Here is a 69,805-nt window from a genome sequence, read left to right as displayed (position 1 = left end):
CTTTGAGCTTGGTTGTGAGCTCATTGATTTCCTCTTCCAGTGCCATTTTCTCATGCACTTTCCTGTCGATCACCTGTTCCCTCTGTTTAATGGAGTACTCCAGCTCATTGACGTGGTTGCACCTTTGCTTGAGGTCACGTCTGATCTTGTGGATCTCTGCCTGCTGGCTTTGACAACGAGTACTCAAGGACCTGTAGTCCTTCTCTTGGAGCCTCAACTCTTTCTTGGCATCCTTAAGGTCGAGCTGTAGTTCTTCCTTGAGTTTTTCATAATCTGCATTCTGCATGCTCTCCTTTTCCTTTTTCCATGAAGCTTCTTTGCAGGACATGGCGATCTTCAGACTGGCATTTTCATGAGCCAGATGCATATTCTTACAATCCAAATTCTGCTTTTCCTCAAGGAGGTCCTCAAACAATTTCTCGTGGTCTGGCACCTGAAAGACACGAACAAACATATAACAGTTAAAAACACAGTCCCACACTCACTTTGAATTAAATGTTGATGAACCAGACCAACAAATCATTGATTTAACCACCAGTACATTTAAATACAGTTTCTTCAATTCTGTTAAATACAGTCTCTACATACTATGGATGTCACGATATGAAATTTTGGTGCAGAGCCAGAGGAAATATCACGGTTTCAGGATTTACACGATTATTGATTAAATGAAAAACAAACAATATATAGCTAATGATATAACTAATTAACTACAATATTTATTATTATTGTCAACAATTACGTTTACGTTTAATTACGTGACTTGCGAGAGATTTCACCACGCAGTGCACACACAAATTAAAAAAAATCACTAGTATGCTACTGCTAGCATTCTAGCATTAGCACCAATGTGATGGGTTCATTTAAAGTCCATCCCCTCACAGAAAAAATATTTTTGAGTTTGAGACAAACATTGGAAAAATAAAATAAAATCGTCGATGTGTCCTGCTTAGAAACCTTACCCTTCCTGACTTGTTCTTTGGCATGTTGGCTAAATATAGGGGTATTATATATGTGTACTGAAGTATATACTGTCTTCTGACGGTCTCGTGTATCGAAGATTTGTGGATCTGTGGTCTAGTTTTGGAGCTGTTGTGCTCATAAGGTCTCCTCCATAACTCCTATAGGCACTGAACCTGGTAGTGATGGCTTTGAAGTAAAGATAAATTACATTAAACAATCAAAGTCAAATATGACATCATAGACACTGTCACATTTGACATCATAGACACTGTCACATGTGACATCACAGAAGCTGTCACATGGGACATCACAGACACTGTCAGTTAAATGTGATATTAAACAAACAGTTTTCCATGATATGAGCCCTAAAATCATTTCTTTTTAGATGTGAATCTAAAATGTGAAGAATGAAAGTCTGAAAATACATCTTGTTTTTTAAAATCAGAAGTGACCACATTAGTAGGAGCGAGGGGTGGAGCCTGACTGAGAGCTCGAGGACACTGCATGCCCTCCTCGACCTGCACCCATTGGACATTACTAGCTTTCAATCACATCATATACACATCATATATTTGACTCTATATGGAACCATGACTTACAAAATGAACACCAGGTTGTATTGAGGAAGAAACAAGAGATGATTGATTCAATTTCAAATGTCTTTATTTTTTTAAGAATGGTTTCTCTCTTGTGACAAATGTACTTATTGTAAGTTGCTTTGGACAAAAGCATCTGCTAAATGCCCTAAATGTAAATATTTTCTTCATTTCCTTTGCCGCTTCTCCTCCTTCTCTCTGTCTAGTTTGTCTCTCTGCTCCTGCCTCTTCTTCTCTTGCAGCTCCTTCTTTTGCCTCTTCTCTGCCTCTTTCTTTGCTTACTTTTGCTCCTTTTGAATCCTTGCCTTGTCCTTATCGGTCATCAAGGCCAGTTCCTGAAAAGACAGAGACGACAAGTGTTTAGTTATTTTCTCTTTCGAAAGTCTGAATAAGAAACAAACTTAAAGTGCAACAAGTTCTTATTCAGATCAAACAGAGCTGATGTGACTTACCTGAAGCTTGATCTGTTTCAGAATGAGCAGCTTTAGTATGGCTGCCTCATGCTTGGCCGCCCACATCTGCTCAGTATTGCTGACCAGTTTCTCCAGCTCCTTGATTTTTGTGAAGCCAGCCTCCTTCTCAGCCTGCTCACTACTGAGATGGCCCTCCAGAGTGTTAACTTTCGTCTCCCACTCAGTCTTGTTCTGGAGGATCCTTGCCTCCATGGCTTGCTGCATGGACAGGAGTTTCTTGTTGCTGGCTTCCAGTGCCTTATTTTGACTGGTGAGACTGTTGATCAGCTGATCCGTTTGGACAATTCTGGCCTCATGTTTGGTCACCCACTTCTCTTCTGTGACCTTGAGCTGTCTCTCCAGCTCCTTGATTCTACTGGAGCCAGCCTCCTTCTCTGCCTGCTCACGGCTGAGCTCGTGCTTCAGAGCCTTGATTTCTGACTGGCAGTCAGGCTCGTTCTGGAGAACTTTTGTCCCCATAGCTTTGAGCTTGGTTGTGAGCTCATTGATTTCCTCTTCCAGTGCCATTTTCTCATGCACTTTCCTGTCGATCACCTGTTCCCTCTGTTTAATGGAGTACTCCAGCTCATTGACGTGGTTGCACCTTTGCTTGAGGTCACGTCTGATCTTGTGGATCTCTGCCTGCTGGCTTTGACAACGAGTACTCAAGGACCTGTAGTCCTTCTCTTGGAGCCTCAACTCTTTCTTGGCATCCTTAAGGTCGAGCTGTAGTTCTTCCTTGAGTTTTTCATAATCTGCATTCTGCATGCTCTCCTTTTCCTTTTTCCATGAAGCTTCTTTGCAGGACATGGCGATCTTCAGACTGGCATTTTCATGAGCCAGATGCATATTCTTACAATCCAAATTCTGCTTTTCCTCAAGGAGGTCCTCAAACAATTTCTCGTGGTCTGGCACCTGAAAGACACGAACAAACATATAACAGTTAAAAACACAGTCCCACACTCACTTTGAATTAAATGTTGATGAACCAGACCAACAAATCATTGATTTAACCACCAGTACATTTAAATACAGTTTCTTCAATTCTGTTAAATACAGTCTCTACATACTATGGATGTCACGATATGAAATTTTGGTGCAGAGCCAGAGGAAATATCACGGTTTCAGGATTTACACGATTATTGATTAAATGAAAAACAAACAATATATAGCTAATGATATAACTAATTAACTACAATATTTATTATTATTGTCAACAATTACGTTTACGTTTAATTACGTGACTTGCGAGAGATTTCACCACGCAGTGCACACACAAATTAAAAAAAATCACTAGTATGCTACTGCTAGCATTCTAGCATTAGCACCAATGTGATGGGTTCATTTAAAGTCCATCCCCTCACAGAAAAAATATTTTTGAGTTTGAGACAAACATTGGAAAAATAAAATAAAATCGTCGATGTGTCCTGCTTAGAAACCTTACCCTTCCTGACTTGTTCTTTGGCATGTTGGCTAAATATAGGGGTATTATATATGTGTACTGAAGTATATACTGTCTTCTGACGGTCTCGTGTATCGAAGATTTGTGGATCTGTGGTCTAGTTTTGGAGCTGTTGTGCTCATAAGGTCTCCTCCATAACTCCTATAGGCACTGAACCTGGTAGTGATGGCTTTGAAGTAAAGATAAATTACATTAAACAATCAAAGTCAAATATGACATCATAGACACTGTCACATTTGACATCATAGACACTGTCACATGTGACATCACAGAAGCTGTCACATGGGACATCACAGACACTGTCAGTTAAATGTGATATTAAACAAACAGTTTTCCATGATATGAGCCCTAAAATCATTTCTTTTTAGATGTGAATCTAAAATGTGAAGAATGAAAGTCTGAAAATACATCTTGTTTTTTAAAATCAGAAGTGACCACATTAGTAGGAGCGAGGGGTGGAGCCTGACTGAGAGCTCGAGGACACTGCATGCCCTCCTCGACCTGCACCCATTGGACATTACTAGCTTTCAATCACATCATATACACATCATATATTTGACTCTATATGGAACCATGACTTACAAAATGAACACCAGGTTGTATTGAGGAAGAAACAAGAGATGATTGATTCAATTTCAAATGTCTTTATTTTTTTAAGAATGGTTTCTCTCTTGTGACAAATGTACTTATTGTAAGTTGCTTTGGACAAAAGCATCTGCTAAATGCCCTAAATGTAAATATTTTCTTCATTTCCTTTGCCGCTTCTCCTCCTTCTCTCTGTCTAGTTTGTCTCTCTGCTCCTGCCTCTTCTTCTCTTGCAGCTCCTTCTTTTGCCTCTTCTCTGCCTCTTTCTTTGCTTACTTTTGCTCCTTTTGAATCCTTGCCTTGTCCTTATCGGTCATCAAGGCCAGTTCCTGAAAAGACAGAGACGACAAGTGTTTAGATATTTTCTCTTTCGAAAGTCTGAATAAGAAACAAACTTAAAGTGCAACAAGTTCTTATTCAGATCAAACAGAGCTGATGTGACTTACCTGAAGCTTGATCTGTTTCAGAATGAGCAGCTTTAGTATGGCTGCCTCATGCTTGGCCGCCCACATCTGCTCAGTATTGCTGACCAGTTTCTCCAGCTCCTTGATTTTTGTGAAGCCAGCCTCCTTCTCAGCCTGCTCACTACTGAGATGGCCCTCCAGAGTGTTAACTTTCGTCTCCCACTCAGTCTTGTTCTGGAGGATCCTTGCCTCCATGGCTTGCTGCATGGACAGGAGTTTCTTGTTGCTGGCTTCCAGTGCCTTATTTTGACTGGTGAGACTGTTGATCAGCTGATCCGTTTGGACAATTCTGGCCTCATGTTTGGTCACCCACTTCTCTTCTGTGACCTTGAGCTGTCTCTCCAGCTCCTTGATTCTACTGGAGCCAGCCTCCTTCTCTGCCTGCTCACGGCTGAGCTCGTGCTTCAGAGCCTTGATTTCTGACTGGCAGTCAGGCTCGTTCTGGAGAACTTTTGTCCCCATAGCTTTGAGCTTGGTTGTGAGCTCATTGATTTCCTCTTCCAGTGCCATTTTCTCATGCACTTTCCTGTCGATCACCTGTTCCCTCTGTTTAATGGAGTACTCCAGCTCATTGACGTGGTTGCACCTTTGCTTGAGGTCACGTCTGATCTTGTGGATCTCTGCCTGCTGGCTTTGACAACGAGTACTCAAGGACCTGTAGTCCTTCTCTTGGAGCCTCAACTCTTTCTTGGCATCCTTAAGGTCGAGCTGTAGTTCTTCCTTGAGTTTTTCATAATCTGCATTCTGCATGCTCTCCTTTTCCTTTTTCCATGAAGCTTCTTTGCAGGACATGGCGATCTTCAGACTGGCATTTTCATGAGCCAGATGCATATTCTTACAATCCAAATTCTGCTTTTCCTCAAGGAGGTCCTCAAACAATTTCTCGTGGTCTGGCACCTGAAAGACACGAACAAACATATAACAGTTAAAAACACAGTCCCACACTCACTTTGAATTAAATGTTGATGAACCAGACCAACAAATCATTGATTTAACCACCAGTACATTTAAATACAGTTTCTTCAATTCTGTTAAATACAGTCTCTACATACTATGGATGTCACGATATGAAATTTTGGTGCAGAGCCAGAGGAAATATCACGGTTTCAGGATTTACACGATTATTGATTAAATGAAAAACAAACAATATATAGCTAATGATATAACTAATTAACTACAATATTTATTATTATTGTCAACAATTACGTTTACGTTTAATTACGTGACTTGCGAGAGATTTCACCACGCAGTGCACACACAAATTTAAAAAAATCACTAGTATGCTACTGCTAGCATTCTAGCATTAGCACCAATGTGATGGGTTCATTTAAAGTCCATCCCCTCACAGAAAAAATATTTTTGAGTTTGAGACAAACATTGGAAAAATAAAATAAAATCGTCGATGTGTCCTGCTTAGAAACCTTACCCTTCCTGACTTGTTCTTTGGCATGTTGGCTAAATATAGGGGTATTATATATGTGTACTGAAGTATATACTGTCTTCTGACGGTCTCGTGTATCGAAGATTTGTGGATCTGTGGTCTAGTTTTGGAGCTGTTGTGCTCATAAGGTCTCCTCCATAACTCCTATAGGCACTGAACCTGGTAGTGATGGCTTTGAAGTAAAGATAAATTACATTAAACAATCAAAGTCAAATATGACATCATAGACACTGTCACATTTGACATCATAGACACTGTCACATGTGACATCACAGAAGCTGTCACATGGGACATCACAGACACTGTCAGTTAAATGTGATATTAAACAAACAGTTTTCCATGATATGAGCCCTAAAATCATTTCTTTTTAGATGTGAATCTAAAATGTGAAGAATGAAAGTCTGAAAATACATCTTGTTTTTTAAAATCAGAAGTGACCACATTAGTAGGAGCGAGGGGTGGAGCCTGACTGAGAGCTCGAGGACACTGCATGCCCTCCTCGACCTGCACCCATTGGACATTACTAGCTTTCAATCACATCATATACACATCATATATTTGACTCTATATGGAACCATGACTTACAAAATGAACACCAGGTTGTATTGAGGAAGAAACAAGAGATGATTGATTCAATTTCAAATGTCTTTATTTTTTTAAGAATGGTTTCTCTCTTGTGACAAATGTACTTATTGTAAGTTGCTTTGGACAAAAGCATCTGCTAAATGCCCTAAATGTAAATATTTTCTTCATTTCCTTTGCCGCTTCTCCTCCTTCTCTCTGTCTAGTTTGTCTCTCTGCTCCTGCCTCTTCTTCTCTTGCAGCTCCTTCTTTTGCCTCTTCTCTGCCTCTTTCTTTGCTTACTTTTGCTCCTTTTGAATCCTTGCCTTGTCCTTATCGGTCATCAAGGCCAGTTCCTGAAAAGACAGAGACGACAAGTGTTTAGATATTTTCTCTTTCGAAAGTCTGAATAAGAAACAAACTTAAAGTGCAACAAGTTCTTATTCAGATCAAACAGAGCTGATGTGACTTACCTGAAGCTTGATCTGTTTCAGAATGAGCAGCTTTAGTATGGCTGCCTCATGCTTGGCCGCCCACATCTGCTCAGTATTGCTGACCAGTTTCTCCAGCTCCTTGATTTTTGTGAAGCCAGCCTCCTTCTCAGCCTGCTCACTACTGAGATGGCCCTCCAGAGTGTTAACTTTCGTCTCCCACTCAGTCTTGTTCTGGAGGATCCTTGCCTCCATGGCTTGCTGCATGGACAGGAGTTTCTTGTTGCTGGCTTCCAGTGCCTTATTTTGACTGGTGAGACTGTTGATCAGCTGATCCGTTTGGACAATTCTGGCCTCATGTTTGGTCACCCACTTCTCTTCTGTGACCTTGAGCTGTCTCTCCAGCTCCTTGATTCTACTGGAGCCAGCCTCCTTCTCTGCCTGCTCACGGCTGAGCTCGTGCTTCAGAGCCTTGATTTCTGACTGCCAGTCAGGCTCGTTCTGGAGAACTTTTGTCCCCATAGCTTTGAGCTTGGTTGTGAGCTCATTGATTTCCTCTTCCAGTGCCATTTTCTCATGCACTGTCCTGTCGATCACCTGTTCCCTCTGTTTAATGGAGTACTCCAGCTCATTGACGTGGTTGCACCTTTGCTTGAGGTCACGTCTGATCTTGTGGATCTCTGCCTGCTGGCTTTGACAACGAGTACTCAAGGACCTGTAGTCCTTCTCTTGGAGCCTCAACTCTTTCTTGGCATCCTTAAGGTCGAGCTGTAGTTCTTCCTTGAGTTTTTCATAATCTGCATTCTGCATGCTCTCCTTTTCCTTTTTCCATGAAGCTTCTTTGCAGGACATGGCGATCTTCAGACTGGCATTTTCATGAGCCAGATGCATATTCTTAGAATCCAAATTCTGCTTTTCCTCAAGGAGGTCCTCAAACAATTTCTCGTGGTCTGGCACCTGAAAGACACGAACAAACATATAACAGTTAAAAACACAGTCCCACACTCACTTTGAATTAAATGTTGATGAACCAGACCAACAAATCATTGATTTAACCACCAGTACATTTAAATACAGTTTCTTCAATTCTGTTAAATACAGTCTCTACATACTATGGATGTCACGATATGAAATTTTGGCGCAGAGCCAGAGGAAATATCACGGTTTCAGGATTTACACGATTATTGATTAAATGAAAAACAAACAATATATAGCTAATGATATAACTAATTAACTACAATATTTATTATTATTGTCAACAATTACGTTTACGTTTAATTACGTGACTTGCGAGAGATTTCACCACGCAGTGCACACACAAATTAAAAAAAATCACTAGTATGCTACTGCTAGCATTCTAGCATTAGCACCAATGTGATGGGTTCATTTAAAGTCCATCCCCTCACAGAAAAAATATTTTTGAGTTTGAGACAAACATTGGAAAAATAAAATAAAATCGTCGATGTGTCCTGCTTAGAAACCTTACCCTTCCTGACTTGTTCTTTGGCATGTTGGCTAAATATAGGGGTATTATATATGTGTACTGAAGTATATACTGTCTTCTGACGGTCTCGTGTATCGAAGATTTGTGGATCTGTGGTCTAGTTTTGGAGCTGTTGTGCTCATAAGGTCTCCTCCATAACTCCTATAGGCACTGAACCTGGTAGGGATGGCTTTGAAGTAAAGATAAATTACATTAAACAATCAAAGTCAAATATGACATCATAGACACTGTCACATTTGACATCATAGACACTGTCACATGTGACATCACAGAAGCTGTCACATGGGACATCACAGACACTGTCAGTTAAATGTGATATTAAACAAAGTTTTCCATGATATGAGCCCTACAATCATTTCTTTTTAGATGTGAATCTAAAATGTGAAGAATGAAAGTCTGAAAATACATCTTGTTTTTTAAAATCAGAAGTGACCACATTAGTAGGAGCGAGGGGTGGAGCCTGACTGAGAGCTCGAGGACACTGCATGCCCTCCTCGACCTGCACCCATTGGACATTACTAGCTTTCAATCACATCATATACACATCATATATTTGACTCTATATGGAACCATGACTTACAAAATGAACACCAGGTTGTATTGAGGAAGAAACAAGAGATGATTGATTCAATTTCAAATGTCTTTATTTTTTTAAGAATGGTTTCTCTCTTGTGACAAATGTACTTATTGTAAGTTGCTTTGGACAAAAGCATCTGCTAAATGCCCTAAATGTAAATATTTTCTTCATTTCCTTTGCCGCTTCTCCTCCTTCTCTCTGTCTAGTTTGTCTCTCTGCTCCTGCCTCTTCTTCTCTTGCAGCTCCTTCTTTTGCCTCTTCTCTGCCTCTTTCTTTGCTTTCTTTTGCTCCTTTTGAATCCTTGCCTTGTCCTTATCGGTCATCAAGGCCAGTTCCTGAAAAGACAGAGACGACAAGTGTTTAGATATTTTCTCTTTCGAAAGTCTGAATAAGAAACAAACTTAAAGTGCAACAAGTTCTTATTCAGATCAAACAGAGCTGATGTGACTTACCTGAAGCTTGATCTGTTTCAGAATGAGCAGCTTTAGTATGGCTGCCTCATGCTTGGCCGCCCACATCTGCTCAGTATTGCTGACCAGTTTCTCCAGCTCCTTGATTTTTGTGAAGCCAGCCTCCTTCTCAGCCTGCTCACTACTGAGATGGCCCTCCAGAGTGTTAACTTTCGTCTCCCACTCAGTCTTGTTCTGGAGGATCCTTGCCTCCATGGCTTGCTGCATGGACAGGAGTTTCTTGTTGCTGGCTTCCAGTGCCTTATTTTGACTGGTGAGACTGTTGATCAGCTGATCCGTTTGGACAATTCTGGCCTCATGTTTGGTCACCCACTTCTCTTCTGTGACCTTGAGCTGTCTCTCCAGCTCCTTGATTCTACTGGAGCCAGCCTCCTTCTCTGCCTGCTCACGGCTGAGCTCGTGCTTCAGAGCCTTGATTTCTGACTGCCAGTCAGGCTCGTTCTGGAGAACTTTTGTCCCCATAGCTTTGAGCTTGGTTGTGAGCTCATTGATTTCCTCTTCCAGTGCCATTTTCTCATGCACTGTCCTGTCGATCACCTGTTCCCTCTGTTTAATGGAGTACTCCAGCTCATTGACGTGGTTGCACCTTTGCTTGAGGTCACGTCTGATCTTGTGGATCTCTGCCTGCTGGCTTTGACAACGAGTACTCAAGGACCTGTAGTCCTTCTCTTGGAGCCTCAACTCTTTCTTGGCATCCTTAAGGTCGAGCTGTAGTTCTTCCTTGAGTTTTTCATAATCTGCATTCTGCATGCTCTCCTTTTCCTTTTTCCATGAAGCTTCTTTGCAGGACATGGCGATCTTCAGACTGGCATTTTCATGAGCCAGATGCATATTCTTAGAATCCAAATTCTGCTTTTCCTCAAGGAGGTCCTCAAACAATTTCTCGTGGTCTGGCACCTGAAAGACACGAACAAACATATAACAGTTAAAAACACAGTCCCACACTCACTTTGAATTAAATGTTGATGAACCAGACCAACAAATCATTGATTTAACCACCAGTACATTTAAATACAGTTTCTTCAATTCTGTTAAATACAGTCTCTACATACTATGGATGTCACGATATGAAATTTTGGCGCAGAGCCAGAGGAAATATCACGGTTTCAGGATTTACACGATTATTGATTAAATGAAAAACAAACAATATATAGCTAATGATATAACTAATTAACTACAATATTTATTATTATTGTCAACAATTACGTTTACGTTTAATTACGTGACTTGCGAGAGATTTCACCACGCAGTGCACACACAAATTAAAAAAAATCACTAGTATGCTACTGCTAGCATTCTAGCATTAGCACCAATGTGATGGGTTCATTTAAAGTCCATCCCCTCACAGAAAAAATATTTTTGAGTTTGAGACAAACATTGGAAAAATAAAATAAAATCGTCGATGTGTCCTGCTTAGAAACCTTACCCTTCCTGACTTGTTCTTTGGCATGTTGGCTAAATATAGGGGTATTATATATGTGTACTGAAGTATATACTGTCTTCTGACGGTCTCGTGTATCGAAGATTTGTGGATCTGTGGTCTAGTTTTGGAGCTGTTGTGCTCATAAGGTCTCCTCCATAACTCCTATAGGCACTGAACCTGGTAGGGATGGCTTTGAAGTAAAGATAAATTACATTAAACAATCAAAGTCAAATATGACATCATAGACACTGTCACATTTGACATCATAGACACTGTCACATGTGACATCACAGAAGCTGTCACATGGGACATCACAGACACTGTCAGTTAAATGTGATATTAAACAAAGTTTTCCATGATATGAGCCCTACAATCATTTCTTTTTAGATGTGAATCTAAAATGTGAAGAATGAAAGTCTGAAAATACATCTTGTTTTTTAAAATCAGAAGTGACCACATTAGTAGGAGCGAGGGGTGGAGCCTGACTGAGAGCTCGAGGACACTGCATGCCCTCCTCGACCTGCACCCATTGGACATTACTAGCTTTCAATCACATCATATACACATCATATATTTGACTCTATATGGAACCATGACTTACAAAATGAACACCAGGGTGTGTGACGGAGCGCACGGCGTCTCGTCACGGCAGCAGTACACTGCCTCGTATACACGGGGGTGCCGGTGCACACGCCGACCGTCACAGCACTAATACACTGCCCCGTTTACATGTCTCATTATTACAAGAGTTAACTGTGTGCGTTACATCTTACCGGTGTTCAGTGTCGTGTCTGTGTTTGTTTGTGCGGGGCGAGCGGTTCCGGATGCGGATATAAATAGACGCTCGACTTCCGGAGTAACCGAAAGTGAACCCGCATTCTGTTTAATATTGCTTCGGCTGTTGTATGTATAGTTGGCTACGCCTTCAAGTGTACGTGTGTTAAGTTTGTTACCATACATGGTTCAGTCATATGGAATTCAATTTATTAGCTGTTAAAGCTTCTTGGTGTCACGTACCGGGGACACCCCTGTTTATTGTTGTATTTTGGTTTGCTCCAATTGTAGGGGCGGGCTTAGCCCCGATTTAAGCGTGTGGATTCATTCTGTCAGGAGGGCTGCTACTGGAAGGACGTAAGTCATAGAGCTCTCCCAAAAACGGTTTTCTGCAAAAATATTTGGTTATTGAAGTTATTTGTTTGGGCCAATGTGCCTATTTATTTTCTCATTTCCCAGTGTTTGTTTTCCACTGGTTTGTTTTATTTTATATTTACTTTGAATAATTCTGCCTTGTCGGCCTTCAATTTGGGGTTAACAAATAAATGCCCTCTTACAACTGCAACTCCAAGTACTCCTGAGAGTTATTTCCATCGAGCTCAGTCGCTCATAGACATACCTACCTTCAACAGGGTGTATTGAGGAAGAAACAAGAGATGATTGATTCAATTTCAAATGTCTTTATTTTTTTAAGAATGGTTTCTCTCTTGTGACAAATGTACTTATTGTAAGTTGCTTTGGACAAAAGCATCTGCTAAATGCCCTAAATGTAAATATTTTCTTCATTTCCTTTGCCGCTTCTCCTCCTTCTCTCTGTCTAGTTTGTCTCTCTGCTCCTGCCTCTTCTTCTCTTGCAGCTCCTTCTTTTGCCTCTTCTCTGCCTCTTTCTTTGCTTTCTTTTGCTCCTTTTGAATCCTTGCCTTGTCCTTATCGGTCATCAAGGCCAGTTCCTGAAAAGACAGAGACGACAAGTGTTTAGATATTTTCTCTTTCGAAAGTCTGAATAAGAAACAAACTTAAAGTGCAACAAGTTCTTATTCAGATCAAACAGAGCTGATGTGACTTACCTGAAGCTTGATCTGTTTCAGAATGAGCAGCTTTAGTATGTCTGCCTCATGCTTGGCCGCCCACATCTGCTCAGTATTGCTGACCAGTTTCTCCAGCTCCTTGATTTTTGTGAAGCCAGCCTCCTTCTCAGACTGCTCACTACTGAGATGGTCCTCCAGAGTGTTAACTTTAGTCTCCCACTCAGTCTTGTTCTGGAGGATCCTTGCCTCCATGGCTTGCTGCATGGACAGGAGTTTCTTGTTGCTGGCTTCCAGTGCCTTATTTTGACTGGTGAGACTGTTGATCAGCTGATCCGTTTGGACAATTCTGGCCTCATGTTTGGTCACCCACTTCTCTTCTGTGACCTTGAGCTGTCTCTCCAGCTCCTTGATTCTACTGGAGCCAGCCTCCTTCTCTGCCTGCTCACGGCTGAGCTCGTGCTTCAGAGCCTTGATTTCTGACTGCCAGTCAGGCTCGTTCTGGAGAACTTTTGTCCCCATAGCTTTGAGCTTGGTTGTGAGCTCATTGATTTCCTCTTCCAGTGCCATTTTCTCATGCACTGTCCTGTCGATCACCTGTTCCCTCTGTTTAATGGAGTACTCCAGCTCATTGACGTGGTTGCACCTTTGCTTGAGGTCACGTCTGATCTTGTGGATCTCTGCCTGCTGGCTTTGACAACGAGTACTCAAGGACCTGTAGTCCTTCTCTTGGAGCCTCAACTCTTTCTTGGCATTCTTAAGGTCGAGCTGTAGTTCTTCCTTGAGTTTTTCATAATCTGCATTCTGCATGCTCTCCTTTTCCTTTTTCCATGAAGCTTCTTTGCAGGACATGGCGATCTTCAGACTGGCATTTTCATGAGCCAGATGCATATTCTTAGAATCCAAATTCTGCTTTTCCTCAAGGAGGTCCTCAAACAATTTCTCGTGGTCTGGCACCTGAAAGACACGAACAAACATATAACAGTTAAAAACACAGTCCCACACTCACTTTGAATTAAATGTTGATGAACCACACCAACAAATCATTGATTTAACCAAAAGTACATTTAAATACAGTTTCTTCAATTCTGTTAAATACAGTCTCTACATACTATGGATGTCACGATATGAAATTTTGGCGCAGAGCCAGAGGAAATATCACGGTTTCAGGATTTACACGATTATTGATTAAATGAAAAACAAACAATATATAGCTAATGATATAACTAATTAACTACAATATTTATTATTATTGTCAACAATTACGTTTAATTACGTGACTTGCGAGAGATTTCACCACGCAGGGCACACACAAATTAAAAAAAATCACTAGTATGCTACTGCTAGCATTCTAGCATTAGCACCAATGTGATGGGTTCATTTAAAGTCCATCCCCTCACAGAAAAAATATTTTTGAGTTTGAGACAAACATTGGAAAAATAAAATAAAATCGTCGATGTGTCCTGCTTAGAAACCTTACCCTTCCTGACTTGTTCTTTGGCATGTTGGCTAAATATAGGGGTATTATATATGTGTACTGAAGTATATACTGTCTTCTGACGGTCTCGTGTATCGAAGATTTGTGGATCTGTGGTCTAGTTTTGGAGCTGTTGTGCTCATAAGGTCTCCTCCATAACTCTTATAGGCACTGAACCTGGTATTGATGGCTTTGAAGTAAAGATAAATTACATTAAACAATCAAAGTCAAATATGACATCATAGACACTGTCACATTTGACATCATAGACACTGTCACATGTGACATCACAGAAGCTGTCACATGGGACATCACAGACACTGTTTAGTTAAATGTGATATTAAACAAACAGTTTTCCATGATATGAGCCCTACAATCATTTCTTTTTAGATGTGAATCTAAAATGTGAAGAATGAAAGTCTGAAAATACATCTTGTTTTTTAAAATCAGAAGTGACCACATTAGTAGGAGCGAGGGGTGGAGCCTGACTGAGAGCTCGAGGACACTGCATGCCCTCCTCGACCTGCACCCATTGGACATTACTAGCTTTCAATCACATCATATACACATCATATATTTGACTCTATATGGAACCATGACTTACAAAATGAACACCAGGGTGTATTGAGGAAGAAACAAGAGATGATTGATTCAATTTCAAATGTCTTTATTTTTTTAAGAATGGTTTCTCTCTTGTGACAAATGTACTTATTGTAAGTTGCTTTGGACAAAAGCATCTGCTAAATGCCCTAAATGTAAATATTTTCTTCATTTCCTTTGCCGCTTCTCCTCCTTCTCTCTGTCTAGTTTGTCTCTCTGCTCCTGCCTCTTCTTCTCTTGCAGCTCCTTCTTTTGCCTCTTCTCTGCCTCTTTCTTTGCTTTCTTTTGCTCCTCTTGAATCCTTGCCTTGTCCTTATCGGTCATCAAGGCCAGTTCCTGAAAAGACAGAGACGACAAGTGTTTAGATATTTTCTCTTTCAAAAGTCTGAATAAGAAACAAACTTAAAGTGCAACAAGTTCTTATTCAGATCAAACAGAGCTGATGTGACTTACCTGAAGCTTGATCTGTTTCAGAATGAGCAGCTTTATGTCTGCCTCATGCTTGGCCGCCCACATCTGCTCAGTATTGCTGACCAGTTTCTCCAGCTCCTTGATTTTTGTGAAGCCAGCCTCCTTCTCAGCCTGCTCACTACTGAGATGGTCCTCCAGAGTGTTAACTTTCGTCTCCCATTCAGTCTTGTTCTGGAGGATCCTTGCCTCGATGGTTTGTTGCACAGAGATGAGCCTCTGGTTGCTGGCTTCCAGTGCCATATTCTGACTGCTGAGACTGTTGATCACCTGATCCGTATAGACAATTCTGGCCTCATGTTTGGTCACCCACTTCTCTTCTGTGACCTGGAGCTGTCTCTCCAGCTCCTTGATTCGATTGGAGCCAGGCTCCTTCTCCACCCGCTCACTATTGAGATGATCCTCCAGAGTGTTAACTTTAGTCTCCCACTCAGTCTTGTTCTGGAGGATCCTTGCCTCCATGGCTTGCTGCATGGACAGGAGTTTCTTGTTGCTGGCTTCCAGTGCCTTATTTTGACTGGTGAGACTGTTGATCAGCTGATCCGTTTGGACAATTCTGGCCTCATGTTTGGTCACCCACTTCTCTTCTGTGACCTTGAGCTGTCTCTCCAGCTCCTTGATTCTACTAGAGCCAGCCTCCTTCTCTGCCTGCTCACGGCTGAGCTCGTGCTTCAGAGCCTTGATTTCTGACTGCCAGTCAGGCTCGTTCTGGAGAACTTTTGTCCCCATAGCTTTGAGCTTGGTTGTGAGCTCATTGATTTCCTCTTCCAGTGCCATTTTCTCATGCACTGTCCTGTCGATCACCTGTTCCCTCTGTTTAATGGAGTACTCCAGCTCATTGACGTGGTTGCACCTTTGCTTGAGGTCACGTCTGATCTTGTGGATCTCTGCCTGCTGGCTTTGACAACGAGTACTCAAGGACCTGTAGTCCTTCTCTTGGAGCCTCAACTCTTTCTTGGCATCCTTAAGGTCGAGCTGTAGTTCTTCCTTGAGTTTTTCATAATCTGCATTCTGCATGCTCTCCTTTTCCTTTTTCCATGAAGCTTCTTTGCAGGACATGGCGATCTTCAGACTGGCATTTTCATGAGCCAGATGCATATTCTTAGAATCCAAATTCTGCTTTTCCTCAAGGAGGTCCTCAAACAATTTCTCGTGGTCTGGCACCTGAAAGACTCGAACAAACATATAACAGTTAAAAACACAGTCCCACACTCACTTTGAATTAAATGTTGATGAACCAGACCAACAAATCATTGATTTAACCACCAGTACATTTAAATACAGTTTCTTCAATTCTGTTAAATACAGTCTCTACATACTATGGATGTCACGATATGAAATTTTGGCGCAGAGCCAGAGGAAATATCATGGTTTCAGGATTTACACGATTATTGATTAAATGAAAAACAAACAATATATAGCTAATGATATAACTAATTAACTACAATATTTATTATTATTGTCAACAATTACGTTTAATTACGTGACTTGCGAGAGATTTCACCACGCAGGGCACACACAAATTAAAAAAAATCACTAGTATGCTACTGCTAGCATTCTAGCATTAGCACCAATGTGATGGGTTCATTTAAAGTCCATCCCCTCACAGAAAAAATATTTTTGAGTTTGAGACAAACATTGGAAAAATAAAATAAAATCGTCGATGTGTCCTGCTTAGAAACCTTACCCTTCCTGACTTGTTCTTTGGCATGTTGGCTAAATATAGGGGTATTATATATGTGTACTGAAGTATATACTGTCTTCTGACGGTCTCGTGTATCGAAGATTTGTGGATCTGTGGTCTAGTTTTGGAGCTGTTGTGCTCATAAGGTCTCCTCCATAACTCCTATAGGCACTGAACCTGGTAGTGATGGCTTTGAAGTAAAGATAAATTACATTAAACAATCAAAGTCAAATATGACATCATAGACACTGTCACATTTGACATCATAGACACTGTCACATGTGACATCACAGAAGCTGTCACATGGGACATCACAGACACTGTTTAGTTAAATGTGATATTAAACAAACAGTTTTCCATGATATGAGCCCTACAATCATTTCTTTTTAGATGTGAATCTAAAATGTGAAGAATGAAAGTCTGAAAATACATCTTGTTTTTTAAAATCAGAAGTGACCACATTAGTAGGAGCGAGGGGTGGAGCCTGACTGAGAGCTCGAGGACACTGCATGCCCTCCTCGACCTGCACCCATTGGACATTACTAGCTTTCAATCACATCATATACACATCATATATTTGACTCTATATGGAACCATGACTTACAAAATGAACACCAGGGTGTATTGAGGAAGAAACAAGAGATGATTGATTCAATTTCAAATGTCTTTATTTTTTTAAGAATGGTTTCTCTCTTGTGACAAATGTACTTATTGTAAGTTGCTTTGGACAAAAGCATCTGCTAAATGCCCTAAATGTAAATATTTTCTTCATTTCCTTTGCCGCTTCTCCTCCTTCTCTCTGTCTAGTTTGTCTCTCTGCTCCTGCCTCTTCTTCTCTTGCAGCTCCTTCTTTTGCCTCTTCTCTGCCTCTTTCTTTGCTTTCTTTTGCTCCTCTTGAATCCTTGCCTTGTCCTTATCGGTCATCAAGGCCAGTTCCTGAAAAGACAGAGACGACAAGTGTTTAGATATTTTCTCTTTCAAAAGTCTGAATAAGAAACAAACTTAAAGTGCAACAAGTTCTTATTCAGATCAAACAGAGCTGATGTGACTTACCTGAAGCTTGATCTGTTTCAGAATGAGCAGCTTTATGTCTGCCTCATGCTTGGCCGCCCACATCTGCTCAGTATTGCTGACCAGTTTCTCCAGCTCCTTGATTTTTGTGAAGCCAGCCTCCTTCTCAGCCTGCTGACTACTGAGATGGTCCTCCAGAGTGTTAACTTTCGTCTCCCACTCAGTCTTGTTCCGGAGGATCCTTGCCTCGATGGTTTGCTGCACAGAGATGAGCCTCTGGTTGCTGGCTTCCAGTGCCATATTCTGACTGCTGAGACTGTTGATCACCTGATCCGTATAGACAATTCTGACCTCATGTTTGGTCACCCACTTCTCTTCTGTGACCTTGAGCTGTCTCTCCAGCTCCTTGATTCGATTGGAGCCAGCCTCCTTCTCCACCCGCTCACTACTGAGATGGTCCTCCAGAGTGTTAACTTTAGTCTCCCACTCAGTCTTGTTCTGGAGGATCCTTGCCTCCATGGCTTGCTGCATGGACAGGAGTTTCTTGTTGCTGGCTTCCAGTGCCTTATTTTGACTGGTGAGACTGTTGATCAGCTGATCCGTTTGGACAATTCTGGCCTCATGTTTGGTCACCCACTTCTCTTCTGTGACCTTGAGCTGTCTCTCCAGCTCCTTGATTCTACTGGAGCCAGCCTCCTTCTCTGCCTGCTCACGGCTGAGCTCGTGCTTCAGAGCCTTGATTTCTGACTGCCAGTCAGGCTCGTTCTGGAGAACTTTTGTCCCCATAGCTTTGAGCTTGGTTGTGAGCTCATTGATTTCCTCTTCCAGTGCCATTTTCTCATGCACTGTCCTGTCGATCACCTGTTCCCTCTGTTTAATGGAGTACTCCAGCTCATTGACGTGGTTGCACCTTTGCTTGAGGTCACGTCTGATCTTGTGGATCTCTGCCTGCTGGCTTTGACAACGAGTACTCAAGGACCTGTAGTCCTTCTCTTGGAGCCTCAACTCTTTCTTGGCATTCTTAAGGTCGAGCTGTAGTTCTTCCTTGAGTTTTTCATAATCTGCATTCTGCATGCTCTCCTTTTCCTTTTTCCATGAAGCTTCTTTGCAGGACATGGCGATCTTCAGACTGGCATTTTCATGAGCCAGATGCATATTCTTAGAATCCAAATTCTGCTTTTCCTCAAGGAGGTCCTCAAACAATTTCTCGTGGTCTGGCACCTGAAAGACACGAACAAACATATAACAGTTAAAAACACAGTCCCACACTCACTTTGAATTAAATGTTGATGAACCACACCAACAAATCATTGATTTAACCACCAGTACATTTAAATACAGTTTCTTCAATTCTGTTAAATACAGTCTCTACATACTATGGATGTCACGATATGAAATTTTGGCGCAGAGCCAGAGGAAATATCACGGTTTCAGGATTTACACGATTATTGATTAAATGAAAAACAAACAATATATAGCTAATGATATAACTAATTAACTACAATATTTATTATTATTGTCAACAATTACGTTTACGTTTAATTACGTGACTTGCGAGAGATTTCACCACGCAGTGCACACACAAATTTAAAAAAATCACTAGTATGCTACTGCTAGCATTCTAGCATTAGCACCAATGTGATGGGTTCATTTAAAGTCCATCCCCTCACAGAAAAAATATTTTTGAGTTTGAGACAAACATTGGAAAAATAAAATAAAATCGTCGATGTGTCCTGCTTAGAAACCTTACCCTTCCTGACTTGTTCTTTGGCATGTTGGCTAAATATAGGGGTATTATATATGTGTACTGAAGTATATACTGTCTTCTGACGGTCTCGTGTATCGAAGATTTGTGGATCTGTGGTCTAGTTTTGGAGCTGTTGTGCTCATAAGGTCTCCTCCATAACTCCTATAGGCACTGAACCTGGTAGTGATGGCTTTGAAGTAAAGATAAATTACATTAAACAATCAAAGTCAAATATGACATCATAGACACTGTCACATTTGACATCATAGACACTGTCACATGTGACATCACAGAAGCTGTCACATGGGACATCACAGACACTGTCAGTTAAATGTGATATTAAACAAAGTTTTCCATGATATGAGCCCTAAAATCATTTCTTTTTAGATGTGAATCTAAAATGTGAAGAATGAAAGTCTGAAAATACATCTTGTTTTTTAAAATCAGAAGTGACCACATTAGTAGGAGCGAGGGGTGGAGCCTGACTGAGAGCTCGAGGACACTGCATGCCCTCCTCGACCTGCACCCATTGGACATTACTAGCTTTCAATCACATCATATACACATCATATATTTGACTCTATATGGAACCATGACTTACAAAATGAACACCAGGGTGTGTGACGGAGCGCACGGCGTCTCGGCACGGCGTCTCGGCACGGCGTCTCGTCACGGCAGCAGTACACTGCCTCGTATACACGGGGGTGCCGGTGCACACGCCGACCGTCACAGCACTAATACACTGCCCCGTTTACATGTCTCATTATTACAAGAGTTAACTGTGTGCGTTACATCTTACCGGTGTTCAGTGTCGCGTCTGTGTTTGTTTGTGTGGGGCGAGCGGTTCCGGATGCGGATATAAATAGACGCTCGACTTCCGGAGTAACCGAAAGTGAACCCGCATTCTGTTTAATATTGCTTCGGCTGTTGTATGTATAGTTGGCTACGCCTTCAAGTGTACGTGTGTTAAGTTTGTTACCATACATGGTTCAGTCATATGGAATTCAATTTATTAGCTGTTAAAGCTTCTTGGTGTCACGTACCGGGGACACCCCTGTTTATTGTTGTATTTTGGTTTGCTCCAATTGTAGGGGCGGGCTTAGCCCCGATTTAAGCGTGTGGATTCATTCTGTCAGGAGGGCTGCTACTGGAAGGACGTAAGTCATAGAGCTCTCCCAAAAACGGTTTTCTGCAAAAATATTTGGTTATTGAAGTTATTTGTTTGGGCCAATGTGCCTATTTATTTTCTCATTTCCCAGTGTTTGTTTTCCACTGGTTTGTTTTATTTTATATTTACTTTGAATAATTCTGCCTTGTCGGCCTTCAATTTGGGGTTAACAAATAAATGCCCTCTTACAACTGCAACTCCAAGTACTCCTGAGAGTTATTTCCATCGAGCTCAGTCGCTCATAGACATACCTACCTTCAACAGGGTGTATTGAGGAAGAAACAAGAGATGATTGATTCAATTTCAAATGTCTTTATTTTTTTAAGAATGGTTTCTCTCTTGTGACAAATGTACTTATTGTAAGTTGCTTTGGACAAAAGCATCTGCTAAATGCCCTAAATGTAAATATTTTCTTCATTTCCTTTGCCGCTTCTCCTCCTTCTCTCTGTCTAGTTTGTCTCTCTGCTCCTGCCTCTTCTTCTCTTGCAGCTCCTTCTTTTGCCTCTTCTCTGCCTCTTTCTTTGCTTTCTTTTGCTCCTTTTGAATCCTTGCCTTGTCCTTATCGGTCATCAAGGCCAGTTCCTGAAAAGACAGAGACGACAAGTGTTTAGATATTTTCTCTTTCGAAAGTCTGAATAAGAAACAAACTTAAAGTGCAACAAGTTCTTATTCAGATCAAACAGAGCTGATGTGACTTACCTGAAGCTTGATCTGTTTCAGAATGAGCAGCTTTAGTATGTCTGCCTCATGCTTGGCCGCCCACATCTGCTCAGTATTGCTGACCAGTTTCTCCAGCTCCTTGATTTTTGTGAAGCCAGCCTCCTTCTCAGCCTGCTCACTACTGAGATGGTCCTCCAGAGTGTTAACTTTAGTCTCCCACTCAGTCTTGTTCTGGAGGATCCTTGCCTCCATGGCTTGCTGCATGGACAGGAGTTTCTTGTTGCTGGCTTCCAGTGCCTTATTTTGACTGGTGAGACTGTTGATCAGCTGATCCGTTTGGACAATTCTGGCCTCATGTTTGGTCACCCACTTCTCTTCTGTGACCTTGAGCTGTCTCTCCAGCTCCTTGATTCTACTAGAGCCAGCCTCCTTCTCTGCCTGCTCACGGCTGAGCTCGTGCTTCAGAGCCTTGATTTCTGACTGCCAGTCAGGCTCGTTCTGGAGAACTTTTGTCCCCATAGCTTTGAGCTTGGTTGTGAGCTCATTGATTTCCTCTTCCAGTGCCATTTTCTCATGCACTGTCCTGTCGATCACCTGTTCCCTCTGTTTAATGGAGTACTCCAGCTCATTGACGTGGTTGCACCTTTGCTTGAGGTCACGTCTGATCTTGTGGATCTCTGCCTGCTGGCTTTGACAACGAGTACTCAAGGACCTGTAGTCCTTCTCTTGGAGCCTCAACTCTTTCTTGGCATCCTTAAGGTCGAGCTGTAGTTCTTCCTTGAGTTTTTCATAATCTGCATTCTGCATGCTCTCCTTTTCCTTTTTCCATGAAGCTTCTTTGCAGGACATGGCGATCTTCAGACTGGCATTTTCATGAGCCAGATGCATATTCTTAGAATCCAAATTCTGCTTTTCCTCAAGGAGGTCCTCAAACAATTTCTCGTGGTCTGGCACCTGAAAGACTCGAACAAACATATAACAGTTAAAAACACAGTCCCACACTCACTTTGAATTAAATGTTGATGAACCAGACCAACAAATCATTGATTTAACCACCAGTACATTTAAATACAGTTTCTTCAATTCTGTTAAATACAGTCTCTACATACTATGGATGTCACGATATGAAATTTTGGCGCAGAGCCAGAGGAAATATCATGGTTTCAGGATTTACACGATTATTGATTAAATGAAAAACAAACAATATATAGCTAATGATATAACTAATTAACTACAATATTTATTATTATTGTCAACAATTACGTTTAATTACGTGACTTGCGAGAGATTTCACCACGCAGGGCACACACAAATTAAAAAAAATCACTAGTATGCTACTGCTAGCATTCTAGCATTAGCACCAATGTGATGGGTTCATTTAAAGTCCATCCCCTCACAGAAAAAATATTTTTGAGTTTGAGACAAACATTGGAAAAATAAAATAAAATCGTCGATGTGTCCTGCTTAGAAACATTACCCTTCCTGACTTGTTCTTTGGCATGTTGGCTAAATATAGGGGTATTATATATGTGTACTGAAGTATATACTGTCTTCTGACGGTCTCGTGTATCGAAGATTTGTGGATCTGTGGTCTAGTTTTGGAGCTGTTGTGCTCATAAGGTCTCCTCCATAACTCCTATAGGCACTGAACCTGGTAGTGATGGCTTTGAAGTAAAGATAAATTACATTAAACAATCAAAGTCAAATATGACATCATAGACACTGTCACATTTGACATCATAGACACTGTCACATGTGACATCACAGAAGCTGTCACATGGGACATCACAGACACTGTTTAGTTAAATGTGATATTAAACAAACAGTTTTCCATGATATGAGCCCTACAATCATTTCTTTTTAGATGTGAATCTAAAATGTGAAGAATGAAAGTCTGAAAATACATCTTGTTTTTTAAAATCAGAAGTGACCACATTAGTAGGAGCGAGGGGTGGAGCCTGACTGAGAGCTCGAGGACACTGCATGCCCTCCTCGACCTGCACCCATTGGACATTACTAGCTTTCAATCACATCATATACACATCATATATTTGACTCTATATGGAACCATGACTTACAAAATGAACACCAGGGTGTATTGAGGAAGAAACAAGAGATGATTGATTCAATTTCAAATGTCTTTATTTTTTTAAGAATGGTTTCTCTCTTGTGACAAATGTACTTATTGTAAGTTGCTTTGGACAAAAGCATCTGCTAAATGCCCTAAATGTAAATATTTTCTTCATTTCCTTTGCCGCTTCTCCTCCTTCTCTCTGTCTAGTTTGTCTCTCTGCTCCTGCCTCTTCTTCTCTTGCAGCTCCTTCTTTTGCCTCTTCTCTGCCTCTTTCTTTGCTTTCTTTTGCTCCTCTTGAATCCTTGCCTTGTCCTTATCGGTCATCAAGGCCAGTTCCTGAAAAGACAGAGACGACAAGTGTTTAGATATTTTCTCTTTCAAAAGTCTGAATAAGAAACAAACTTAAAGTGCAACAAGTTCTTATTCAGATCAAACAGAGCTGATGTGACTTACCTGAAGCTTGATCTGTTTCAGAATGAGCAGCTTTATGTCTGCCTCATGCTTGGCCGCCCACATCTGCTCAGTATTGCTGACCAGTTTCTCCAGCTCCTTGATTTTTGTGAAGCCAGCCTCCTTCTCAGCCTGCTGACTACTGAGATGGTCCTCCAGAGTGTTAACTTTCGTCTCCCACTCAGTCTTGTTCTGGAGGATCCTTGCCTCCATGGCTTGCTGCATGGACAGGAGTTTCTGGTTGCTGGCTTCCAGTGCCATATTCTGACTGCTGAGACTGTTGATCACCTGCTCCGTATAGACAATTCTGGCCTCATGTTTGGTCACCCACTTCTCTTCTGTGACCTTGAGCTGTCTCTCCAGCTCCTTGATTCGATTGGAGCCAGCCTCCTTCTCCACCCGCTCACTACTGAGATGGTCCTCCAGAGTGTTAACTTTAGTCTCCCACTCAGTCTTGTTCTGGAGGATCCTTGCCTCCATGGCTTGCTGCATGGACAGGAGTTTCTTGTTGCTGGCTTCCAGTGCCTTATTTTGACTGGTGAGACTGTTGATCAGCTGATCCGTTTGGACAATTCTGGCCTCATGTTTGGTCACCCACTTCTCTTCTGTGACCTTGAGCTGTCTCTCCAGCTCCTTGATTCTACTAGAGCCAGCCTCCTTCTCTGCCTGCTCACGGCTGAGCTCGTGCTTCAGAGCCTTGATTTCTGACTGCCAGTCAGGCTCGTTCTGGAGAACTTTTGTCCCCATAGCTTTGAGCTTGGTTGTGAGCTCATTGATTTCCTCTTCCAGTGCCATTTTCTCATGCACTGTCCTGTCGATCACCTGTTCCCTCTGTTTAATGGAGTACTCCAGCTCATTGACGTGGTTGCACCTTTGCTTGAGGTCACGTCTGATCTTGTGGATCTCTGCCTGCTGGCTTTGACAACGAGTACTCAAGGACCTGTAGTCCTTCTCTTGGAGCCTCAACTCTTTCTTGGCATCCTTAAGGTCGAGCTGTAGTTCTTCCTTGAGTTTTTCATAATCTGCATTCTGCATGCTCTCCTTTTCCTTTTTCCATGAAGCTTCTTTGCAGGACATGGCGATCTTCAGACTGGCATTTTCATGAGCCAGATGCATATTCTTAGAATCCAAATTCTGCTTTTCCTCAAGGAGGTCCTCAAACAATTTCTCGTGGTCTGGCACCTGAAAGACTCGAACAAACATATAACAGTTAAAAACACAGTCCCACACTCACTTTGAATTAAATGTTGATGAACCAGACCAACAAATCATTGATTTAACCACCAGTACATTTAAATACAGTTTCTTCAATTCTGTTAAATACAGTCTCTACATACTATGGATGTCACGATATGAAATTTTGGCGCAGAGCCAGAGGAAATATCACGGTTTCAGGATTTACACGATTATTGATTAAATGAAAAACAAACAATATATAGCTAATGATATAACTAATTAACTACAATATTTATTATTATTGTCAACAATTACGTTTAATTACGTGACTTGCGAGAGATTTCACCACGCAGGGCACACACAAATTAAAAAAAATCACTAGTATGCTACTGCTAGCATTCTAGCATTAGCACCAATGTGATGGGTTCATTTAAAGTCCATCCCCTCACAGAAAAAATATTTTTGAGTTTGAGACAAACATTGGAAAAATAAAATAAAATCGTCGATGTGTCCTGCTTAGAAACCTTACCCTTCCTGACTTGTTCTTTGGCATGTTGGCTAAATATAGGGGTATTATATATGTGTACTGAAGTATACACTGTCTTCTGACGGTCTCGTGTATCGAAGATTTGTGGATCTGTGGTCTAGTTTTGGAGCTGTTGTGCTCATAAGGTCTCCTCCATAACTCTTATAGGCACTGAACCTGGTAGTGATGGCTTTGAAGTAAAGATAAATTACATTAAACAATCAAAGTCAAATATGACATCATAGACACTGTCACATTTGACATCATAGACACTGTCACATGTGACATCACAGAAGCTGTCACATGGGACATCACAGACACTGTTTAGTTAAATGTGATATTAAACAAACAGTTTTCCATGATATGAGCCCTACAATCATTTCTTTTTAGATGTGAATCTAAAATGTGAAGAATGAAAGTCTGAAAATACATCTTGTTTTTTAAAATCAGAAGTGACCACATTAGTAGGAGCGAGGGGTGGAGCCTGACTGAGAGCTCGAGGACACTGCATGCCCTCCTCGACCTGCACCCATTGGACATTACTAGCTTTCAATCACATCATATACACATCATATATTTGACTCTATATGGAACCATGACTTACAAAATGAACACCAGGGTGTATTGAGGAAGAAACAAGAGATGATTGATTCAATTTCAAATGTCTTTATTTTTTTAAGAATGGTTTCTCTCTTGTGACAAATGTACTTATTGTAAGTTGCTTTGGACAAAAGCATCTGCTAAATGCCCTAAATGTAAATATTTTCTTCATTTCCTTTGCCGCTTCTCCTCCTTCTCTCTGTCTAGTTTGTCTCTCTGCTCCTGCCTCTTCTTCTCTTGCAGCTCCTTCTTTTGCCTCTTCTCTGCCTCTTTCTTTGCTTTCTTTTGCTCCTCTTGAATCCTTGCCTTGTCCTTATCGGTCATCAAGGCCAGTTCCTGAAAAGACAGAGACGACAAGTGTTTAGATATTTTCTCTTTCAAAAGTCTGAATAAGAAACAAACTTAAAGTGCAACAAGTTCTTATTCAGATCAAACAGAGCTGATGTGACTTACCTGAAGCTTGATCTGTTTCAGAATGAGCAGCTTTATGTCTGCCTCATGCTTGGCCGCCCACATCTGCTCAGTATTGCTGACCAGTTTCTCCAGCTCCTTGATTTTTGTGAAGCCAGCCTCCTTCTCAGCCTGCTCACTACTGAGATGGTCCTCCAGAGTGTTAACTTTCGTCTCCCATTCAGTCTTGTTCTAGAGGATCCTTGCCTCGATGGTTTGTTGCACAGAGATGAGCCTCTGGTTGCTGGCTTCCAGTGCCATATTCTGACTGCTGAGACTGTTGATCACCTGATCCGTATAGACAATTCTGGCCTCATGTTTGGTCACCCACTTCTCTTCTGTGACCTGGAGCTGTCTCTCCAGCTCCTTGATTCGATTGGAGCCAGGCTCCTTCTCCACCCGCTCACTATTGAGATGATCCTCCAGAGTGTTAACTTTAGTCTCCCACTCAGTCTTGTTCTGGAGGATCCTTGCCTCCATGGCTTGCTGCATGGACAGGAGTTTCTTGTTGCTGGCTTCCAGTGCCTTATTTTGACTGGTGAGACTGTTGATCAGCTGATCCGTTTGGACAATTCTGGCCTCATGTTTGGTCACCCACTTCTCTTCTGTGACCTTGAGCTGTCTCTCCAGCTCCTTGATTCTACTAGAGCCAGCCTCCTTCTCTGCCTGCTCACGGCTGAGCTCGTGCTTCAGAGCCTTGATTTCTGACTGCCAGTCAGGCTCGTTCTGGAGAACTTTTGTCCCCATAGCTTTGAGCTTGGTTGTGAGCTCATTGATTTCCTCTTCCAGTGCCATTTTCTCATGCACTGTCCTGTCGATCACCTGTTCCCTCTGTTTAATGGAGTACTCCAGCTCATTGACGTGGTTGCACCTTTGCTTGAGGTCACGTCTGATCTTGTGGATCTCTGCCTGCTGGCTTTGACAACGAGTACTCAAGGACCTGTAGTCCTTCTCTTGGAGCCTCAACTCTTTCTTGGCATCCTTAAGGTCGAGCTGTAGTTCTTCCTTGAGTTTTTCATAATCTGCATTCTGCATGCTCTCCTTTTCCTTTTTCCATGAAGCTTCTTTGCAGGACATGGCGATCTTCAGACTGGCATTTTCATGAGCCAGATGCATATTCTTAGAATCCAAATTCTGCTTTTCCTCAAGGAGGTCCTCAAACAATTTCTCGTGGTCTGGCACCTGAAAGACTCAAACAAACATGTAACAGTTAAAAACACAGTCCCACACTCACTTTGAATTAAATGTTGATGAACCAGACCAACAAATCATTGATTTAACCACCAGTACATTTAAATACAGTTTCTTCAATTCTGTTAAATACAGTCTCTACATACTATGGATGTCACGATATGAAATTTTGGCGCAGAGCCAGAGGAAATATCACGGTTTCAGGATTTACACGATTATTGATTAAATGAAAAACAAACAATATATAGCTAATGATATAACTAATTAACTACAATATTTATTATTATTGTCAACAATTACGTTTAATTACGTGACTTGCGAGAGATTTCACCACGCAGGGCACACACAAATTAAAAAAAATCACTAGTATGCTACTGCTAGCATTCTAGCATTAGCACCAATGTGATGGGTTCATTTAAAGTCCATCCCCTCACAGAAAAAATATTTTTGAGTTTGAGACAAACATTGGAAAAATAAAATAAAATCGTCGATGTGTCCTGCTTAGAAACATTACCCTTCCTGACTTGTTCTTTGGCATGTTGGCTAAATATAGGGGTATTATATATGTGTACTGAAGTATATACTGTCTTCTGACGGTCTCGTGTATCGAAGATTTGTGGATCTGTGGTCTAGTTTTGGAGCTGTTGTGCTCATAAGGTCTCCTCCATAACTCCTATAGGCACTGAACCTGGTAGTGATGGCTTTGAAGTAAAGATAAATTACATTAAACAATCAAAGTCAAATATGACATCATAGACACTGTCACATTTGACATCATAGACACTGTCACATGTGACATCACAGAAGCTGTCACATGGGACATCACAGACACTGTTTAGTTAAATGTGATATTAAACAAACAGTTTTCCATGATATGAGCCCTACAATCATTTCTTTTTAGATGTGAATCTAAAATGTGAAGAATGAAAGTCTGAAAATACATCTTGTTTTTTAAAATCAGAAGTGACCACATTAGTAGGAGCGAGGGGTGGAGCCTGACTGAGAGCTCGAGGACACTGCATGCCCTCCTCGACCTGCACCCATTGGACATTACTAGCTTTCAATCACATCATATACACATCATATATTTGACTCTATATGGAACCATGACTTACAAAATGAACACCAGGGTGTATTGAGGAAGAAACAAGAGATGATTGATTCAATTTCAAATGTCTTTATTTTTTTAAGAATGGTTTCTCTCTTGTGACAAATGTACTTATTGTAAGTTGCTTTGGACAAAAGCATCTGCTAAATGCCCTAAATGTAAATATTTTCTTCATTTCCTTTGCCGCTTCTCCTCCTTCTCTCTGTCTAGTTTGTCTCTCTGCTCCTGCCTCTTCTTCTCTTGCAGCTCCTTCTTTTGCCTCTTCTCTGCCTCTTTCTTTGCTTTCTTTTGCTCCTCTTGAATCCTTGCCTTGTCCTTATCGGTCATCAAGGCCAGTTCCTGAAAAGACAGAGACGACAAGTGTTTAGATATTTTCTCTTTCAAAAGTCTGAATAAGAAACAAACTTAAAGTGCAACAAGTTCTTATTCAGATCAAACAGAGCTGATGTGACTTACCTGAAGCTTGATCTGTTTCAGAATGAGCAGCTTTATGTCTGCCTCATGCTTGGCCGCCCACATCTGCTCAGTATTGCTGACCAGTTTCTCCAGCTCCTTGATTTTTGTGAAGCCAGCCTCCTTCTCAGCCTGCTCACTACTGAGATGGTCCTCCAGAGTGTTAACTTTCGTCTCCCATTCAGTCTTGTTCTGGAGGATCCTTGCCTCGATGGTTTGTTGCACAGAGATGAGCCTCTGGTTGCTGGCTTCCAGTGCCATATTCTGACTGCTGAGACTGTTGATCACCTGATCCGTATAGACAATTCTGGCCTCATGTTTGGTCACCCACTTCTCTTCTGTGACCTGGAGCTGTCTCTCCAGCTCCTTGATTCGATTGGAGCCAGGCTCCTTCTCCACCCGCTCACTATTGAGATGATCCTCCAGAGTGTTAACTTTAGTCTCCCACTCAGTCTTGTTCTGGAGGATCCTTGCCTCCATGGCTTGCTGCATGGACAGGAGTTTCTTGTTGCTGGCTTCCAGTGCCTTATTTTGACTGGTGAGACTGTTGATCAGCTGATCCGTTTGGACAATTCTGGCCTCATGTTTGGTCACCCACTTCTCTTCTGTGACCTTGAGCTGTCTCTCCAGCTCCTTGATTCTACTAGAGCCAGCCTCCTTCTCTGCCTGCTCACGGCTGAGCTCGTGCTTCAGAGCCTTGATTTCTGACTGCCAGTCAGGCTCGTTCTGGAGAACTTTTGTCCCCATAGCTTTGAGCTTGGTTGTGAGCTCATTGATTTCCTCTTCCAGTGCCATTTTCTCATGCACTGTCCTGTCGATCACCTGTTCCCTCTGTTTAATGGAGTACTCCAGCTCATTGACGTGGTTGCACCTTTGCTTGAGGTCACGTCTGATCTTGTGGATCTCTGCCTGCTGGCTTTGACAACGAGTACTCAAGGACCTGTAGTCCTTCTCTTGGAGCCTCAACTCTTTCTTGGCATCCTTAAGGTCGAGCTGTAGTTCTTCCTTGAGTTTTTCATAATCTGCATTCTGCATGCTCTCCTTTTCCTTTTTCCATGAAGCTTCTTTGCAGGACATGGCGATCTTCAGACTGGCATTTTCATGAGCCAGATGCATATTCTTAGAATCCAAATTCTGCTTTTCCTCAAGGAGGTCCTCAAACAATTTCTCGTGGTCTGGCACCTGAAAGACTCGAACAAACATATAACAGTTAAAAACACAGTCCCACACTCACTTTGAATTAAATGTTGATGAACCAGACCAACAAATCATTGATTTAACCACCAGTACATTTAAATACAGTTTCTTCAATTCTGTTAAATACAGTCTCTACATACTATGGATGTCACGATATGAAATTTTGGCGCAGAGCCAGAGGAAATATCACGGTTTCAGGATTTACACGATTATTGATTAAATGAAAAACAAACAATATATAGCTAATGATATAACTAATTAACTACAATATTTATTATTATTGTCAACAATTACGTTTAATTACGTGACTTGCGAGAGATTTCACCACGCAGGGCACACACAAATTAAAAAAAATCACTAGTATGCTACTGCTAGCATTCTAGCATTAGCACCAATGTGATGGGTTCATTTAAAGTCCATCCCCTCACAGAAAAAATATTTTTGAGTTTGAGACAAACATTGGAAAAATAAAATAAAATCGTCGATGTGTCCTGCTTAGAAACATTACCCTTCCTGACTTGTTCTTTGGCATGTTGGCTAAATATAGGGGTATTATATATGTGTACTGAAGTATATACTGTCTTCTGACGGTCTCGTGTATCGAAGATTTGTGGATCTGTGGTCTAGTTTTGGAGCTGTTGTGCTCATAAGGTCTCCTCCATAACTCCTATAGGCACTGAACCTGGTAGTGATGGCTTTGAAGTAAAGATAAATTACATTAAACAATCAAAGTCAAATATGACATCATAGACACTGTCACATTTGACATCATAGACACTGTCACATGTGACATCACAGAAGCTGTCACATGGGACATCACAGACACTGTTTAGTTAAATGTGATATTAAACAAACAGTTTTCCATGATATGAGCCCTACAATCATTTCTTTTTAGATGTGAATCTAAAATGTGAAGAATGAAAGTCTGAAAATACATCTTGTTTTTTAAAATCAGAAGTGACCACATTAGTAGGAGCGAGGGGTGGAGCCTGACTGAGAGCTCGAGGACACTGCATGCCCTCCTCGACCTGCACCCATTGGACATTACTAGCTTTCAATCACATCATATACACATCATATATTTGACTCTATATGGAACCATGACTTACAAAATGAACACCAGGGTGTATTGAGGAAGAAACAAGAGATGATTGATTCAATTTCAAATGTCTTTATTTTTTTAAGAATGGTTTCTCTCTTGTGACAAATGTACTTATTGTAAGTTGCTTTGGACAAAAGCATCTGCTAAATGCCCTAAATGTAAATATTTTCTTCATTTCCTTTGCCGCTTCTCCTCCTTCTCTCTGTCTAGTTTGTCTCTCTGCTCCTGCCTCTTCTTCTCTTGCAGCTCCTTCTTTTGCCTCTTCTCTGCCTCTTTCTTTGCTTTCTTTTGCTCCTCTTGAATCCTTGCCTTGTCCTTATCGGTCATCAAGGCCAGTTCCTGAAAAGACAGAGACGACAAGTGTTTAGATATTTTCTCTTTCAAAAGTCTGAATAAGAAACAAACTTAAAGTGCAACAAGTTCTTATTCAGATCAAACAGAGCTGATGTGACTTACCTGAAGCTTGATCTGTTTCAGAATGAGCAGCTTTATGTCTGCCTCATGCTTGGCCGCCCACATCTGCTCAGTATTGCTGACCAGTTTCTCCAGCTCCTTGATTTTTGTGAAGCCAGCCTCCTTCTCAGCCTGCTCACTACTGAGATGGTCCTCCAGAGTGTTAACTTTCGTCTCCCACTCAGTCTTGTTCTGGAGGATCCTTGCCTCGATGGCTTGCTGCACGGAGATGAGCCTCTGGTTGCTGGCTTCCAGTGCCATATTCTGACTGCTGAGACTGTTGATCACCTGATCCGTATAGACAATTCTGGCCTCATGTTTGGTCACCCACTTCTCTTCTGTGACCTGGAGCTGTCTCTCCAGCTCCTTGATTCGATTGGAGCCAGGCTCCTTCTCCACCCGCTCACTATTGAGATGATCCTCCAGAGTGTTAACTTTAGTCTCCCACTCAGTCTTGTTCTGGAGGATCCTTGCCTCCATGGCTTGCTGCATGGACAGGAGTTTCTTGTTGCTGGCTTCCAGTGCCTTATTTTGACTGGTGAGACTGTTGATCAGCTGATCCGTTTGGACAATTCTGGCCTCATGTTTGGTCACCCACTTCTCTTCTGTGACCTTGAGCTGTCTCTCCAGCTCCTTGATTCTACTAGAGCCAGCCTCCTTCTCTGCCTGCTCACGGCTGAGCTCGTGCTTCAGAGCCTTGATTTCTGACTGCCAGTCAGGCTCGTTCTGGAGAACTTTTGTCCCCATAGCTTTGAGCTTGGTTGTGAGCTCATTGATTTCCTCTTCCAGTGCCATTTTCTCATGCACTGTCCTGTCGATCACCTGTTCCCTCTGTTTAATGGAGTACTCCAGCTCATTGACGTGGTTGCACCTTTGCTTGAGGTCACGTCTGATCTTGTGGATCTCTGCCTGCTGGCTTTGACAACGAGTACTCAAGGACCTGTAGTCCTTCTCTTGGAGCCTCAACTCTTTCTTGGCATCCTTAAGGTCGAGCTGTAGTTCTTCCTTGAGTTTTTCATAATCTGCATTCTGCATGCTCTCCTTTTCCTTTTTCCATGAAGCTTCTTTGCAGGACATGGCGATCTTCAGACTGGCATTTTCATGAGCCAGATGCATATTCTTAGAATCCAAATTCTGCTTTTCCTCAAGGAGGTCCTCAAACAATTTCTCGTGGTCTGGCACCTGAAAGACTCAAACAAACATGTAACAGTTAAAAACACAGTCCCACACTCACTTTGAATTAAATGTTGATGAACCAGACCAACAAATCATTGATTTAACCACCAGTACATTTAAATACAGTTTCTTCAATTCTGTTAAATACAGTCTCTACATACTATGGATGTCACGATATGAAATTTTGGCGCAGAGCCAGAGGAAATATCATGGTTTCAGGATTTACACGATTATTGATTAAATGAAAAACAAACAATATATAGCTAATGATATAACTAATTAACTACAATATTTATTATTATTGTCAACAATTACGTTTAATTACGTGACTTGCGAGAGATTTCACCACGCAGGGCACACACAAATTAAAAAAAATCACTAGTATGCTACTGCTAGCATTCTAGCATTAGCACCAATGTGATGGGTTCATTTAAAGTCCATCCCCTCACAGAAAAAATATTTTTGAGTTTGAGACAAACATTGGAAAAATAAAATAAAATCGTCGATGTGTCCTGCTTAGAAACATTACCCTTCCTGACTTGTTCTTTGGCATGTTGGCTAAATATAGGGGTATTATATATGTGTACTGAAGTATATACTGTCTTCTGACGGTCTCGTGTATCGAAGATTTGTGGATCTGTGGTCTAGTTTTGGAGCTGTTGTGCTCATAAGGTCTCCTCCATAACTCCTATAGGCACTGAACCTGGTAGTGATGGCTTTGAAGTAAAGATAAATTACATTAAACAATCAAAGTCAAATATGACATCATAGACACTGTCACATTTGACATCATAGACACTGTCACATGTGACATCACAGAAGCTGTCACATGGGACATCACAGACACTGTTTAGTTAAATGTGATATTAAACAAACAGTTTTCCATGATATGAGCCCTACAATCATTTCTTTTTAGATGTGAATCTAAAATGTGAAGAATGAAAGTCTGAAAATACATCTTGTTTTTTAAAATCAGAAGTGACCACATTAGTAGGAGCGAGGGGTGGAGCCTGACTGAGAGCTCGAGGACACTGCATGCCCTCCTCGACCTGCACCCATTGGACATTACTAGCTTTCAATCACATCATATACACATCATATATTTGACTCTATATGGAACCATGACTTACAAAATGAACACCAGGGTGTATTGAGGAAGAAACAAGAGATGATTGATTCAATTTCAAATGTCTTTATTTTTTTAAGAATGGTTTCTCTCTTGTGACAAATGTACTTATTGTAAGTTGCTTTGGACAAAAGCATCTGCTAAATGCCCTAAATGTAAATATTTTCTTCATTTCCTTTGCCGCTTCTCCTCCTTCTCTCTGTCTAGTTTGTCTCTCTGCTCCTGCCTCTTCTTCTCTTGCAGCTCCTTCTTTTGCCTCTTCTCTGCCTCTTTCTTTGCTTTCTTTTGCTCCTCTTGAATCCTTGCCTTGTCCTTATCGGTCATCAAGGCCAGTTCCTGAAAAGACAGAGACGACAAGTGTTTAGATATTTTCTCTTTCAAAAGTCTGAATAAGAAACAAACTTAAAGTGCAACAAGTTCTTATTCAGATCAAACAGAGCTGATGTGACTTACCTGAAGCTTGATCTGTTTCAGAATGAGCAGCTTTATGTCTGCCTCATGCTTGGCCGCCCACATCTGCTCAGTATTGCTGACCAGTTTCTCCAGCTCCTTGATTTTTGTGAAGCCAGCCTCCTTCTCAGCCTGCTCACTACTGAGATGGTCCTCCAGAGTGTTAACTTTCGTCTCCCATTCAGTCTTGTTCTGGAGGATCCTTGCCTCGATGGTTTGTTGCACAGAGATGAGCCTCTGGTTGCTGGCTTCCAGTGCCATATTCTGACTGCTGAGACTGTTGATCACCTGATCCGTATAGACAATTCTGGCCTCATGTTTGGTCACCCACTTCTCTTCTGTGACCTGGAGCTGTCTCTCCAGCTCCTTGATTCGATTGGAGCCAGGCTCCTTCTCCACCCGCTCACTATTGAGATGATCCTCCAGAGTGTTAACTTTAGTCTCCCACTCAGTCTTGTTCTGGAGGATCCTTGCCTCCATGGCTTGCTGCATGGACAGGAGTTTCTTGTTGCTGGCTTCCAGTGCCTTATTTTGACTGGTGAGACTGTTGATCAGCTGATCCGTTTGGACAATTCTGGCCTCATGTTTGGTCACCCACTTCTCTTCTGTGACCTTGAGCTGTCTCTCCAGCTCCTTGATTCTACTAGAGCCAGCCTCCTTCTCTGCCTGCTCACGGCTGAGCTCGTGCTTCAGAGCCTTGATTTCTGACTGCCAGTCAGGCTCGTTCTGGAGAACTTTTGTCCCCATAGCTTTGAGCTTGGTTGTGAGCTCATTGATTTCCTCTTCCAGTGCCATTTTCTCATGCACTGTCCTGTCGATCACCTGTTCCCTCTGTTTAATGGAGTACTCCAGCTCATTGACGTGGTTGCACCTTTGCTTGAGGTCACGTCTGATCTTGTGGATCTCTGCCTGCTGGCTTTGACAACGAGTACTCAAGGACCTGTAGTCCTTCTCTTGGAGCCTCAACTCTTTCTTGGCATCCTTAAGGTCGAGCTGTAGTTCTTCCTTGAGTTTTTCATAATCTGCATTCTGCATGCTCTCCTTTTCCTTTTTCCATGAAGCTTCTTTGCAGGACATGGCGATCTTCAGACTGGCATTTTCATGAGCCAGATGCATATTCTTAGAATCCAAATTCTGCTTTTCCTCAAGGAGGTCCTCAAACAATTTCTCGTGGTCTGGCACCTGAAAGACTCGAACAAACATATAACAGTTAAAAACACAGTCCCACACTCACTTTGAATTAAATGTTGATGAACCAGACCAACAAATCATTGATTTAACCACCAGTACATTTAAATACAGTTTCTTCAATTCTGTTAAATACAGTCTCTACATACTATGGATGTCACGATATGAAATTTTGGCGCAGAGCCAGAGGAAATATCATGGTTTCAGGATTTACACGATTATTGATTAAATGAAAAACAAACAATATATAGCTAATGATATAACTAATTAACTACAATATTTATTATTATTGTCAACAATTACGTTTAATTACGTGACTTGCGAGAGATTTCACCACGCAGGGCACACACAAATTAAAAAAAATCACTAGTATGCTACTGCTAGCATTCTAGCATTAGCACCAATGTGATGGGTTCATTTAAAGTCCATCCCCTCACAGAAAAAATATTTTTGAGTTTGAGACAAACATTGGAAAAATAAAATAAAATCGTCGATGTGTCCTGCTTAGAAACCTTACCTAGTAAGAAATTGTTTGAGGACCTCCTTGAGGAAAAGCAGAATTTGGATTCTAAGAATATGCATCTGGCTCATGAAAATGCCAGTCTGAAGATCGCCATGTCCTGCAAAGAAGCTTCATGGAAAAAGGAAAAGGAGAGCATGCAGAATGCAGATTATGAAAAACTCAAGGAAGAACTACAGCTCGACCTTAAGGATGCCAAGAAAGAGTTGAGGCTCCAAGAGAAGGACTACAGGTCCTTGAGTACTCGTTGTCAAAGCCAGCAGGCAGAGATCCACAAGATCAGACGTGACCTCAAGCAAAGGTGCAACCACGTCAATGAGCTGGAGTACTCCATTAAACAGAGGGAACAGGTGATCGACAGGACAGTGCATGAGAAAATGGCACTGGAAGAGGAAATCAATGAGCTCACAACCAAGCTCAAAGCTATGGGGACAAAAGTTCTCCAGAACGAGCCTGACTGGCAGTCAGAAATCAAGGCTCTGAAGCACGAGCTCAGCCGTGAGCAGGCAGAGAAGGAGGCTGGCTCCAGTAGAATCAAGGAGCTGGAGAGACAGCTCAAGGTCACAGAAGAGAAGTGGGTGACCAAACATGAGGCCAGAATTGTCCAAACGGATCAGCTGATCAACAGTCTCACCAGTCAAAATAAGGCACTGGAAGCCAGCAACAAGAAACTCCTGTCCATGCAGCAAGCCATGGAGGCAAGGATCCTCCAGAACAAGACTGAGTGGGAGACTAAAGTTAACACTCTGGAGGACCATCTCAGTAGCGAGCGGGTGGAGAAGGAGGCTGGCTCCAATCGAATCAAGGAGCTGGAGAGACAGCTCAAGGTCACAGAAGAGAAGTGGGTGACCAAACATGAGGCCAGAATTGTCTATACGGATCAGGTGATCAACAGTCTCAGCAGTCAGAATATGGCACTGGAAGCCAGCAACCGGAGGCTCATCTCCGTGCAGCAAGCCATCGAGGCAAGGATCCTCCAGAACAAGACTGAGTGGGAGACGAAAGTTAACACTCTGGAGGACCATCTCAGTAGTGAGCAGGCTGAGAAGGAGGCTGGCTTCACAAAAATCAAGGAGCTGGAGAAACTGGTCAGCAATACTGAGCAGATGTGGGCGGCCAAGCATGAGGCAGACATAAAGCTGCTCATTCTGAAACAGATCAAGCTTCAGGTAAGTCACATCAGCTCTGTTTGATCTGAATAAGAACTTGTTGCACTTTAAGTTTGTTTCTTATTCAGACTTTTGAAAGAGAAAATATCTAAACACTTGTCGTCTCTGTCTTTTCAGGAACTGGCCTTGATGACCGATAAGGACAAGGCAAGGATTCAAGAGGAGCAAAAGAAAGCAAAGAAAGAGGCAGAGAAGAGGCAAAAGAAGGAGCTGCAAGAGAAGAAGAGGCAGGAGCAGAGAGACAAACTAGACAGAGAGAAGGAGGAGAAGCGGCAAAGGAAATGAAGAAAATATTTACATTTAGGGCATTTAGCAGATGCTTTTGTCCAAAGCAACTTACAATAAGTACATTTGTCACAAGAGAGAAACCATTCTTAAAAAAATAAAGACATTTGAAATTGAATCAATCATCTCTTGTTTCTTCCTCAATACACCCTGGTGTTCATTTTGTAAGTCATGGTTCCATATAGAGTCAAATATATGATGTGTATATGATGTGATTGAAAGCTAGTAATGTCCAATGGGTGCAGGTCGAGGAGGGCATGCAGTGTCCTCGAGCTCTCAGTCAGGCTCCACCCCTCGCTCCTACTAATGTGGTCACTTCTGATTTTAAAAAACGAGATGTATTTTCAGACTTTCATTCTTCACATTTTAGATTCACATCTAAAAAGAAATGATTGTAGGGCTCATATCATGGAAAACTGTTTGTTTAATATCACATTTAACTAAACAGTGTCTGTGATGTCCCATGTGACAGCTTCTGTGATGTCACATGTGACAGTGTCTATGATGTCAAATGTGACAGTGTCTATGATGTCATATTTGACTTTGATTGTTTAATGTAATTTATCTTTACTTCAAAGCCATCAATACCAGGTTCAGTGCCTATAAGAGTTATGGAGGAGACCTTATGAGCACAACAGCTCCAAAACTAGACCACAGATCCACAAATCTTCGATACACGAGACCGTCAGAAGACAGTATATACTTCAGTACACATATATAATTCCTCTGCACAGTGAGAGCAGCCGACTCACCACATTCATCGCGCCATTTGTCAGGTTTTGTTTCCGGCGCTTACTGTTCGGGATAACGAGCGCCCCAGAAATTTTCCACAGGAAAATGTCAGAGACACTTCAAGGCCTACGGGGCGTCTCAGTTTTTATGGATGATATTGTTCTGTACAGAAAGGATATGGAAGAACATGACCTCCATCTCCAGAAGGTCCTGGAGAGAGTCGAGTCTGCTGGGCTCAAGCTCAATAAGGAAAAGTGTAAGCTCAGACAGGAGCAGCTCAACTTCCTGGGCCAGGTGGTCGATGCCACAGGCGTGCGGTTGGATCCAGCAAAGGTGCAAGCCATCCGGGAGCTCGCTGCACAAGAGAACGTCCACAAGCTCAAACGTTGTCATGCTGAACTATCTCGGTAAATATGTGCCGAACCTGTCCACAGTGGGCCAGCCGCTGTACGAGTTGCTCCGGTCCAAGACAGCATGGACCTGGGGCCCCACACAACACACAGATTTTGAGAAGCTGAAAGAGCTCCTGATGACATCGCCTGTGTTAGCGTTTTATGACGTCAACAGACCCACCGCTGTCTCAGCTGATGCAAGCAGCTATGGGCTCAGTGGCGTGCTGTTGCAGCTCCATGGACAAGACTAGAAACCAGTCGCATACTGCTCAAGGAGGCTGACTGATGCAGAGACCAGATACGCGCAGATTGAGAAGGAGTGCCTGGGCCTGTGAGCGGTTTGAAAAATACCTCTACGGCCTTGAGAGTTTTGAACTCGTGATGGACCACAAGCCCCTGGTCCCACTAATGAACAGTAAGGACTTAGACAACGTCCCATTAAGGTGCCAGAGACTTCTCATATGGCTCATGAGCTTTAAGCCTGTAGCTGCGTATGCGCCGGGGAAGACCCTTGTTGTGGCAGACACACTGTCAAGCCTAGTTTATGCTTCTGCGTCACGTCGACGCCGTACCTACGCCGTAGGTCGTTGAGCATTCGAAGTTCTGCGTCGAGGGAACGCGTTGCTCTGCAATTCACCGCCATGCCGCTAGGGGGTGTAGCGGTGTGTTTGTGTGGTTATAGCCGAATCCTCGCTTTTTCTTCCGTAAAGTAAACAACAGTAAACAATGGCGACCGAGGTGGAGCAGCTGTTTTTGTTGTTGGAGCTCATCAATATTGAAGAACAAATGCTTATATTGCAAATGTTGAAGCGCAAGCTACAAAGAAAACGTTTGCGGAGGTGGTTTTTACGACGAGGAAGAAAGACCGGAAAAGCAACTGCCGGAACTTACGTTCTGAGCGGACCAATCACAGCGCTTACGGTCCCCGTCGACGTCCGCGTAGTTAGGATTTTTGGGAGGCGCAGTAACGCAGAGGACGGGAGAGACACACACTCTGAAGTCGAGTGCTACATTGCAGCAGTCATGGACAGTGTGCCAGCTACTCCGCAAAAGATGAATAACATCCGAGCAGCTACTGCAGCTGATGAGAAACTGCAGACAGTCATCAGGTACATCAGGTCAGGTTGGCCAGACCATGCATGCCAGGTACCATGTAACATACGTGAGTACTTCTCTTTAATGGATGAACTTTCAGAGTATAATGGAATGGTCATCAGAGGAAGCCGCATCGTGATACCAGGGACGCTGAGGGCAGACATCCTCGATAGAATCCACAAAGGACATCAAGGGCTCTCGAAGTGTCGGGACAGGGCAAACGCCGCTGTCTGGTGGCCCGGCATTTCCTCACAGCTGAAACACAAGATCTGGTCGTGTCAGTCCTGCTGCAAGTTGAGAAGAGCACAGCAGAAGGAGCCGCTGATCTCTACCCCGCTCCCCGACAGACCATGGTAAGCGCATAGCTCTGGACCTATGTGAGCATAACAAACAGAACTACTTAATCATCTCAGAATACTACTCAAGATACATCGAGATACTGCACATGAAAACAACAAGCACTCATGTCTCTCTGAAACTGAAAGCTATATGCGCCCGTTATGGCATTCCAGAAGTGATCGTCAGCAACAACAGGCCACAGTTCACAAGCACCAAGTTTCAAGACCTCGCCCGCGAGCTTGACTTCGAACACATCACCTCGAGCCCACACAACGCACAAGGCAACGGTCATGCGGAGAGGGTGGTGCAGACCGCAAAGCGAATATCAAAACTGAAGGACCCTCTCATCGCCAGCCCAGCTGAACTACTAATGGGCCGGAAGATTCGAACAACACTGCCTACCCTGGAGAGAAACCTGCAGCCCTCATGGCCCGACAAGCAACGCATCAGGCAGAAGGACGAGGACGAGAAGGAGGTATAGCTTCATTTAGGATCACAAATTCATCCTGTTGGAGCCAGGATTCTGTTATACTGAATAAATCAAATTTGTGAACACTAATCAGGTCATTGATCAGTAGAGATTTGGACCTGAGTCATCTGATGTTTAGTAAGCCACATTTAATTTTAATATGTTTAGATTCTGTGGCATGGGTTGTGTTGATTTTTACCAGGTTACTGCGGACTGCTCCTCTCTTTCCTATCTGTCTAATGGGGACATTATGAGTTTTGGGGGCAGACACAGTCTTTATCATAGATGTAGGTGACTGATCCAGAAGCGCAGAGAAGTGTGTAGAACTGCAACTCTGCTGCCTGGTCTCGATGGATGACAAGAGTGTCATCCACAGATGTGTCTCTCTCGACGCACACTTTCATTAAGTCTTGTTGTCTACACAGATTCTTTTTGTTTCCATTGGGTTTGGGCACAACCACCATCTCTGCACACCACTCTTGAATTTGTTGGTTGACTCCCACATTTTCCACTCTTTTAAGTTCTGACTTCCCTTCCAGAAGGGGTAGAGCTACACATCGAGGAGCTGACAGTATTACCTTGCATCTTCCCTAAGCCTGAGAACACTGTTGGGAACATTGTTCTGATGTTATTTCCCATAGCATGGATTGATGCAACCTGTTTCAGCAGTGGCAAACTCTGGATAGCTTGGAGACCAAACCACATACTTCACTACATATATTTCCCTTTTCTAGACTTGTTGAATGTGCCCAGTTCAGTTAGTGGATGTTTGTTGGGACCACTTATTTATTTGAATGGTTCCAATGAATGCACATTTCCTCAATTGCTTCCACCCTCTGTACTGTCCTACACACTGCTGCATATGGCCTTTCTTTTTGCCTTTTCAACACCCCATCTCTCTAGCTGGACACTGCTTCCATGCATGCTGAGGACTTTTTCCGCTTTTGGATCTCTGATTTTTCTGTGCTGTTGCTGCCCTCATAAATTTCCCATTTTTTCGTTCAGCTAATGCATCCACATTTGCTTCTTTGGTTTAAGCATTTTCTCATCTAATCACTAGTTACTGTTTCTTGACTTCCTTATTTTGTCTGACTGGTGTTATTGTTTTTGCCAATGAGAGATTTGGATCAACTGTAATTTTTCTCAGGTTTGCGTTTCTGATTCCTACTACGATCCGATCTCGGATCATTTCTTAGCTTAGCTTGTCATAGTTGAAGCCTCTCAGGGGGCGGTATTGCAAATATCTGGTCTCTTTATTACGACTCTCTCTCTCTCTCTCTCTTTTGACACTTATGTGTTTTCATGTTTTTGTTGTGAAATCTCATTGTGTGTATCGTTGAGAGATAACAAACATGCTGAATGCATTAAATACTTTAAAAACTAGTTTCTTGCTCTTTGCTGGCATACTCTGGGTCAGCACCAAGGATGCTTTACATATAATTGTGAAAACATAAAAGAATAGAAAAGAAAAAAGTAATTATACAAAACAGGATCGAATTTAGCAGCAGGATGTAGCATTAACTGAGGCCAAAGGCCTTAGTGAAGAGGTGGTACTTGAGGCGTTTTTGAAGATTTCAACAGATTCAGCGTTGCGTATTTTGGCAGGGAGAGAGTTCCTGCGACACCGAAGGCTCTGTCTCCAAAAGTTTGTTGTTTGGTGTTGGGGATGGAGAGCAAACCTGAGTTTGATGATCGTAGCCTTCTGGTTGGATGAGGTTGCTTAAATACAGTGGGGCGCGCCATGGAGGGATATGTAAGGCCTTCATTAGCTCTGTGTGTGTGTGTGTGTGTGTGTGTGTGTGTGTGTGTATGTGTGTGTGTGTGTGCGCGCGAGTGTGGAGAGAGAGAGAACAGAGAATGTCAATCAATCTGTGAATGAGTCAAAGTGCTTAAAGCTTTCAGAAAGTTTGTGTATAATCTGAAAAACTGCTCTGCTGCAAGAAACTGTCTCTTAATTTATCTTAACTTACATAACTGCAACAACTTAGTAAAACACACACTAGCTATTAGGGGCGTAACAATACATCAATCCAAATCGATACATCAATTAATTAAATAACGATCCAATTACATCGATGCACAATGACAACATCAATCCACATCGTCATCGTCAAGAGACGCCTTTATTTTGAAATTCACATGGCAAGTCTGTATGTGCACACCCCTGCCGCCTTCAAACAATGTGAACGGCGGCGCCATGGCTAGCACAAGCAGCCAAGATAAGGATGATGATGACGACATTCGCTCTCCTCTTAGAAATAAATCAGCGGTGTGGAAAAATTTCGTATTCCGACGGAAAGACGGCTCAACAGACAAAACTCACGCCATATGCAAACAGTGCCAGTGCGAGATAAAAATACTCGGGAAACACAATGAACTTGGCCAGGCACAGCTACTGCATACTCTGGAGCCGAAATATACAATACCGTCGAGGCAGCACTTCAGTGAAACTTGCATACCGAGACTGTACAGTCAAGTTAAAGATTAAGTTAAACGTGAGTTATTTTTATACGGACAGAGTCGCTATCACTACAGATGGATGGATGTCATGTACAACAGAAGCCTATGTAACTGTGACCTGTCATCATATTGACAATGACTGGCAAATGAAAGATTATGTTCTTCAGACACGGATTTTAAACGACACACACACAGGAGTAAATCTTGGCACAGTTTTGAAGGAGGCATGCGTGGAGTGGAATATAGTGTATAAAAAACCTGCGCTTGTAACAGATAATGCCAGCAACATGTCCGTCGCCAAAGTAGAGGCAAATCTGTCACCACATATGAAATGCTTCGGACATACTATAAACTTGGCCACACAGAAAGGCCTGAAATGTGCTGCTGCTGCACGTCTTCTGTGCAGAGTGAGACGAGTCGGTCATTTTTCCACCGAAGCACAGTGGCAACCTCTGTAACTGAAATGTTAGAACGATTTCTGGAACAACAAGCTGCAGTGTCTGCTTCACTACTGGACAAAAAACTGAGGAAACGTGCAAACGAGGTGCATACACTCAGCAAAGGAGAGATCACTACAGCTAAAGACTTGGTAAAACTACTCGGACCAGTGAAAAGTCCCACCACCATCATGTGTGAGGAAAAGCAGCCCACGGCATCTATGATTGCACCTCTCACAGCTAAGTTGTTGGAGCATTTCAGTATCTCAGAGGAAGACTCCACTTTAGTAAGAGAGATGAAGCAGGCGATGGTCCGGGGCTTCAGCAGCGATATGTCGATGTGCAGCAGGTCCTGCCGAGAGCATCTGCCTTAGACACAAGGTTCAAGAAGCTGCCATTCCTAAGTGATGACACGACAACTTTCCAGTGTCTCATACACAAGGCTGCAGAGCTGTGGGACCAGAAAGTAAGATAATATTTTCGTTTGTTTATTTGTGGTAGAAAAACTATAATTATTTTATGGTTGACATGCTTTACGTTTGTTTTGTGTGTGTGTTTGTTTTAATCATCTACAGAATGGCACAGTGGCATAGGTTGAGAATGCACCTCCTCACTCATCTGGTGACCAAACCACTGATCAACCTGACTTGGTGACTGCATCCCAGGTTCAAGCCACTGAACAAGGTGTGTGTTCCCTTTTTGTGGAAAGTGTTTGATTCAATGTTATAGACAATTGAATGAGTTAATTAACAAAATGTTAATAAGTGTTTGGAGTGTAAGATATTTTATCCTCTGAAATAGTAAAACATTGTGTTCAATGTCATTTTAGATTATGTCCCTGCTTCCAAGAAGTCAAAGGCACTTGAGGATCTCTTTGGTGACACCTTCTTCACTATGGACCCCAGCCAGATTGTCAAGACCTCCAGAGAGCTAGCCCATACTTATGTGGCAGACTGGGTTGTGGTTGTTCGCAACAACGCCACCTAGGGGAATTTCACCCCTAGGAAATGAATTAATTAATAAATAAAGGTCGCACACATCCAATTATCCACAGAGGGCAGAGAGCGTTCCATATAAAAATATATTTTTATTACAATTGAAATTAATATTTAACAATACAAAAATGAACAATAGATATTAACTACCAGGGAAAATAAGGAGGAAGGACAGGGCTGGGGCTTACCACCCGGCAGGGGAGCATAAAGGGAAGAGGGATCACAACCTAGCCCCCCGTGAGACAGCACACCAACTAAAAAGGGATCGTGATGAACACCACCACCAGGGAGTTTGAGCTGCCGCTGGGGGCCCACAGCACCTGTCCAACACAAAAGGAAAAGTTAAAATAATGCCATAAGTGCTTAAAATATAGCCTGATAGCAATAACAGAAATAAACAATGATTACTAATTAAAACACATTAAATGCACGCACATGCACACACATGCACACACTCCGAATCAATAATAACAAAATAAAATAAACACTCAAGAAAGAAATCAGATAATGCACAACTCAGCCACAAAATAAGGAAAATACAAAACAGAATAAATCCTACAACTGATAGAAAAGAACAATACCAAATTAAACAATTTAATATAATAGTGACTGAAATGAGTGGAATCAACGCTGCCCTCCTGAGGTTGCGCCACCGGCCGTCCGACACGAGGGGAGAGGCCGTGAGTATGGCGGCCAGCAGGTGACATTGTGCGTTCAGAGCGCAGTGTTTTGTCTCCTGAACATGTTGATCAGTTGTGTTTTTTGAAGAAAAACCTTTCAAAGAAGAAAACTGGAGGACAGTTGTAGAGATCTGACAGTAAAAGCCCAAGAGCTGTCACCACATTAATAATGATTACATGCAAAGGACTTTGTTAAAGTATTTTACTAATACACTATGTGGAATTGTTTACATTTGTTTTGTTCTAACTTGTTCTCCAACTGAAATGTCTTATTTAGTTTTTGCTAAGAATAATGTTTATCCCAAGAAGTAGTGGATACAATAGGGATGATGCAGGATGACTGAACTGCATTTGCACTTGGAAGAATAGGTTAAGGTTAAGCTCTTTAAAAAATGTTTTGTTTGAGACACTAAAAAAGAGTGAGGGTTTACACAAAAATCCTACTTTAATTTATATAAAAAAGGACTTAAAAGTTCTTTCAGTTTTGTTTTATAGGATGTGAATTTTTCTGTACGATTGAAAGGTCACCAAGGGCTCTTTAAGTTTACTGATAAAAAGATGCACTTTAACATGAGAAATGTGAAACTATAGTGAACAGGTGGTCTATTTTTATTACTTAAGAAGAATGTGGTTTTTCATTAAATGCCTGATGCCTGGAAGACCTTAGAAATAAAATGATCAAATCATATTTTAGTTGTTTTTTGTGAGTTGATATAAATGTAAATGATTGTGTGAGATAGGCATATGATATCACATCATATCGATCGCAGGCTTGTGAATCGAATCAAATTGAAATTGTATCGTGACAGACTTTGTGATATCGGCAAACATTGTATCGTCCTCCAAACAAATCGATATAATATCGTATTGTGATAAAGCTGGTGATTTACACCCCTGCTATCTATGTCTCCATCAACATTTTAATACACATTTTGAAGTTTTGCAATAAAAAAGCTTGATGACAATGGAAAAATTTGAAAAACTCACAAAACATTTTAGACAGTCTTTGCTTTTTTAATAAGAAAGATGTCTACAAAACCATCCACCAGCGCTCTGTACTCACCCTTCCTCCCATCACTTATACACCCAACCACTGCAGAGTCATCAGAGAACTTCTGTATGTGGCATGACTCAGAGTTGTACTGAAGGTCAGAGATGTACAGTGTGAAGAGGAAAGACGACAGTACAGTCCCCTGCGGAGCTCCTGTAGAACTCACAACCACATCAGAGGCTAGCTACAACATGCAGATGGTAGAAAGTCATACTGAAATTACCATGTGCCTGCCGCACATACGGAAGCAGGTTAGGCATAAAAGCTAAAGTGTGCACGAACCCCAGAAGGGGCAGGCACATCTGAGTACACATATACTTTTGCTGAATTGTGTCCAAAACCCGGTAGGAAATTCTAGCTTATGATAGTGGCTCTTTGATATGTGAAGGGGCTTGATTGTGAAGGGCTTTATTTGTGAGGAGCAGGATATTGAATTCTATTCTGAATTTTAAAGGGAGCCAATGTAGAGAAGGAGTGATATGATCTTTTTAACCAAAGCATGTTCTTCATATTCAGTAACTATGAGTTAATAGGACAACTGGACAAATGATTTGTTAAAGCTTGAATTTATTCCTGTGAAATAACATTTTTAATTCATCTTTACTTGACATTGTTGAGAACACATCAAACATGCAACACAACAGAGGCCTAAAAAAGATTCTTCCATCTAAGTTGTGCAAGATCACCACCTGCTGGACACTTAAAATGATATAGTATAGCAGTCACTTCTATTAGGATCAGTTAATCAGTGCAGTGTATTTAATGACTTAAGCAGTGGTATAGTACATTAGACATTTGTAAACATAGTTTACCACAATTGACATTGTCACATTATTCATCCCCCTCCTGCATGAAAGTCTGTGCTGATCAGCTGGCCCCCATCTTCATCAGATCTTTAACTGATCACTAGGGCTGTGTGAAGTCCCCTCCTGCTTCAAACGCTCCACCATCATCCCAGTCCCCAAGAAATCCTCCATCACAGGATTAAATGACTACAGTCCCGTTGCCCTGATGTCTCTGTTCATGAATTTGTTTCAGACACTAGTGTTGACCCACCTGAAGGACCCCCTGCAGTTTGCCTACCTCCCAAGGGACAAACGTAAGGGTTCTGTTTGCGGACTTCAGCTCGCCGTTAAACACCATCATCCCCAAAATACTCCAACCCAAACTCTCCCAGATCTCTGTGCGAGCCTCCACCTGTCAGTGGATCACCTACTTCCTGACTGACAGGAGGCAGCAGGTAAGGCTGGGAAATATCACCTCCAGCACCCGGACCATCAGCACTGGTACCTCCCAAGGATGTGTGCCCTCCCCACTGCTTTTCTCCCTCTACACCAACGACTGCTCCTCAGTAGCCCATTTCTAATCAGGTTGTCCTGGTCCCCCAATACTTGACGTAGACCTTGTTGACATGGGTGACATCCAAGCTGATATGACTCTGTAATATGCAACAGCCATATCTGAAGTGGGCTGTTAGCATTAAGGGCCTTGCATAGGGACTTGCACTGGATGGCCCTCAAATTCCCATGGCCATGTATCAAGTTCCTAACCTACCAACTTACCCTGCTGAAAAATGATTGATTCATGTAAATAAACTGTAACAGTTAACACGTTACTACATTGTATGATCTAATCTAATTGTGAAATGTTTTGCAATGTATTTTCAGTAAAATTGTACTACATGATGTCATCATCTACAATCATTTGACACCATATGATGTATATATGTTTAATGTTTGAGAATTTTCAGAGATAGCTTGGAAAATTGATAATCTGGTGATACCCTTCCATTCACACACACACACACACACACACACACACAAATGCCACCTCAAAAATATTTCTACGATTTCATGCTGCCCTCTAGTGTTCAATGATTCAATGAGTCTTTTCTGCTGATATGCTCTGACACTAAAATGAATAAAAAATAAGTAAATCAAACATATTTACAAATCAGTTCTAAAGTGAAATTGCACTATTGTCCCTTTACACCCCCCACTACGGGTCACAGACCAGTGCAGCTGATCCACTGGTGTAGAAGGAGTGCATGCTGCGGGATTTCCTACCGCTGAAGCGGTTGCTTGCAGGATCAGGAAACCCCTCGTTCAGAGAGTCTTGCCGACTTCTGATCACTTCACTTGGAGAAATGTTCCCTGATTTCAAAACTTTGGCTGAAGTGGCGCTTGTAATTCCAGTTTCCAGTGTGGCAGCAGAGTGCGGATTCAGTCTCCAAAACAACATAAAAACATCCATGAGAAGTTGTCTGTCCGAGGAAAAAGTCCAAAACCTCATGACAATAGCCTTTGCAGCAGTCCCACTTGAGACATTTGATTACGCGCAAGCGGGCACGGGATTCAAGTCCATGCGGATGAGGAGGAAGGTGTGAGACTGTGCGTTTAGGCCACAGGTTCTGTTCATATTTCATTATTCATTGTTCATATGTAGCTACTGGGGCCACACAGTCAGTTGCTTTTGATACTGCGGAGAAAAAGTTACATATTCTCCTGCTTGATGTGTGTATCCACGGTGTGGATTATTAGTTCAGCTTGTTTGGTCTGAATATTAATTAAAAATGAATTAAAATTAAATGCTATTGAGGTGGACTTCCGGGAAGATGGCCGAGTGAGCAGACGTGTAGTTAACTACTCTCCCAAGTCGGACATAAAAAACCCACCATAAGGTTTAACTCGACGACTAAAAGTTATATTATGGGTGGGAAAGGTAACCGAAGGACAGGGAAAACTAACCAGAAGCAAGAAAAAGTTGAGAAACTACCCGAAACTGAGAAGCTATCCGAGACGACCTCTGAAAGCGAAGATAGCGAACACGAGGACGACGCAGCAGAGAAAATGGACGGTCAAGACCACAATGAGACACTGCGAGTCGGGCTGGCTACAATTAGCAAAGATATAAAAGACCTTAAACAAGAAATACGACACGAACTGAACACGCTAAAAGAACGAGTTGAAAAAAGAAATGAAAGAAGAAATCACCACTCTTCAACAAGAAATCGAGCGCAAGCTAACAGATAATACGAACGAGCTACAGACACAGAAGGCGACTATGGCCGAGGCCCAGGAGCGCATAGCAGAGCTGGAAGAGTGGAAAATAGACGCGGGAGAAGTGATGATGGAAATGCAGGAGCAGACACGCCAGATGCAAGAAAAGATAACCGACCTCGAGGGGAGATCAAGAAGGAACAATATCCGTATTTTCGGCGTGCCTGAGGAGACGGAGGAGAACTCCACTAGCAAGTACGTAGACCAGCTGCTAAAAACAGAGCTACAGCTACCTGAAGGAACGGAGCTCCACATCCAGAGAGCACACCGCGCTCTCGCACAGAAACCAAGCCCGAATGCACCACCCAGGTCCATTATAGTCAACTTTCTCAAGTTTGAGACAAAAGAAATGATCCTGAAGACGGCATGGAAGAAAAAAATACAAGTAGGAAATAAGCAGATCTTTTTTGATCACGATTATCCTGCTGAAGTCGTCCAGAAACGGAGGTCATATGTGGGCATTAAAAAGGTGCTCAAAGAAAAACAAATACGTTTCCAGACGCCGCTGACTAGAATACGGATACACTGGAGCAACGGAGTGAAAACATACGACAGCGCCGTGGAAGCCGCGCGGGCTATGAGAGAGAGGGGATTCATCACGGACCCACCGGGCGATGACAGCACACCGGCGGTGAGGGAGAAGACACGAGTAACACCGGAATGGCAACGCGTCAGAGGAAAGGATACGACACGTGAAGCAGCGCACCGTGCCAGAGAGAAGCTACAGGAATACCACAGGAAAACATGAACATGCACTGGAGAAAGGTAGCAGTAAAACATAGACTTCAACACTGATAATATTCATATCCGACCGGGAGATGTTTAGTTTTCTTTTCTATAGTTGGACACATCTAGACCTTATAGAGTTCAATTAGGAACTACTCAAGTCTAGGAAGGGGCCCCCATGAGAGATGAGGATTTCCCCTTCACCCACCAACGGGGACTCGGGGCACAGTTTACCCCACTGTTTGAAGTCACAATTGTTTGGGTTCATGTTGTTGTATTTACTGTTCATGAGTGTTTTGTTCAGAAATGTTTGGGAGTATACTTACAAATAATAGCAAAACAAAATTATGACTAATCATATCAAAATAATGTCGTTGAATGTAAATGGTCTTAATAGTCCAATTAAAAGACAAAAGGTCATGACAAAACTTAAAAAAGAAAAAGCACAAATAATTTTTCTTCAGGAGACCCACCTGTCACAATCAGAACATAATAAACTTAAAAAATATGGCTACAGGAACTTATACCATAGTTCATTTAAAGGAGGATGTAGAAGAGGAGTAGTGATACTGATTTCAAATACAACTAAGTTTGACCTTGAGAAGGAATGCAGGGATAAGGAAGGAAGATACGTTATAGTAAAAGGAAGAGTAGAGAATGAACTAGTAACACTAGTAAACATATATGCACCTCCGGAAATTGACAAATCCTTTTTTAAATGTCTATTTGATGACATCATAGCAGAAACAGGAGGTATTTTGGTCTGTGGGGGAGACCTAAAGGTAATTAGAGACCACAAAATAGATACAACTAGTCTCAAAAAGAATAAAATGCATTTGACAAGATTCATAAACATATCCTTGGAAGAGATGGGGATGATTGATGTTTGGAGGAATCTACACCCCCTGGAAAAAGACTTCACGCATTACTCTGCAGCACATAAAGTCCATTCAAGGATAGATTACTTTTTTATGAATGTAGAGGATAACCATATGGTACGAGAGTGCAGGATAGGGGGCGCAGATGTGTCAGACCATAACCCACTCTATTTAACAATAAACTTAAACAATAGAAGACGTCATACAGTATGGAGACTTAATCTGGGAATTATGAATAATGATCAAACAAGGAAGAAGGTAAAAACGGAAATCGAAAGATACATAGAAGAAAATAACAATGGCACTGTAGACCCAACAATTTTTTGGGATGACATGAAGGCAGTCATCAGAGGAAAACTGATAGCTGAAACTGCACATGCAAAAAGAGCTAAAGTGGAGGCCTATAAAATGTATAATGAAAAGTTAAGGGAATTGGAACATGAATACCAAAATACTAATGACTCCGAGATAAGTCAACAAATTAAAGAAACAAAAACAAAAATTAATGACATACTATTGGACGAAATTGAAAAAAAGAATAAATATTTTAAACTGGGCTACCATGAAGTAGGTTCAAAGGCCACTAAAATACTGGCAAAGCGTATAAGAAAACAACAAGCAATTAGTAATATAAACAAAATTAAAGATCCCCATACAGGTGAGATAGTATCTACTCCGGATGGTATCGAAAATATCTTCCAAAGATATTACCAAGACCTATATACACAACCTGCATCTGCAGAAGAGAATGAAATGATTGCATTCCTGGAGATGCTAGATCTACCCTCAATTGGACGTACACAAAATGATAAATTAACAGCAGAGATTACACTGGAGGAGGTAAAAGATGCAATAAATACATTGAAAAACAATAAATCACCGGGAAGTGATGGATACCCAGCAGAGTGGTATAGGATGTTTAGAGAAGAGCTGTCACCACTGCTCCTTGCCTCTTTCAATTGGACTCTCCAAAACAATAAAATACCCCCATCATGGGCTGAGGCAATAATTACAGTCATTCCGAAACAAGGAAAGGACAAAGAACACTGTGCAAGCTATAGACCAATCTCAATATTAAATGTTGACTATAAAATATATACAACAATAATTCCTAAACGACTGAACTCCTTTATACCAGAAATAATAGAGGAAGATCAAACGGGATTTATAAGAGGACGCCAGACACATGACAACATTAGAAGAACATTACACGTAGTGGAACAAGCAAGAAAAGACAAAAAGAGCACTGTATTAGTAAGTATTGACGCAGAGAAAGCTTTCGATTGTGTCAATTGGAAATTTTTATATAAAGTGTTAGAGAGATTTGGCTTTAGTAATAAATCAATACAGTGCATAAAGACACTCTATCAACAACCAACTGCAAGAATTAAAGTCAATGGGAGCCTGACAGACAAGATTAGATTACAGAGATCAACGAGGCTAGGATGCTGCCTATCACCCACTCTGTTTGCCCTTTTTATAGAGCCGCTTGCGCAGGCTATAAGACAGGAACAAGAGATCAAAGGAGTGGTGGTAAATGATGTAGAACAAAAAATAGGACTTTTCGCAGATGACGTCATAACCTACCTCGAACGCCCAAGTGAATCATTACCTGCATTGATGAAACTTTTGGTAACATTTGGACACTTATCAGGATATAAAATAAATGTCGCAAAGACACAAATATTAGCGCTTAACTATAGTCCACCAAAAGAGATCCAAGAATTATTTAAACTTAATTGGAAACTTAAGGGAATTGAATATCTGGGGGTCACAATCACAAAAGGATTATCTAAATTATATGAATCAAACTATGGTAAGATAAATCAGGAAATACAAAAAGATATTGAAAGATGGTCTACACTAACACTAGATCTCAGCTCACGGATTCAGATAATCAGGATGAATGTTTTACCAAGGCTTTTGTACCTGTTCCAATCCCTACCAGTAGAGGTCCCACAGTCTCAGTTTATGAACTGGAATAGAATAATTTCAAGGTTTGTTTGGGGTGGAAAGAGACCTAGAATAAGATTGGAGACTCTCCAGCTGCCAAAAGAAGAAGGTGGGATGGGACTTCCCAATTTGAAAACATACTTTCATGCAGCCCAGCTGAGGTATGTTGTTGGATGGTGCAAACCAGATTACACTGCAAAGTGGAAAGAGTTGGAAATACAGCTTGGTGGATACCCAGTACAGAGTATTATAGGAGATGAAGACACATACAAGGTGATTAAAAACCAAATAAACCCAATAACGATGTTTACACTAAAATTATGGTTCAGCATAATAAAAAAATATAAGATTCAAAAAGACGCTAATTCATTAAAATGGGTAGCATATGATAGCAAATTCAAACCAGCTGGATACGATAATGGGTTTAAGTGGTGGACTGCCAAGGGAATCACAGCGTGGTGTGTACTAATGAAGAATGGGCAGCTGGAGAGTTTCCAAAATATAAAAGAAAAATTTGATCTGGATAAACAGGAATTCTATAGGTACCTACAACTTAGAGATTACTTTCTGAAAGAGATCAAGATGGACCCCTCCGGAGAAGTGAATGGTGTGATCCAACTCATAATCAATACATACAAAGAAAACAAAGTTAGAATTGTTTCCGGGTTATATAAAAAATTAATATCAAATAAACACTCAACTAAATACATAAAAGAAAAATGGGAATCAGAATTTAAGATAAAAATCACAGATGAAGAGTGGCTAAACGTGGAAAATACACCACACATCCACTAATTCACGGATCTGGAGGGAGTTCTCCTGGAAAAATCTGATTCGTTTTTTTATTTCACCCAAAGTCAAGAGTAAACAGTTGAATAAAAATATGCCTTGTTGGAGAGACTGTGGAATAATGAACGTGGATCACTCGCACATTTTCTGGAAATGTGACAAAATCAGGTGGTTTTGGAAAATGTTACACGATGCATTGTTGAAAATACTTGGATATAAGATTCCAATGTCTTGTACAGTAATGTATTTGTGTAACCTATGTGAAGAAAATATAAGAACGAAGGACAGATACCTGGTAAAAATATTACTAACAGCAGCTAAGAAAGCTATCACGAAGAAATGGGGAAGGGAAGACATCCCTACACAAGAACAATGGACTCACCTGGTAGAGGATATCTACACAATGGAAAAAATAATACACCGCTTAAGGCTACAGGAAGCTCAGTTCAAAGAGAAATGGATGAGATGGACAATATTTATGACTGAACAACGACAAAACAAAAAGCTTGATTGAGGAAAAAAATGGAATATGGACAGATTGCTTTGAAAGTGACTCCCATGTGTGTTTTTTTATGTTTTTTTTACTTGTTTTAGTTCTATTTTGATTGAGTTGTTGCACCTTTGTAAAGCAAAAATTCTCAATAAAAATTAAAGTGAAAAAAAAAAAGTCTGAATAAGAAACAAACTTAAAGTGCAACAAGTTCTTATTCAGATCAAACAGAGCTGATGTGACTTACCTGAAGCTTGATCTGTTTCAGAATGAGCAGCTTTAGTATGGCTGCCTCATGCTTGGCCGCCCACATCTGCTCAGTATTGCTGACCAGTTTCTCCAGCTCCTTGATTTTTGTGAAGCCAGCCTCCTTCTCAGCCTGCTCACTACTGAGATGGTCCTCCAGAGTGTTAACTTTCGTCTCCCACTCAGTCTTGTTCTGGAGGATCCTTGCCTCGATGGCTTGCTGCACGGAGATGAGCCTCTGGTTGCTGGCTTCCAGTGCCATATTCTGACTGCTGAGACTGTTGATCACCTGATCCGTATAGACAATTCTGGCCTCATGTTTGGTCACCCACTTCTCTTCTGTGACCTTGAGCTGTCTCTCCAGCTCCTTGATTTGATTGGAGCCAGCCTCCTTCTCCACCCGCTCACTACTGAGATGGTCCTCCAGAGTGTTAACTTTAGTCTCCCACTCAGTCTTGTTCTGGAGGATCCTTGCCTCCATGGCTTGCTGCATGGACAGGAGTTTCTTGTTGCTGGCTTCCAGTGCCTTATTTTGACTGGTGAGACTGTTGATCAGCTGATCCGTTTGGACAATTCTGGCCTCATGTTTGGTCACCCACTTCTCTTCTGTGACCTTGAGCTGTCTCTCCAGCTCCTTGATTCTACTGGAGCCAGCCCCCTTCTCTGCCTGCTCACGGCTGAGCTCGTGCTTCAGAGCCTTGATTTCTGACTGCCAGTCAGGCTCGTTCTGGAGAACTTTTGTCCCCATAGCTTTGAGCTTGGTTGTGAGCTCATTGATTTCCTCTTCCAGTGCCATTTTCTCATGCACTGTCCTGTCGATCACCTGTTCCCTCTGTTTAATGGAGTACTCCAGCTCATTGATGTGGTTGCACCTTTGCTTGAGGTCACGTCTGATCTTGTGGATCTCTGCCTGCTGGCTTTGACAACGAGTACTCAAGGACCTGTAGTCCTTCTCTTGGAGCCTCAACTCTTTCTTGGCATCCTTAAGGTCGAGCTGTAGTTCTTCCTTGAGTTTTTCATAATCTGCATTCTGCATGCTCTCCTTTTCCTTTTTCCATGAAGCTTCTTTGCAGGACATGGCGATCTTCAGACTGGCATTTTCATGAGCCAGATGCGTATTCTTAGAATCCAAATTCGGCTTTTCCTCAAGGAGGTCCTCAAACAATTTCTCGTGGTCTGGCACCTGAAAGACACGAACAAACATATAACAGTTAAAAACACAGTCCCACACTCACTTTGAATTAAATGTTGATGAACCAGACCAACAAATCATTGATTTAACCACCAGTACATTTAAATACAGTTTCTTCAATTCTGTTAAATACAGTCTCTACATACTATGGATGTCACGATATGAAATTTTGGCGCAGAGCCAGAGGAAATATCACGGTTTCAGGATTTACACGATTATTGATTAAATGAAAAACAAACAATATATAGCTAATGATATAACTAATTAACTACAATATTTATTATTATTGTCAACAATTACGTTTACGTTTAATTACGTGACTTGCGAGAGATTTCACCACGCAGGGCACACACAAATTAAAAAAAATCACTAGTATGCTACTGCTAGCATTCTAGCATTAGCACCAATGTGATGGGTTCATTTAAAGTCCATCCCCTCACAGAAAAAATATTTTTGAGTTTGAGACAAACATTGGAAAAATAAAATAAAATCGTCGATGTGTCCTGCTTAGAAACATTACCCTTCCTGACTTGTTCTTTGGCATGTTGGCTAAATATAGGGGTATTATATATGTGTACTGAAGTATATACTGTCTTCTGACGGTCTCGTGTATCGAAGATTTGTGGATCTGTGGTCTAGTTTTGGAGCTGTTGTGCTCATAAGGTCTCCTCCATAACTCTTATAGGCACTGAACCTGGTAGTGATGGCTTTGAAGTAAAGATAAATTACATTAAACAATCAAAGTCAAATATGACATCATAGACACTGTCACATTTGACATCATAGACACTGTCACATGTGACATCACAGAAGCTGTCACATGGGACATCACAGACACTGTCAGTTAAATGTGATATTAAACAAACAGTTTTCCATGATATGAGCCCTACAATCATTTCTTTTTAGATGTGAATCTAAAATGTGAAGAATGAAAGTCTGAAAATACATCTCGTTTTTTAAAATCAGAAGTGACCACATTAGTAGGAGCGAGGGGTGGAGCCTGACTGAGAGCTCGAGGACACTGCATGCCCTCCTCGACCTGCACCCATTGGACATTACTAGCTTTCAATCACATCATATACACATCATATATTTGACTCTATATGGAACCATGACTTACAAAATGAACACCAGGGTGTATTGAGGAAGAAACAAGAGATGATTGATTCAATTTCAAATGTCTTTATTTTTTTAAGAATGGTTTCTCTCTTGTGACAAATGTACTTATTGTAAGTTGCTTTGGACAAAAGCATCTGCTAAATGCCCTAAATGTAAATATTTTCTTCATTTCCTTTGCCGCTTCTCCTCCTTCTCTCTGTCTAGTTTGTCTCTCTGCTCCTGCCTCTTCTTCTCTTGCAGCTCCTTCTTTTGCCTCTTCTCTGCCTCTTTCTTTGCTTTCTTTTGCTCCTTTTGAATCCTTGCCTTGTCCTTATCGGTCATCAAGGCCAGTTCCTGAAAAGACAGAGACGACATGTGTTTAGATATTTTCTCTTTCAAAAGTCTGAATAAGAAACAAACTTAAAGTGCAACAAGTTCTTATTCAGATCAAACAGAGCTGATGTGACTTACCTGAAGCTTGATCTGTTTCAGAATGAGCAGCTTTAGTATGGCTGCCTCATGCTTGGCCGCCCACATCTGCTCAGTATTGCTGACCAGTTTCTCCAGCTCCTTGATTTTTGTGAAGCCAGCCTCCTTCTCAGCCTGCTCACTACTGAGATGGTCCTCCAGAGTGTTAACTTTCGTCTCCCACTCAGTCTTGTTCTGGAGGATCCTTGCCTCGATGGCTTGCTGCACGGAGATGAGCCTCTGGTTGCTGGCTTCCAGTGCCATATTCTGACTGCTGAGACTGTTGATCACCTGCTCCGTATAGACAATTCTGGCCTCATGTTTGGTCACCCACTTCTCTTCTGTGACCTTGAGCTGTCTCTCCAGCTCCTTGATTCGATTGGAGCCAGCCTCCTTCTCCACCCGCTCACTACTGAGATGGTCCTCCAGAGTGTTAACTTTAGTCTCCCACTCAGTCTTGTTCTGGAGGATCCTTGCCTCCATGGCTTGCTGCATGGACAGGAGTTTCTTGTTGCTGGCTTCCAGTGCCTTATTTTGACTGGTGAGACTGTTGATCAGCTGATCCGTTTGGACAATTCTGGCCTCATGTTTGGTCACCCACTTCTCTTCTGTGACCTTGAGCTGTCTCTCCAGCTCCTTGATTCTACTGGAGCCAGCCCCCTTCTCTGCCTGCTCACGGCTGAGCTCGTGCTTCAGAGCCTTGATTTCTGACTGCCAGTCAGGCTCGTTCTGGAGAACTTTTGTCCCCATAGCTTTGAGCTTGGTTGTGAGCTCATTGATTTCCTCTTCCAGTGCCATTTTCTCATGCACTGTCCTGTCGATCACCTGTTCCCTCTGTTTAATGGAGTACTCCAGCTCATTGACGTGGTTGCACCTTTGCTTGAGGTCACGTCTGATCTTGTGGATCTCTGCCTGCTGGCTTTGACAACGAGTACTCAAGGACCTGTAGTCCTTCTCTTGGAGCCTCAACTCTTTCTTGGCATCCTTAAGGTCGAGCTGTAGTTCTTCCTTGAGTTTTTCATAATCTGCATTCTGCATGCTCTCCTTTTCCTTTTTCCATGAAGCTTCTTTGCAGGACATGGCGATCTTCAGACTGGCATTTTCATGAGCCAGATGCGTATTCTTAGAATCCAAATTCGGCTTTTCCTCAAGGAGGTCCTCAAACAATTTCTCGTGGTCTGGCACCTGAAAGACACGAACAAACATATAACAGTTAAAAACACAGTCCCACACTCACTTTGAATTAAATGTTGATGAACCAGACCAACAAATCATTGATTTAACCACCAGTACATTTAAATACAGTTTCTTCAATTCTGTTAAATACAGTCTCTACATACTATGGATGTCACGATATGAAATTTTGGCGCAGAGCCAGAGGAAATATCACGGTTTCAGGATTTACACGATTATTGATTAAATGAAAAACAAACAATATATAGCTAATGATATAACTAATTAACTACAATATTTATTATTATTGTCAACAATTACGTTTACGTTTAATTACGTGACTTGCGAGAGATTTCACCACGCAGTGCACACACAAATTAAAAAAAATCACTAGTATGCTACTGCTAGCATTCTAGCATTAGCACCAATGTGATGGGTTCATTTAAAGTCCATCCCCTCACAGAAAAAATATTTTTGAGTTTGAGACAAACATTGGAAAAATAAAATAAAATCGTCGATGTGTCCTGCTTAGAAACCTTACCCTTCCTGACTTGTTCTTTGGCATGTTGGCTAAATATAGGGGTATTATATATGTGTACTGAAGTATATACTGTCTTCTGACGGTCTCGTGTATCGAAGATTTGTGGATCTGTGGTCTAGTTTTGGAGCTGTTGTGCTCATAAGGTCTCCTCCATAACTCTTATAGGCACTGAACCTGGTAGTGATGGCTTTGAAGTAAAGATAAATTACATTAAACAATCAAAGTCAAATATGACATCATAGACACTGTCACATTTGACATCATAGACACTGTCACATGTGACATCACAGAAGCTGTCACATGGGACATCACAGACACTGTCAGTTAAATGTGATATTAAACAAACAGTTTTCCATGATATGAGCCCTACAATCATTTCTTTTTAGATGTGAATCTAAAATGTGAAGAATGAAAGTCTGAAAATACATCTCGTTTTTTAAAATCAGAAGTGACCACATTAGTAGGAGCGAGGGGTGGAGCCTGACTGAGAGCTCGAGGACACTGCATGCCCTCCTCGACCTGCACCCATTGGACATTACTAGCTTTCAATCACATCATATACACATCATATATTTGACTCTATATGGAACCATGACTTACAAAATGAACACCAGGGTGTATTGAGGAAGAAACAAGAGATGATTGATTCAATTTCAAATGTCTTTATTTTTTTAAGAATGGTTTCTCTCGTGTGACAAATGTACTTATTGTAAGTTGCTTTGGACAAAAGCATCTGCTAAATGCCCTAAATGTAAATATTTTCTTCATTTCCTTTGCCGCTTCTCCTCCTTCTCTCTGTCTAGTTTGTCTCTCTGCTCCTGCCTCTTCTTCTCTTGCAGCTCCTTCTTTTGCCTCTTCTCTGCCTCTTTCTTTGCTTTCTTTTGCTCCTTTTGAATCCTTGCCTTGTCCTTATCGGTCATCAAGGCCAGTTCCTGAAAAGACAGAGACGACAAGTGTTTAGATATTTTCTCTTTCAAAAGTCTGAATAAGAAACAAACTTAAAGTGCAACAAGTTCTTATTCAGATCAAACAGAGCTGATGTGACTTACCTGAAGCTTGATCTGTTTCAGAATGAGCAGCTTTAGTATGGCTGCCTCATGCTTGGCCGCCCACATCTGCTCAGTATTGCTGACCAGTTTCTCCAGCTCCTTGATTTTTGTGAAGCCAGCCTCCTTCTCAGCCTGCTCACTACTGAGATGGTCCTCCAGAGTGTTAACTTTCGTCTCCCACTCAGTCTTGTTCTGGAGGATCCTTGCCTCCATGGCTTGCTGCATGGACAGGAGTTTCTTGTTGCTGGCTTCCAGTGCCTTATTTTGACTGGTGAGACTGTTGATCAGCTGATCCGTTTGGACAATTCTGGCCTCATGTTTGGTCACCCACTTCTCTTCTGTGACCTTGAGCTGTCTCTCCAGCTCCTTGATTCTACTGGAGCCAGCCCCCTTCGCTGCCTGCTCACGGCTGAGCTCGTGCTTCAGAGCCTTGATTTCTGACTGCCAGTCAGGCTCGTTCTGGAGAACTTTTGTCCCCATAGCTTTGAGCTTGGTTGTGAGCTCATTGATTTCCTCTTCCAGTGCCATTTTCTCATGCACTGTCCTGTCGATCACCTGTTCCCTCTGTTTAATGGAGTACTCCAGCTCATTGACGTGGTTGCACCTTTGCTTGAGGTCACGTCTGATCTTGTGGATATCTGCCTGCTGGCTTTGACAACGAGTACTCAAGGACCTGTAGTCCTTCTCTTGGAGCCTCAACTCTTTCTTGGCATCCTTAAGGTCGAGCTGTAGTTCTTCCTTGAGTTTTTCATAATCTGCATTCTGCATGCTCTCCTTTTCCTTTTTCCATGAAGCTTCTTTGCAGGACATGGCGATCTTCAGACTGGCATTTTCATGAGCCAGATGCGTATTCTTAGAATCCAAATTCGGCTTTTCCTCAAGGAGGTCCTCAAACAATTTCTCGTGGTCTGGCACCTGAAAGACACGAACAAACATATAACAGTTAAAAACACAGTCCCACACTCACTTTGAATTAAATGTTGATGAACCAGACCAACAAATCATTGATTTAACCACCAGTACATTTAAATACAGTTTCTTCAATTCTGTTAAATACAGTCTCTACATACTATGGATGTCACGATATGAAATTTTGGCGCAGAGCCAGAGGAAATATCACGGTTTCAGGATTTACACGATTATTGATTAAATGAAAAACAAACAATATATAGCTAATGATATAACTAATTAACTACAATATTTATTATTATTGTCAACAATTACGTTTACGTTTAATTACGTGACTTGCGAGAGATTTCACCACGCAGTGCACACACAAATTAAAAAAAATCACTAGTATGCTACTGCTAGCATTCTAGCATTAGCACCAATGTGATGGGTTCATTTAAAGTCCATCCCCTCACAGAAAAAATATTTTTGAGTTTGAGACAAACATTGGAAAAATAAAATAAAATCGTCGATGTGTCCTGCTTAGAAACCTTACCCTTCCTGACTTGTTCTTTGGCATGTTGGCTAAATATAGGGGTATTATATATGTGTACTGAAGTATATACTGTCTTCTGACGGTCTCGTGTATCGAAGATTTGTGGATCTGTGGTCTAGTTTTGGAGCTGTTGTGCTCATAAGGTCTCCTCCATAACTCTTATAGGCACTGAACCTGGTAGTGATGGCTTTGAAGTAAAGATAAATTACATTAAACAATCAAAGTCAAATATGACATCATAGACACTGTCACATTTGACATCATAGACACTGTCACATGTGACATCACAGAAGCTGTCACATGGGACATCACAGACACTGTCAGTTAAATGTGATATTAAACAAACAGTTTTCCATGATATGAGCCCTACAATCATTTCTTTTTAGATGTGAATCTAAAATGTGAAGAATGAAAGTCTGAAAATACATCTCGTTTTTTAAAATCAGAAGTGACCACATTAGTAGGAGCGAGGGGTGGAGCCTGACTGAGAGCTCGAGGACACTGCATGCCCTCCTCGACCTGCACCCATTGGACATTACTAGCTTTCAATCACATCATATACACATCATATATTTGACTCTATATGGAACCATGACTTACAAAATGAACACCAGGGTGTATTGAGGAAGAAACAAGAGATGATTGATTCAATTTCAAATGTCTTTGTGGTGATTTCTGTTTGGTGTTTTGTTGTGGTGTCTCTCCCCCTCCCCTTTTCTGTTTTTCTCAGTGCAGGTTGTGTGTGTGGCAAGGGGGCGTGGCTGGTTCCTGGCTGCAGCGACGAGGCGCACCTGATCTCTATCACCTCATCATCCCCACAATAAAAGCCTGGTCCTGACTCCACTCCTGTGCCAGATTATTCCGTCCCGTCCGGTATCTTCATGTGCTATCGATGTCCTCGACTCCCGTGTTCGTTTCATGGATATTCACTAACAACTCGTATCTCCTTCCTTCCACCCAGCCTTTCCGTGCGCCTCGCTGCTCCTCCATTCATCCTCGTCTCACCCTGGATCTTCGAGCCAGCCTGCACCCTGCCACCCCAGCCTGCTCCTGTTTTGTGTTCGTATTAATAAACTCTGTTAAACCGCAAACCACCAGTCCGCGTCTGCTTTGGGGTCCAACTCAGTAACCAAGCCTAACAGAATAATCTGGCCAAAAATGGACCCCGCGGATGCGGAAAAACTCAGACAAGCTCTCTCGTCCCAAGGAACTCGTGTTGGGCAGCACGAGAGAGCCCTGAACGAGGTAATGGAGACTCTACAGAACCTTACCTCCAACGTGGCACTGATCGGTGGCCGCATGGAACAGCTCACTACTCACCTCTCCACGCTGACGACTCCGGCGCTCGCTCCCGCTCCCGCTCCAGTTCCAGCATCTCCACCAGCAGCTTCTCCGGTCGCTCTTCCCACACAGCCCCGGGAACCGTTCATCCCCACACCCGCCAGGTTTGCAGGGCAGTTAGGCTCAGGTAGACAATTCCTCCATCAGTGCAGCCTCGTATTCGACCAGCAGCCGTTAACATACTCCACAGACAAGTCGCGGATTGCCTTCGTCATGAGTTTGTTGTCGGAGAGAGCCGCGGCTTGGGCTGTTGCCATTTCCCGCAGCAATTCGCCGATTTGTTTTTCTTTTTCCTCGTTCACCGAGGAATTCCTAAAAGTTTTTGACCATCCTCTGCGTAGTAAGGAGGCCAGTAGCCGGCTCCTTTCTCTTCGTCAGGGAGAGAAATCCGTGGCGGACCACTCGATCGACTTCCGCATTCTAGCGATCGATAGTGGCTGGGATGAGCAAGCGCTTCAGGGGGTTTTTCTCCGGGGATTAAGGGACGAGCTGAGGGATGAGTTGGCCGCTCGTGACGAGACGACCTCTCTAGATGAGTTGTTTTCATTAGCTACACGTTTAGATAATCGTCTCCGCGAGCGGCGCAGGGAGAGATCCGGTAGGGCGAGCCATACCCCTCCCGTGATGCGGACAATGAGCCCTCACCATCGGGGGCTTGCGCCCTCTCCGCTGCCGACGTCCTCCTCGAACAGGATTCCTCCTGGATCTACACCTGCTCTCCTCGACATCGAGGAACCTATGCACCTGGGGAGGATGAGACTCACACCTACGGAGCGTCAACGTCGCCATCTCCTTGGACTCTGCCTTTACTGTGGCCTGGACGGTCATCGGATTACGCTCTGCCCATCTCGGCCAAAAGGGGGGGCTCACCAGCCACAAGAGGAGCACTGGTGAGCCATTCTGCTGTTGTTTCGTCTCCTCCTCGCCTGACTCTGCAAGGTACTGTGTCTTGGGATCAGACCTCCCTTCCGTTGTCTATTTTAGTTGATTCTGGGGCAGATGACAATTTTATTGACTCCGAACTGGTTACCCAGTCCAAAATTCCCTCTCAGCTCCTGCCGCAGCCTAAGAGGGTGTTCGCCCTGGATGGTAGACTCCTAGCTAAAGTTACTCATCGCACTATTCCCATTTCTCTTCAGCTCTCCGGAAATCATCATGAAGCTATATCTTTTTATGTTATCCCATCTCCGGTTTCCCCAGTAGTGTTAGGTCTCCCTTGGTTAAAACTTCACAATCCTCACATTGACTGGTCCTCCTCCTCCATCACTAATTGGAGTTCATTTTGTCACTCTCACTGTCTACACTCCGCCTTTCCTTCCACTCTGACTACCGCACCTTCTCCGCCCACGCCAGTGGATCTCAGTTTGGTTCCTGCCGAATACCATCACCTCCAGGAGGTATTCAGTAAGGAGTTAGCAGTAGCTCTTCCTCCCCATAGACCTTATGACTGCAGTATAGATCTGCTACCTGGCGCCCCTTTTCCTTCCAGTAAAATGTATAATTTATCTAGACCAGAGAGAGAGGCCATGGAGACCTATATCACAGACTCATTGGCTACAGGACTTATTCGTCCTTCTTCTTCACCATTGGGGGCAGGGTTTTTTTTTGTGGAGAAGAAGGACAAATCACTTCGCCCGTGCATTGATTTTAGGGGCCTCAATGATATCACGGTCAAGAACAAATATCCCCTCCCACTCATTGACTCTGCCTTCGGTCCCCTGCATAAGGCCACTATATTCTCCAAGTTGGACCTTCGCAACGCTTACCACTTAGTGAGAATTAGAGAAGGGGACGAGTGGAAGACGGGGTTTAACACTCCCCTGGGACACTTTGAATATATGGTTATGCCTTTCGGCCTCACTAATGCCCCTGCCGTGTTTCAGACTCTCATTAATGATGTGTTGAGAGATATGCTCAACAGTTTTGTGTTTGTATACCTTGATGACATTTTGATTTTTTCACGTACCACTCAGGAGCACATTCAACACGTGAACATTGTATTGAAAAGACTCCTAGAAAACAGACTATATGTTAAAGCGGAGAAATGTAACTTTCATGTATCCTCTGTGAGCTTCTTGGGATTTATTGTGGAGAAAGGGCAAATCAAGACCGACCCTGCCAAGGTTAAGGCAGTGGCCGAATGGCCCACTCCTACATCAAGGAAGCAACTACAGAGATTTCTCGGGTTTGCCAATTTTTACCGTAGGTTCATCCGAGACTACAGCAGAGTTGCTACACCCCTCACCAGGCTCACATCGGTTAAGGTTCCTTTTGTGTGGTCACAGGCAGCCGAGGTGGCGTTCTCCAGACTCAAAGTACTATTTTCCTCTGCTCCTGTATTAATTCACCCGGATCCTGCTCTCCAGTTCATTGTGGAGGTGGATGCTTCCGACTCCGGGGTGGGGGCCGTGCTCTCTCAGCGCACCACCACGGACCTGAAGCAGCACCCTTGTGCCTTTTTCTCCCGCCAGCTCTCCCCGGCGGAAAAGAACTACGATGTGGGGAACCGGGAGCTGTTGGCGGTCGTCCTGGCCCTGCAGGAATGGAGGCACTGGCTTGAGGGTTCTACTCACCCGTTTATTGTTTGGTCTGACCATAAGAACCTGTCCTACCTGCGCACTGCCCGCAGGCTCAACTCGCGCCAGGCTCGGTGGGCGTTGTTCCTCGGGCGGTTCAACTTCACCCTCACCTACCGTCCGGGGTCGAGGAACATAAAGCCTGATGCCCTGTCACGTCAGTTTGCCCCTCCGGTTGAGGACACGTCTGGGAGCACCATACTACCATCTTCCTGTGTGGTGGGAGCAGCAGGTTGGGAGATTGAAGGTGTGGTCCAGGGGGCCCAGAGGGATCAGCCTGTCCCAGAAGGATGTCCACCCAACAGGTTGTTTGTTCCCCCGTCTGTCAGATCCCCAGTCCTTCAGTGGGGACATTCGTCCCGGATCTCCTGTCATCCTGGATGTCGCCGTACCCTGAACCTGCTGCAGCAACGCTTCTGGTGGCCCTCCATGGTGGCGGATACCAAGGCGTTTGTCGCCGCCTGTTCTGTCTGCGCCCGGAGCAAGGCGTCCCATCAGGCTCCTGCGGGATTGCTGCGCCCCCTGCCCGTCCCTCACCGCCCCTGGTCGCATATAGCGGTGGATTTTATCACAGGCCTACCCCCCTCTGAAGGGAACACCGTTATCCTGACCATAGTTGACCGATTTTCCAAATCGGCTCATTTTATTCCGCTCTCGAAGCTTCCATCCGCCCTCGAGACCGCCAACCTACTGGTCACTCATGTGTTCCGGATACATGGCATCCCCATGGACATCGTGTCGGACAGGGGGCCACAGTTCTCAGCCAGGACCTGGAAGGCGTTTTGCCAGGCGTTGGGGGCGTCGGCCAGCCTATCGTCAGGATACCATCCGCAGACCAACGGCCAGACAGAACGGGCCAATCAGGATCTGGGGGCGGCCCTGCGCTGCGTGACAGCACAACACCCGGCTTCCTGGGCCATCCACCTTCCCTGGGTCGAATATGCCCACAACTCCCTGGTCTGCTCTGCCACAGGGATGTCTCCCTTCATGGCCGCCAATGGCTTCCAGCCTCCACTCTTCCCAGCCCAGGAGACTGACGTGGCAGTTCCATCCGTCCAGGCACACCTCCGACGCGCTCGTCGGGTCTGGCGCGAGGCTCGGGCAGCACTCATCCGCACCACCGCCCGCAATCAGCGATTGGCCGATCGACATCGCACCCCTGCTCCTGTGTACCTGCCAGGTCAAAAGGTCTGGTTGTCGTCGCGGGATCTACCCCTCCAGACGGAGTCCCGAAAGTTGACCCCCAGGTACATTGGACCGTATGAGGTCGATCGGGTCATTAACCCATGTGTGGTGAGACTCAAGCTTCCCCCTTCATTAAGGATCCACCCTGCTTTCCACGTCTCTCTCCTCAAGCCAGTGTCCTCTAGCCCTCTAAGCCCTCCGGCCGAGCCCCCTCCACCCACCCTGGTAATAGACAACCATCCGGCCTACACGGTAAGGGCGGTTTTGGATGTACGTCGGCGAGGGCGGGGCTACCAATATCTGGTGGATTGGGTGGGGTATGGGCCGGAGGAACGTCAATGGGTCTCCCGTGCTTTTATTCTTGACCCCACTATCCTCACTGACTTTTACACTCGTTTCCCGGACAAGCCTGGTAGACCGCCAAGAGGCGGTTCTTGAGGGGGGGGTACTGTGGTGATTTCTGTTTGGTGTTTTGTTGTGGTGTCTCTCCCCCTCCCCTTTTCTGTTTTTCTCAGTGCAGGTTGTGTGTGTGGCAAGGGGGCGTGGCTGGTTCCTGGCTGCAGCGACGAGGCGCACCTGATCTCTATCACCTCATCATCCCCACAATAAAAGCCTGGTCCTGACTCCACTCCTGTGCCAGATTATTCCGTCCCGTCCGGTATCTTCATGTGCTATCGATGTCCTCGACTCCCGTGTTCGTTTCATGGATATTCACTAACAACTCGTATCTCCTTCCTTCCACCCAGCCTTTCCGTGCGCCTCGCTGCTCCTCCATTCATCCTCGTCTCACCCTGGATCTTCGAGCCAGCCTGCACCCTGCCACCCCAGCCTGCTCCTGTTTTGTGTTCGTATTAATAAACTCTGTTAAACCGCAAACCACCAGTCCGCGTCTGCTTTGGGGTCCAACTCAGTAACCAAGCCTAACAGTCTTTATTTTTTTAAGAATGGTTTCTCTCTTGTGACAAATGTACTTATTGTAAGTTGCTTTGGACAAAAGCATCTGCTAAATGCCCTAAATGTAAATATTTTCTTCATTTCCTTTGCCGCTTCTCCTCCTTCTCTCTGTCTAGTTTGTCTCTCTGCTCCTGCCTCTTCTTCTCTTGCAGCTCCTTCTTTTGCCTCTTCTCTGCCTCTTTCTTTGCTTTCTTTTGCTCCTTTTGAATCCTTGCCTTGTCCTTATCGGTCATCAAGGCCAGTTCCTGAAAAGACAGAGACGACAAGTGTTTAGATATTTTCTCTTTCAAAAGTCTGAATAAGAAACAAACTTAAAGTGCAACAAGTTCTTATTCAGATCAAACAGAGCTGATGTGAATTACCTGAAGCTTGATCTGTTTCAGAATGAGCAGCTTTAGTATGGCTGCCTCATGCTTGGCCGCCCACATCTGCTCAGTATTGCTGACCAGTTTCTCCAGCTCCTTGATTTTTGTGAAGCCAGCCTCCTTCTCAGCCTGCTCACTACTGAGATGGTCACCTGTTCCCTCTGTTTAATGGAGTACTCCAGCTCATTGACGTGGTTGCACCTTTGCTTGAGGTCACGTCTGATCTTGTGGATCTCTGCCTGCTGGCTTTGACAACGAGTACTCAAGGACCTGTAGTCCTTCTCTTGGAGCCTCAACTCTTTCTTGGCATCCTTAAGGTCGAGCTGTAGTTCTTCCTTGAGTTTTTCATAATCTGCATTCTGCATGCTCTCCTTTTCCTTTTTCCATGAAGCTTCTTTGCAGGACATGGCGATCTTCAGACTGGCATTTTCATGAGCCAGATGCGTATTCTTAGAATCCAAATTCGGCTTTTCCTCAAGGAGGTCCTCAAACAATTTCTCGTGGTCTGGCACCTGAAAGACACGAACAAACATATAACAGTTAAAAACACAGTCCCACACTCACTTTGAATTAAATGTTGATGAACCAGACCAACAAATCATTGATTTAACCACCAGTACATTTAAATACAGTTTCTTCAATTCTGTTAAATACAGTCTCTACATACTATGGATGTCACGATATGAAATTTTGGCGCAGAGCCAGAGGAAATATCACGGTTTCAGGATTTACACGATTATTGATTAAATGAAAAACAAACAATATATAGCTAATGATATAACTAATTAACTACAATATTTATTATTATTGTCAACAATTACGTTTACGTTTAATTACGTGACTTGCGAGAGATTTCACCACGCAGGGCACACACAAATTAAAAAAAATCACTAGTATGCTACTGCTAGCATTCTAGCATTAGCACCAATGTGATGGGTTCATTTAAAGTCCATCCCCTCACAGAAAAAATATTTTTGAGTTTGAGACAAACATTGGAAAAATAAAATAAAATCGTCGATGTGTCCTGCTTAGAAACCTTACCCTTCCTGACTTGTTCTTTGGCATGTTGGCTAAATATAGGGGTATTATATATGTGTACTGAAGTATATACTGTCTTCTGACGGTCTCGTGTATCGAAGATTTGTGGATCTGTGGTCTAGTTTTGGAGCTGTTGTGCTCATAAGGTCTCCTCCATAACTCTTATAGGCACTGAACCTGGTAGTGATGGCTTTGAAGTAAAGATAAATTACATTAAACAATCAAAGTCAAATATGACATCATAGACACTGTCACATTTGACATCATAGACACTGTCACATGTGACATCACAGAAGCTGTCACATGGGACATCACAGACACTGTCAGTTAAATGTGATATTAAACAAACAGTT

General features: G+C 42.6%; 8 protein-coding genes and 1 long non-coding RNA gene across 9 annotated transcripts; 2 read left to right on the top strand and 7 right to left on the bottom strand.

The window, feature by feature from the left end:
- Positions 1-14,958: 14,958 nt before the first annotated feature.
- Positions 14,959-16,043, bottom strand: LOC138410851 (myosin heavy chain, cardiac muscle isoform-like). Its single transcript, XM_069528698.1, has 2 exons — positions 15,259-16,043; positions 14,959-15,141 (listed from the first exon to the last, which is right to left on the bottom strand). The coding sequence occupies exons 1-2, from the start codon at positions 16,000-16,002 to the stop codon at positions 14,974-14,976; spliced, it is 912 nt and encodes a 303-aa protein (XP_069384799.1). The 5' UTR covers positions 16,003-16,043; the 3' UTR covers positions 14,959-14,973.
- A 1,666-nt stretch (positions 16,044-17,709) lies between these two features.
- On the bottom strand, positions 17,710-18,388 carry LOC138410886 (uncharacterized). The gene is made up of 2 exons (XM_069528911.1): positions 18,011-18,388; positions 17,710-17,893 (listed from the first exon to the last, which is right to left on the bottom strand). The coding sequence occupies exons 1-2, from the start codon at positions 18,266-18,268 to the stop codon at positions 17,726-17,728; spliced, it is 426 nt and encodes a 141-aa protein (XP_069385012.1). The 5' UTR covers positions 18,269-18,388; the 3' UTR covers positions 17,710-17,725.
- Positions 18,389-23,769: 5,381 nt separating this feature from the next.
- LOC138410877 (caldesmon-like) lies at positions 23,770-24,497 on the bottom strand. The gene is made up of 2 exons (XM_069528896.1): positions 24,071-24,497; positions 23,770-23,953 (listed from the first exon to the last, which is right to left on the bottom strand). The coding sequence occupies exons 1-2, from the start codon at positions 24,326-24,328 to the stop codon at positions 23,786-23,788; spliced, it is 426 nt and encodes a 141-aa protein (XP_069384997.1). The 5' UTR covers positions 24,329-24,497; the 3' UTR covers positions 23,770-23,785.
- Positions 24,498-26,521: 2,024 nt separating this feature from the next.
- LOC138410858 (tropomyosin-like) lies at positions 26,522-27,607 on the bottom strand. The gene is made up of 2 exons (XM_069528759.1): positions 26,823-27,607; positions 26,522-26,705 (listed from the first exon to the last, which is right to left on the bottom strand). The coding sequence occupies exon 1, from the start codon at positions 27,564-27,566 to the stop codon at positions 27,012-27,014; it is 555 nt and encodes a 184-aa protein (XP_069384860.1). The 5' UTR covers positions 27,567-27,607; the 3' UTR covers positions 26,522-26,705; positions 26,823-27,011.
- A 1,666-nt stretch (positions 27,608-29,273) lies between these two features.
- On the bottom strand, positions 29,274-30,359 carry LOC138410852 (myosin heavy chain, cardiac muscle isoform-like). Its single transcript, XM_069528699.1, has 2 exons — positions 29,575-30,359; positions 29,274-29,457 (listed from the first exon to the last, which is right to left on the bottom strand). Exons 1-2 carry the CDS (start codon positions 30,316-30,318, stop codon positions 29,290-29,292), a joined length of 912 nt encoding a protein of 303 aa, XP_069384800.1. The 5' UTR covers positions 30,319-30,359; the 3' UTR covers positions 29,274-29,289.
- A 1,666-nt stretch (positions 30,360-32,025) lies between these two features.
- On the bottom strand, positions 32,026-32,502 carry LOC138410893 (uncharacterized). Its single transcript, XM_069528930.1, has 2 exons — positions 32,327-32,502; positions 32,026-32,209 (listed from the first exon to the last, which is right to left on the bottom strand). Exons 1-2 carry the CDS (start codon positions 32,387-32,389, stop codon positions 32,042-32,044), a joined length of 231 nt encoding a protein of 76 aa, XP_069385031.1. The 5' UTR covers positions 32,390-32,502; the 3' UTR covers positions 32,026-32,041.
- Positions 32,503-34,777: 2,275 nt separating this feature from the next.
- Positions 34,778-35,863, bottom strand: LOC138410850 (myosin heavy chain, cardiac muscle isoform-like). The gene is made up of 2 exons (XM_069528697.1): positions 35,079-35,863; positions 34,778-34,961 (listed from the first exon to the last, which is right to left on the bottom strand). The coding sequence occupies exons 1-2, from the start codon at positions 35,820-35,822 to the stop codon at positions 34,794-34,796; spliced, it is 912 nt and encodes a 303-aa protein (XP_069384798.1). The 5' UTR covers positions 35,823-35,863; the 3' UTR covers positions 34,778-34,793.
- A 922-nt stretch (positions 35,864-36,785) lies between these two features.
- LOC138410883 (trichohyalin-like) lies at positions 36,786-38,355 on the top strand. The gene is made up of 2 exons (XM_069528904.1): positions 36,786-37,952; positions 38,070-38,355. Exons 1-2 carry the CDS (start codon positions 36,840-36,842, stop codon positions 38,235-38,237), a joined length of 1,281 nt encoding a protein of 426 aa, XP_069385005.1. The 5' UTR covers positions 36,786-36,839; the 3' UTR covers positions 38,238-38,355.
- A 6,222-nt stretch (positions 38,356-44,577) lies between these two features.
- Positions 44,578-45,829, top strand: LOC138410882 (uncharacterized). Its single transcript, XR_011243521.1, has 3 exons — positions 44,578-44,627; positions 44,737-44,845; positions 44,991-45,829. It is a non-coding gene; the product is annotated as an uncharacterized lncRNA (long non-coding RNA).
- Positions 45,830-69,805: the final 23,976 nt, after the last annotated feature.

Source organism: Paralichthys olivaceus, chromosome 7 (assembly GCF_024713975.1).
Source record: "Paralichthys olivaceus isolate ysfri-2021 chromosome 7, ASM2471397v2, whole genome shotgun sequence".
Classification (NCBI taxonomy): Eukaryota; Metazoa; Chordata; class Actinopteri; order Pleuronectiformes; family Paralichthyidae; genus Paralichthys; species Paralichthys olivaceus.
The sequence above is the reverse complement of the archived record's forward strand: the minus strand, read 5'-3'. Positions and strand labels throughout refer to the sequence as shown.

Excerpts from the sequence above, each read along its gene's own strand:
- LOC138410851 (XM_069528698.1), bottom strand. The coding sequence starts at position 16,002 with ATGGGGACAAAAGTTCTCCAGAACGAGCCTGACTGGCAGTCAGAAATC. Across the intron at positions 15,142-15,258 it reads TGAAACAGATCAAGCTTCAG|GAACTGGCCTTGATGACCGA; the intron begins GTAAGTCACATC and ends CTGTCTTTTCAG.
- LOC138410886 (XM_069528911.1), bottom strand. The coding sequence starts at position 18,268 with ATGGCACTGGAAGCCAGCAACCAGAGGCTCATCTCTGTGCAGCAAACC. Across the intron at positions 17,894-18,010 it reads TGAAACAGATCAAGCTTCAG|GAACTGGCCTTGATGACCGA; the intron begins GTAAGTCACATC and ends CTGTCTTTTCAG.
- LOC138410877 (XM_069528896.1), bottom strand. The coding sequence starts at position 24,328 with ATGGCACTGGAAGCCAGCAACCAGAAACTCCTGTCCATGCAGCAAGCC. Across the intron at positions 23,954-24,070 it reads TGAAACAGATCAAGCTTCAG|GAACTGGCCTTGATGACCGA; the intron begins GTAAGTCACATC and ends CTGTCTTTTCAG.
- LOC138410858 (XM_069528759.1), bottom strand. The coding sequence starts at position 27,566 with ATGGGGACAAAAGTTCTCCAGAACGAGCCTGACTGGCAGTCAGAAATC.
- LOC138410852 (XM_069528699.1), bottom strand. The coding sequence starts at position 30,318 with ATGGGGACAAAAGTTCTCCAGAACGAGCCTGACTGGCAGTCAGAAATC. Across the intron at positions 29,458-29,574 it reads TGAAACAGATCAAGCTTCAG|GAACTGGCCTTGATGACCGA; the intron begins GTAAGTCACATC and ends CTGTCTTTTCAG.
- LOC138410893 (XM_069528930.1), bottom strand. The coding sequence starts at position 32,389 with ATGTGGGCGGCCAAGCATGAGGCAGACATAAAGCTGCTCATTCTGAAA. Across the intron at positions 32,210-32,326 it reads TGAAACAGATCAAGCTTCAG|GAACTGGCCTTGATGACCGA; the intron begins GTAAGTCACATC and ends CTGTCTTTTCAG.
- LOC138410850 (XM_069528697.1), bottom strand. The coding sequence starts at position 35,822 with ATGGGGACAAAAGTTCTCCAGAACGAGCCTGACTGGCAGTCAGAAATC. Across the intron at positions 34,962-35,078 it reads TGAAACAGATCAAGCTTCAG|GAACTGGCCTTGATGACCGA; the intron begins GTAAGTCACATC and ends CTGTCTTTTCAG.
- LOC138410883 (XM_069528904.1), top strand. The coding sequence starts at position 36,840 with ATGCATCTGGCTCATGAAAATGCCAGTCTGAAGATCGCCATGTCCTGC. Across the intron at positions 37,953-38,069 it reads TGAAACAGATCAAGCTTCAG|GAACTGGCCTTGATGACCGA; the intron begins GTAAGTCACATC and ends CTGTCTTTTCAG.